Raw genomic sequence first — 72089 nt, forward strand, 5'->3', positions numbered from 1 at the left:
ATTAATAGCGTATCTATATTGTGGAACATATAGAGCGTTCTATGTAACTGAGAGTGCAATTCCAAATTAATAACTTAGTGAATTTACTTGGTAAATTCTATGGTCCCCATACTAGTTGAGACAAATTGCTTGTAAGACTAAGTTAATTGATTTTAATTAATCAATTACAATTCTAAAATTAGACAATGTCTAGTTTATGAATTTTTCACTATGTTATGGCTTGATTGTGAAGAAATAGTGTTTTAGGGTTTATTTGTTAATTAAAAGACTTTATGGAGTCTAATTAATAAATATTATAAATGACAATTTTATTTCATAGTTATTTTAATTATTAAATAAATAATTTTGGCATTTATAAGGTTAAAGTTGCAAAAAGTGGTATTTGTGAAAATAGATAAAATAGTTGAGAAAAATGACAAAGCCCAAACCAATGTGGGGCCCATTAAGTGGCTGGCCATTTTGTGCTTATTTTACTCTATTTTTATCAATTTTTTTTCCTAATAATTCAACCCTAACCCTATTGAAGAATAGTATAAAAGGAAGGCTATGGTCTCTTCATCGAAACTAATGCCTCCAAAGCTAATAACCTAGCTTTTCATGAGACCTCTTATTCTTTCTTTTTCAATTCGAAACCCTTAGTGTAACACTCTGGAATTTAGAAATGGATTAGACAAACCATAATTAAATAATTATGAATAATAGAGGAATTATATTATTATATAGTTCAATATATGTGAATTAATATGAATTTTAATATGTTAAGACCCGTTGGTGAGCCAGGGACATTTTAGTAATTATGACCTGAGAAGGGTAAATGGATGAAATTAATTTAATTACGTGCTTAATAGAACTATATTATTATATTGTATACCTGTGTTGTCTTTTCAGGTGTATTCTGACAGGTGGGCGCGGTATAGTCATAACCGGGAATTTCGGCCCGAACCGGGTTCGGGCCCGAAATACAAATTGGATTGATTTAATTGGCATTTTATTTGATGAGTGATAATCTGAAATTAATTGTGAGTTATTTATGCATGAAATGACAAAATTACCCTTGTATGGGTGAATATGTGTGTTGTAGGCCCTAAGGGCATTTTGGTCTTTTGACCTTTAATTTCTAAGTTTAGTGAAATGGATTTTTGAGAAATAGAATGTGTTTTCAGCCTTTATTTTCTTTCCCCTCTCAATCGACCCTCTCTCCCTCTCTTACCCTCTTGATTTATTTTCAACTTGATTTGTGAGAATTTGGCTTGAATTGGAGCTTGTGTTGGAAAAAGGGTGTTGGGAGCTTGAGGTTTGATTGTGCAAGAGATTGAGGTAGTTTGATAGTTTTTAATTTGTGATTTCTTTGCTGAAATATTATGATTGAAAAGCATGAACTTGGTAATGATGATGTTGGGTTACATGTTAAGTGGATTGGTGTTAATTTTGTTGAATTTGAGTTTGTATTGCAGTATGCTTAATTGTTGAGTTTGGGCAGAGATTTTATGATATTTCTAGATTGGAATTTCATGTTTAAAGTGGTGTTATGCTGCTGGATTTTAATAGGTTTGTGTTGGGTTTGAGTTTATGTTCTTGAACTTGAAATCTTGATAAGTTTAAGCATGATTTTGTTATGTTTTCTCAATCTTAATTCTTAGAGTTATTTTGGGATTTTGATGAATGAAGTATGTTAGTTGAGCAACTATTGTGTGCTAGTAATCCTAATTGTTAATTTGAATGTTTGGTTTAGAATTTGGGGTGATTAGATTGAAGTTCTTACTGAAAATACGTGGAGAACTTGTTGGTTTCTGGGTTCTGCACCCAGATGTCGCAGCATGCCACGGCCCGCCCCCTTTGGGGGAACCTATGTTTTGTCCCAGGTGCCGCGGCATGGCTTGGGCATGCCGCGACCCGCCCTCGTAATTTTTGGGCAGTTTGTGTCGAATTTTGAAAAATGCATAGCTTTTGATTCCGAACTCCGATTTGGCAGTTCTTCATTTCGTTGGAAAGCTCGTTCCGAGCTCTGTATGATTATCTGAATTTTAAATGCCACGATTAAATTTTATGAGTTGAAAATCAAGAGTTAATGCTAGGTATGAAAAATCCCAAATTTGTGTGACTAGGATTACCGGCACCTGATCAAGAGCACCCGGGGATTCAGAATCTCTTTCCATTGTTGGACAACAGGTAAGACAGTGATTAGCACGTAGAGTATGTGCAATGGCGCTTATATTGAGAATGATATGCTTGAATGTTTAGTAACCGGGATTAGGGTTATTACCCTAATAGGAACGGTTCAATAGCCTAGGGTTATTACCCTAGCGATATATGTGTATAAATTCCATGCCATGTTAATTGAAATGAGATTTAGGGATTATGCGCTCAAGGTATAATCAAGTTGGACTCGGTAACCATAACCGAGATGAACCAATTCTAAGGCCTTAATGTATTTAGACGTGTGAGAGCAACATGTGGGTCTACGCCATGTAGATTTAAATAGATGTGTGAGCGCAACACATAGGTCTACGCCACGTAGACATAAATGGGCATGTTAGTGTGATGTGCAGGTCTGTGTCATACAGACTTATGTGAATGGCATATTTGTTTAAATAGTATGATGAGCATATTACCTTTGTTATGATTTATACTGTCTTGGTGGGCTTGGGTCACGGGTGCTCTACTGTGCAGAAAAGGGTAAGGCATTAGCTGATCAGCCATGAGTCTCAGGAGCAGGGCGAAGAATGTACATGTTCAAGCCACATCAGACCAACCGGGTTAAGGGTCTATCAGAGTTGAACTTTTGAATTCTGTTTTGCAGCTTAGGTCGGCTTGAAAGAAAAATGACTTGTAATAAAGTTTATAAATAATTTTGGGATCCCAACTATTTAAAAGTTTGAATGTATTACAAGTTTTATTTTCAGTCTGTTTTATATAAGAGTTTAAATTCTGTCCTATTTTGATTAGTCATCCCGATTAGGGGATTAGGGTTTCATTAGCCTTTTGGGTAGCATGCCTAACTGTTTAGGGTGTTACTATTTGGTATCAGAGCGTCGAGGTTTTTAAACTTCCTGTAGACCAGCCGAACATGTACATTCGTTGTCAGAGATAAGCTCGACTCATGGTGCAGTAAGTATTGAGAGTAAATACTTTACTGTTTGTGTGATCATCTGTTTACCGCTTTCTATTTTAGGCAGTATGCAAGCATCTAGAGTATGTATGTGTTATGTGATGCCATGCTTTAAATGTTATTTGTTTATGTGAATATTTATGAGGTAAATAGATGAGTTAGGGTTTAAGGCAATAAGTGTGTAAGTGTGGTATTGGTGCTTAACTTGATTGGGTTGTTGATTACAGGGGTACTAGTAATGGACCCTCCGCAATCATCTAGACCACAGGGCGAGCAAGTAGAGCCCAAGGCTACCCGAACCGATCCACCGGCACCGCCTCCAACTCCGCAGAATCCGGGGAATAATGCAGGGGCTGATAATGCTAATCCTCCTGCTGACTGGCAGCAGATGTTTCATGAAATGCGAAGTGTCATACTTCCTCAAGAGGAAGAGTTGCAACGTTTAAGGCAACAGGCTGCCCTAGTTAATCAAGGGTTACCACCAGCTCCTGTGCCAGTGGTGGGTAACCAAAGGTATATTATGCCGCACCGGGACTCTGTGCTTGAGCGGTTTGAAGCTGCAACCACTGAATTTTCTGGGAGGTATTGATATTATTAAGGTCGATCAGTGGATGAGCACTGTTACATGTATCCTCGATAATATGGGGGTGACAGGAACTGAGAGGGTGAATTGTGCGGCCTTCATGTTTCAAGACCATGCCCGCGTCTGGTGGGATATAGTGAGTCAGATCCAAGATGTCAGTGTTATGACGTGGGAAGAATTTAAGAAACTTTTTGAGGAAAAGTTTTATAATGTTGCTGTGAGGACTTCACATCAAGAAGATTTTATGAAGTTGACTCAGGGAAAAATGTCTGTGGCCGAGTATACTCTGGAGTTTGATCGGTTGTCAAAATTCGCTGCTGATCTAGTGCCTACAGATTTCACCAAAAAATAGAAGTATGTTCGAGGACTGATGCTACAATCAGTCAGGACTTGAAGATTACCACATCACATGACACTCTATATAAGAGAGTTGTAGACTTGGCCCTAATAGATGAGGAGGTGGAGCAGCAAGTAATGAAAGAGCAGGCTGCAAAGGATGCCGTCATGGCATCAAACCCTCCTACTAGTGGTATATCAGTAAGGGGACCGACAGTAGCAACCCTGAGCACAAGCGGAAGGCTGAGGCTTCCGGAGCATCAGAGAGAAATAGAAAGTTTCAGGGAAATAGAAGTGGCCGTCAGGGTCGCGGGTCCTCATTTCGGTGATATCCCGAGTGTCCTAAATGTAAGAAGCATCACCGTGGTGAGTGTCGAGCCAAGGCATGTTTCCAGTGTGGCATGGTGGGCCACTTTATTAGAGATTGTCCCCAAGCCAAGAAAGAAGAACCTAAGAAGAATACTGCTCAGAACCAGGGGCGACTTTTCACTATAACTCAGGCTGACACTGATGCTAGTCCGTCAGTTGTGACAGGTCAGTTTTCTATTAATGGTTGTTCATATACTGTGTTATTTGATTCGGGAGCTACTCATTCATATGTATCGAGTAGGGTGATAGAAAGTTTACATAAGCCAAGTGATATTTATGCTTCGGGGTTTGGTACCCTGTTACCCTCGGGAGACCTGATAGTGTCCACAAGGTGGATTCGGTCCTTGTCTTTTTGGATTAACGGTTGTTAGTTGACTGCCAATCTAATTGAGTTACAATTATCTGACTTTGACATAATTCTGGGAATGGATTTTTTATCTAAGTATGGAGCGATGATTGACTGTGAACGGAAGATGGTAGTGTTTGAGCCAGATAGTGTTAACCCAGCGGTGTTCGTGGGTAAGGTTCAGGGGGGCACACATTACCGAGAATATTACTGTTGAAAGCTAAGGACCTGATGGGTAGAGGTTGTTTGGGGTTCATAGTCACTGTAGTGGATACCAGCCAACCTGTGACATTAGGCCCTGAAAATACGAGATTGGTATGCGAGTTCCTTGATGTCTTTCTAGAAGACTTGCCGGGATTGCCACTCACTTGGGAAATTGAATTTGTTATTGCATTGCTTCCGGGAGTGGATCCAGTATCTAAGGCACTGTACTGAATGGCTTTAGCTGAGTTGAAGGAATTGAAGTTACAATTGCAAGAATTACTGAATCTACGATTTATTAGACTGAGCTACTCACCTCTAGGTGCTCCGGTTTTATTTGTGTAGAAGAAAGTGTTGGAAATAATTTTACCAGGATCTTAGATCTAATCACAAGTATGTTGATTAACACCCTAAATATAACTTCTAAAACGATTATAAAATAAACACATATAAAGTATGAGAAACCTTACATGGGGTGTAGCGGAACAAAATGTCTCCTTCCGTTCAGATCTCTTACCCTTGTATCCTTTCTGTCGCAGAGTATTATCAAGATCTGAACCTGGATCTCTTTCTCTCCTTTCTTTAGTGCTGAAACTCCTTCTTGTTGAATATCTTTCTTCACGATCTTCCTCACTATGATTCAGGTATTACTTGCTGTGTGTGGGCACTACTCTAACACTAAGAGGTTCGAAATTATTCAAGGAAGAAGAAGAGTATGAAGGTGGCGGCTAGGGTTTAGAAAGAGAAGGCTCAGGTTTTTCTCTGAAGGAAACGAGAAGTGAAAGTTTAAATTTCCTGAAGCCTTCACTATCTATTAATAGCATTCCACATAGGGTTAGGTTTGAATTAGTTGGCATTAAAATAATGAAAATATCAGATGATAAAGCCTATAAAAGTGGCCAGCCATAGATATATTGATTTGGGCCTCACTTTTTGTAATTTTATAGTTTTATCATTTCTGCATCTCATTTTCTCAAAAACGCCAATTTTCAGATTCAACCATTTAAATGCCAATTCTAACTATTTAATAACTATAAATAATTATTAAATAATATTTCCATTTATCATATTTATTAATTGAACCATACAAAGTATCATAATTAACAAATATGCCCTAAAAACTCTTTCTTTACAATTTCACCCTTACTTAGTGAAAAATTCACAAATAGACATTGTCTAATTGGAGAATTATAATTGATTAATCAAAACCAATTAAATGAGTCTTACAAGTAATATTATCTCAACTAGTGGGGGGACCATGGGTCTATATAACCGAGCTTCCAATAAGCAGATCAAGAATTTATAACCTAAATTCACTGACTTATTAATTCTTCGTTGAATCCACGCATAGAACTTAGAATTGCACTCTGAGTATATAGAACGATCTATATATTCCACCCTATAGACACATCATTAGTTATCCATTGTTATAATCCTAATTTGATTAATGATCCTCTATATGAATGATCTACACTGTAAAGGGAATAGATTACCGTGACACCCTACAATGTATTTTATCCTTAAAACACTTAACCCCGTATAAATGATATTTCAGCTATGTGAAATGAGTACTCCACCATTTATTTTCGTTTGGTCAAGCTCGAAGGAGATCATCCTTTACTTTCTATTCGCCAGATAGAAGCTATAGATTCCATATTTATGTTAGCGCTCCCACTCAATTGCACTACCGTGTTCCCAAAATGTACGTATCACCCTGACCACAAAGTAGGCTCAACTAACAAATCAAAGAACACGAATAACACTATTGAGATTGAGCCTGATCATATCAGGATTTAGATCATTTGATCTAGGATCAACTAGGCGATATTGACTTGAATAGATATTACAGTAAGTTTGATAAATCTATGTCAAAGTTCAATATCGGTCCCTTGCGATGCATACTCCATGCACCCAACCTGAGCTTTACTTTTAACAATTGCTCTGGAAAGAACATAGCATTTCTCCAAATGCAAGTAAACTCTGTTGTAGATTATGATATCAGTAAAACCCTGTGTCTGATAAATCTAGAAATCTTTATTCACATAGTCATGTTTACTTTCCAATGTGTTGACAACACAATAAACAGGATCAAGTATATGAAAAGGGTTTCAGATGAATTTATAAATCAAATAAACAAGCAATTGATAAGATGAACCAAAACATACACAAATGAATGAAAAATACTTATGTTTCTTTATTGATGTTGAATAAAATGGATTACATTGAAATGGAGTTTTATTTAGGGCATAAAACCCAACTATCTCCCACTTGCACTAATATCAAACTAATCAGTACATATCAATTAATCCTAAATTCTGACGGTGCTTTTCAAATGCAGTTACGGCCAACACTTTGGTGAATGGATCAGCTAAGTTGTCTTCTGTGACAACTTTCTCAACCAGTACATCCCCTCTAGCCACATATTCTCTGATGATGTGATACTTTCTTTCTATGTGTTTGCATCTCTTATGACTTCGAGGTTCCTTACTATTGGCTATTGCTCCATTATTACAACAAAGTAGGACCAGAGGCTTTTCCATTCCAGGCACGACACCGATACTGGTGAAGAACTTTCTTAGCCAGACAAGCTCTTTAGCAACTTCTGCTGCAGCTATGTATTCTGCTTCCATCGTAGAGTCTGATATCGCGGTTTGTTTAGCACTTCTCCAAACCACTGCTCCACCCGAAGAGTAAACACCATCCCAGATGTAGGTTTCCTGTCTTGAAGACATGCCTGGAAATCTGAATCAGTATAGCCTATGGGATTTAAAGCACCACCCTTGTAGACCAATACTAGATTTCTTGTACTCTTTAAGTATTTCAGAATATACTTAACTGCATTCCAATGTTCCTGTCTTGGATTTGACTAATACCTGCTCACGATTACAACTGCATAGCAGATGTCAGGTCTAGTGCATAACATTGCATACATTAGACTTCCAACTGCAGAAGTATAAGGAATTTTCGCCATGTCCTCTATCTCTTGAGGATCAGTAGGAGACTGTTCCTTAGATAGACGGATACCATATCTAGAAGGCATGTTCGCCCCATTGGTGTTGTTCATGGAGAATCTCTCTAAAACTTTGTCAATATATGTAAAGACCGCTTAGTTTAATTTGGAAATTAGTAGTTAATTATGTGTGATTATGAAAATTATTTATAGATATTTAAATAATTATTCATGTTGTTATTATTGAATCCTGAAATGCATTTTATGTCATATAGTGATTTTCATAATTTTGCATTTCCGGTGCCCGGTAACATGGAACTCGGTGTTTGGCTCAGTAAAATCACAACTTAGTATGTTAGTATTAGGGGACGGTTATTTAGACATTGGGAATGTCGGGAGTGGTCTGGAATTTATAATTTCCTAGAATACCCCTTTAGTCCCCTTTATGTTATTTTAGCATGGAGGGGCAAATTGGTCATTTTGCCCCATTGTTATTTGTCCTTTAGTGGACTTAGTAATTGTAAAATATGTGATTTATATGAGTTATGTTGGCTGAAATAAGGTTTATTATTGGCTTTTTTTTCTCTGATTTTATTAAAAGTAAAAAGTTAGAAAATTTAGAAAAAGAAAAGCTCTCTCTCTTCCTCTCTATTTGGCCCTCCTTGAGCAGCAAGGAAGGGGGATTTTTCTTGGTGATTCAAGCTCATTTTAGCAAGTTTTTGTGATCTTTAATTGTTGGTAAGGTTTCTTCATCTTGCTCTTTGAGTTTCTTGAGATTTTTGAAGAAAGTGGATAGGTTGCATGCTAGTTTTTGATGTTCTTGCTGCTGTAAGTTGCTGTTAATTTCTGTACTTAAATCATGATTTAAAATGTTGATTCAAGCATGATAGGGTTGGTGATTAGTTGGTTTTATCAAGAGATGAAATTTTGGCTCAAAACTATGGTTTTCAAAGAGAAATTGTTGAAATTTGTTGCTGTTGTTTTGTTGATGCTTGCTGTAGTTTTCAGAGGTTATACTATGCATGTTTAAGTAGGTTTGATCTGATTTGAATGCATGATAGTGTTGTTTAATCAAGTTTGAGTTTGGAACTCAAAGCTTGATGCTTTAATGGTGATTTTGGATTGTTTGCATGAAGCTCGGTTTTGATGCTTTAGAAATGTTCCTTAGGGTCTAAATAGCAGGTCTGGAAGGTTTTGTTTGAATTGGATTTATTTTGAGCAAGTTATGAATTTTTGGTTGAATTCTGCGAGGAACCGGAATTTCGGTTGTGCATCCGGAATTCCGGATGGGGTTCTGAAATTGCCTGAACCGGAATTCCGGTTGTGCAACCGGTCTGCCGGTTGGGAGATTTTCAGGAACCCTAGATTTTCTCATTTTTATGTTATTTGGGGTATTGCCATGCATTTTATCGATAGGGAAACTTTTAGTTTCTAGTTTAAGTCCCCGGCAAGTGATTTAGCGTATCACTTAATAGTGTTGTGATTGTTATGGTTTAGGAGCCTGTAAACCGCCGTGCAGTTCGTTCCAGTCAAGTTGACTGGCACACCTGAATTCGGAATTCAGGTAAGATTAGTATAACTGTATGCATATGTATTACATGTTTAGCGTGCATGTTAGGAAGGCTGTTAGATTACATTAGATATGTATGTTGGCTTCGTACTGTAAAGCCCGCTTAGTTAATTTGGAAATTAGCAGTTATTTATGTTAATCAGGAAATTATTTATAGCTATTTAAATAATTTATCATTGTTATTTATGGAATTCAGATATGCATAATTATGTCTTCAGCAGATTTTATATTTCGCATTTCCGGTGTCCGGTATTTTGGAACGCGGCGTTTGGCTCAGTAGAAATCACAACTTAGTATGTTAGTATTTTGGGGACGGGTTTTAGACATTGGGAATGTCGGGAATGGCCGGGAATTTAGAATGTCCCAAAAATACCCCCTTTAGTATGATTTTAGTGATTTTATGGTGGAGGGGCAAAATGGTCTTTTTGCCCCATTAGTGTTTTGGCTTTTAGTGGCTTTTAATTGGAATTAAATGTTTATTTTGTTTAATTGTTTTTGGCTGAAAAAGGATTTAATAAATGAGTAATGTGTTGTATGTTATTCCTTTTTTTTCAAAAAAATCATTAAGTGTCAAAAGTAAGAAATTTTTCATGCAAACTCTCTCTTTTTCTCTCCCTTATTTCGGCTGAGCTTTGGGGTGCAAAGGCTGGATTCTTTTGGTGATTCAAGCTCTAAAATTTCATCTCTTGTGATCTCTTGTTGTGGTAGGTGCTTCCTTGTCCCCTTCCCTTGATTTTCTTGGAAAAATATGTTGAAAAAGTTGTGTAAATGCATGTGATTGTGAAGTGTTCTTGCTGCTGTAATTTTGTTGTTAGTTTATGGATTCAAGCATGATTTTTGATGATAAATGAGTTATTTGAAGCATGAGTAGCTAGGTTGTTCAAGCTTTTAATTTATATGTGAAAATTGATGATTTTTGTGAGAAAATGCCATGTTTTGTTCCTGTATATTTGCTGGATGTTATTGTTAGTTTGCAGAGGTGTTTTAATGCTTGGTTAAGTAGAATTAACTAGGCTAGGGTGCATGCTAGTGGGTTTAACCAAGTTTGAGTTCTTGAACTCAAAGCTTGGTCTTCAATGGTGAAATTTGCTTGTGAGGTTTCTGGGTAGGTTTGAGGCCTTGGAATGGTCATTTGGGACCTATGTAGGAGGTCTGGAGAGTTTGGGATCAATTGGGTTCGAATTGGTCAAGATATGTGAATTTTTGGTTGCTGCCTGCGAGGAACCGGAATTCCGGTTGAGCATCCGGAATTCCGGATGGGGTCCTGAATTTTCCCAGAACCGGAATTCCGGTTGGGCAACCGGTCTGCCGGTTGGGGATTTTTCAGAACCCTAGTTTTCCTCGTTTTTGGGTTTTTAGGGGTATTGCCATGCTTTTTATCGATAGGGAAACTTTTAGTTTCAAGTTTTAGTCCCCGGGAAGTGATTTAGCGTGTCACTTATAGCGTTGTGATTTTTATGGTTTAGGAGCCAGTAATCCGCCGTTCAGCTTCAGTTCCAGTCAGGTTGACCGGCACACCTGAAATCGAATCCGGTGTAAGATTAGTATAACAAGATGCATACGTAGATTACATGTTTAGCGAGCATGTAGGAAGCCTATTAGATTACATTAGTTGTATGTTGGCTTCGAACTATCCAACCCCGTCACGTCGGTACAGCCGGAGTATGACCAATGGCCGGAGTATGACCGGCTTGACCGATCAAAGTTGACAATGGGTTGGTGGTCCCGTGCTATTGACGTATCCCGTCGGTACAGTCTGGAGTATGACCAAATGAGTATGACCGGCTCGACCGATCAGAGGATACGGTAACACGTCGGTACAGCCGGAGTATGACCAGCGGCGGAGTATGACCGGCTCGACCGATCAGGTTGTTACGTGTCAATAGTACCGTCCCTATGAACGTTCGTAACTCGGCACCATGTTGGACATGGCAGTAGTGGCTCAGTAACATGTTGGACATGTCAGTAGCGGGACTCAGTACCATGTTGGACATGGCAAGAAGTGGCTCGCACCATGTTGGACATGGCAGTAGCGGGACTCAGTACCATGTTGGACATGGCAGTAGTGGCTCAGTACCATGTTGGACATGGCAGTAGCGGGACTCGGTATCGTGTTGGACACGGCAGTTAGTATATTGTATGAGTATTATTATGCTTTTCTTACTGAGTCTGTCGACTCACAGTTTACGTTCATGTGTAGGTAAAGGCAAGGCAGTTGCTGATGGACCGTGAGCGAGCTTATGAGATTGTACATGTCGGGGCGGTTAGGCCTGGAGCGTACGATCCTCGGGACAGCACGGCTGAGATTTTGTAATTGTCGTTAGACGACTTTATTTTGATGTAAAAGTTGAACAGTGAAAACGTTTGTAAATATTTTTATAAATCGGGATCCCGAGACTTTTTGCAAAATGGTTTATAAGTTTAATGAAAAAGCAAAATTTTAATTAATCACGTTTTTCCATAAACCTCGTTGATTAGCAACGAGCTGCACAGTACGTTTAAAAATCACGTAATACGCCTAAGATAGTTAGGGTGTTACAATTTGGTATCAGAGCCGCCAGGTTGTCTTCCGAAGATCGTCACGACATGTACAATCATCATCAGCAGTTAGCTCGGTTCACGGTTCAGTAAGCCTTTAATGCTTTGGTAGTTTATTTTGTTCAGTTATGAAAAAGAAAAGCCTGTTAGGAAGCATGTTAGTAGCCTGATAGTATAATAGGCGCATGTTTCATTTCTAATTTCCAAATTAAGCGGCATTAGTAAAGCTCTCGATGATCGTGACCTGAAATGCCAACTCGGAATTTCGAGGCAGTTCAGACTAGATGGACGCCAGGCGAATATTAGGAGTCAGGGCATCTCAGTCGGGTCAGATCAAGGTCGAGGAGCTCAGTTTCCCCCCAAGTGTTTTGGGCCGAGGTAGAGGTCCCAGGGGCAGGGTTCGCGATTGGAGTGATGTTAACTCACCGCAGGCTGCCCAAGTGAAACAGGAAGCCCGGAATTGGGAAGTTACAGTTTGCGGAAATGCAAACCCGGATAGAAGAGCAAGATCTCGAGATTCAGAGGTTGAGACAGCAGGGTGCTCTTGCAGTTCCAGTGCCCGTAGTTCCAGTGGCACCTGCCCCTGCTGCCCAGGCCGAGATAGTGGTAGCGGCCATTAGATTGGAACCTTAGTATGAGCGGTTCCGGAAGCAGGCACCTCCGGTTTTCCTGGGAGGTCCGGACGTGTTGAAAGCCGAGTAGTGGCTGACGGTGGTCACCAAGATTCAAAACTTTATGGGTGTCACCGGGAACGACAGAGTGGTGAGTGCCACTTTTCAGTTTAAAGAAGACGCTCTGGTCTGGTGGGACATGGTGTCTCAGATCCATGACGTCATCTCTATGACCTGGGAAAGGTTTTAGGAACTCTTCAGCGTTAAATGTTATAACGAGGCGGTCAGAAGCGCCAAGAGGAAAGAGTTCGCCCACCTGACCCAGCGAGAGAATATGAGCATGACGGAATATATTGCTCAGTTTAGCCGGTTGGCGAGGATAGCCTCGGGATTTGCGCCAACCGATTTCAGTAAGAAAGAAAATTTCTCGATGGACTTAATGTGAAGATCAAGTATGACCTTATGATCACTACCGACGATAAGGCCATCTAGGTTGAGGTGGCGAAGAAAGCATGGTGAGCTGAGGGCGCAGCTAGATGTATGTGGAATCAGTTAGAACTCCGGGATGTGGCGGGGCTCCTACCCTTCTGCGTCAGGTTTCAGCAGGGGAGGTAGCGGTTCGGCCATGGACTGGAGGAGGAATCACCCACTGCATCTGGTGGCTCGAGGCAGAACAAGAGGTTCCGAGGGAACCAGAATCAAGACGATCGTCAGGGTAGTGTTAAGACCCGTTATTCCTACTGGAGTGTCTTATTAGTAAGAGGCATTCTCCGGGTGAGTGCTTGGGTCGGGGTTGTTTTGTGTGGCTGCTAGAATCTCTAGTAATTTGGGTAGACCATATGATAGATATGAATCAGGGTTTGGAACCCTGTTACCTGGCGGAGAATTGGTTATCTCCAATAGGTGGATTAGGTCTATGCCGATCAGGATAGATGGTAGAGAGTTAAGTGCTAATCGGATAGAGATGAGCTTCGTCGAATTTGATATTATTTTAGGAATGGATTTCCTATCTAAGTATTCGGCGAGCATTGACTGTAAGAGGAAGATGGTGGTCTTCCAACCGGAAAGTGAAGAACCGTTCGTATTTGTGGGTTCGGTTCAGGGATCTCGGATCCCGGTGATCTCGGCTATGTCAGCGAGAGAATTATTGCACGGTGGGTGCTTAGGGTTTCTGGCCGTGGTGGTGGACACCACTCGGCCAGACACCATTCGGCCAGAGGACATCAATGTGGTTCGGGAATTTTTGGACGTTTTTCCCGAAGAACTTCCAGGGTTACCACCTCAGCGGGAGATTGACTTCGTGATTGACTTGGCACCAGGGGAGGATCCGGTTTCTAAAGCCCCGTATAGGATGGATCTATGAGGATGTGCATCGACTACAGAGAGTTGAACAAGCTGACGGTGAAGAATAAATATCCATTACCTAGGATCGATAACTTGTTCGATCAGCTTCAGGGGAAGACGGTCTTTTCTAAGATTGATCTCCGTTCGGGTTATCATCAGTTGAGGATCCGAGAGGAGGACATTCCAAAGACGGCTTTCCGCACTAGGTATGGACACTACGAGTTTCTGGTTATGTCATTCGGACTAACCAATGCTCCTGCAGCATTCATGGACCTGATGAACAGAGTATTCAAGGATTTCCTCGATATCTGTGTGATTGTGTTTATCGACGACATCCTCGTGTACTCTCAGTCAGAAGAGGAGCATGAGTTACATCTTCAAATGGTACTGCAACGACTTCGAGAACATAGACTCTACGCCAAGTTCAAGAAATGTGGGTTCTGGTTGTCTCAGGTGTCCTTCCTGGGGCACATTGTGAGCAAGGATGGGATCAAGGTGGATCCCGGGAAGATCGAATTCGTCAGGGATTGGCCGAGACCGAAGACAGTGACAGAGATCAGAAGCTTCTTGGGATTAGCTGGATACTACCGTAGGTTCGTGGAGGGGTTCTCCAAAATTTCAATGCCCCTAACCGAGCTTACAAAGAAGAATCAGCGATTTATCTGGTCAGATAAATGCGAAGCTAGTTTTCAAGAGCTGAAACGGAGGTTGATTACTGCTCCGGTACTAGCTTTGCCTTCGGACAAGGAGAAGTTCGTGGTCTATTGTGACGCATCCAAACAGGGTTTGGGGTGCGTTTTGATGCAAGCCGATCGGGTTATCGCTTATGCCTCCCGTCAGTTAAAGGATTATGAGCAGCGATACCCGACTCATGATTTAGAATTGGCCGCAGTGGCTTTTGCACTGAAGATTTGGCGGAATTACTTGTATGGTGAGAAGTGCGAGATCTATACCGACCATAAGAGTCTCAAGTATTTCTTTACTCAGGAAGATTTGAACATAAGACAAAGGCGTTGGTTGGAATTAGTGAAGGACTATGATTGTGAGATCCTTTACCATCCCGGGAAAGCCAATATTGTGGCCGATGCCCTGAGCAGAAAGGGTCCCGGGCAAGTGGCTAGCATGGTTCAGATCTCACCTCAGCTAGCAGAGGATATGGTTAGATCCAGCATTGAGTTTGTGGTAGGTCAGCTTCACAACTTAACGCTGCAATCTGATCTGTTAGAAAGAATAAAAGTTGCTCAGACGATAGATCCGGAGTTAGTGAAGATCCGAGATGAGGTATTGGCTGGTCAGGCCAAAGACTTTTCAGTGTCAGATAGTGGGATGCTTTTGTATAAAGCCAGGGTTTGTGTCCCGAACAGTGTGGACTTGAGGAACGAGATCTTTGAGGAGGCTCATTCTACTCCATATTCTCTGCATCCCGGCACCACCAAGATGTACCAAGACTTGAAACCGTACTTCTGGTGGAACGGTATGAAGAAGAATTTGGTAGAATTCGTTTCGAGATGCCTCACGTGTCAGCAGATCAAGGCTGAACATCAGAGACCAGCAGGGTTGTTGCAGCCTCTAACCCTACCAGAATGGAAATGGGAGGATATTACTATGGATTTTGTGGTCGGGTTACCTAGGACCACGGGTATGTATGACTCCATCTGGGTAGTGGTGGATCGATTTACGAAATCTGCTCATTTTCTGCCGGTTAGAACAACGTTTACAGTGGATCAGTTGGCAGAGTTATATGTCAGGGAGATAGTGAGACTTCACGGGGTACCGAAGTCTATAGTTTCGGACAGGGATCCGAAATTCACCTCCAAATTTTGGCAAAGTTTGCAACGGGCAATGGGTACGAAGCTAAAATTCAGTACAGCATTCCATCCTCAGACAGATGGTCAGTCCGAAAGGACAATTCAGATATTGGAGGATATGCTGAGAGCCTGTGTTATGGACTTTGAGGGTTCATGGAATAAATACCTACCGTTAATAGAGTTCTCGTATAACAACAGTTACCAGAGTACGATAGGGATGGCACCCTACGAACTGTTGTACGGTAGGAAGTGTAGATCCCCTATCCACTGGGATGAGACAGGGGAGAGGAAATACTTAGGTCCAGAATCAGTTCAGCGGACCAATGAGGCAATAGAAAAGATTAAAGCTAGAATGCTTGCCTCCCAGAGCAGACAGAAGAGTTACGCAGATCCGAAACGTAGAGATGTTGAGTTCCGAGTAGGGGACCATGTGTTTTTGCGAGTATCTCCGATGAAGGGGATTAAACGTTTCGGGAAAAGAGGCAAGTTATGCCCTAGGTTTACAGGACCTTTCGAGATTCTCGAGAAGATAGGTCAAGTGGCATACCGGTTAGCATTGCCTCCAGCTTTATCAGCAGTGCACAACGTATTTCATGTCTCAATGTTGAGAAAATACGTTTCAGACCCCTCTCATATACTCAGTTATGAGAGCCTTCAGCTTCAGTCAGATATGTCTTATGAGGAACAGCCAGTGCAGATCCTGGATAGAAAGGATAAAGTCCTTCGGAATAAGACCATAGCATTGGTCAAGGTTCTCTGGAGAAACAGTAAGGTGGAAGAAGCCACCTGGGAGCTAGAATCAGATATGCGAGCTCAATATCCAGAGTTATTCAGGTTAGATTTCGGGGACGAAATCCTTTTAAGGGGGGGATAGTTGTAAAGCCCGCTTAGTTAATTTGGAAATTAGCAGTTATTTATGTTAATCAGGAAATTATTTATAGCTATTTAAATAATTTATCATTGTTATTTATGGAATTCAGATATGCATAATTATGTCTTCAGCAGATTTTATATTTCGCATTTCCGGTGTCCGGTATTTTGGAACGCGGCGTTTGGCTCAGTAGAAATCACAACTTAGTATGTTAGTATTTTGGGGACGGGTTTTAGACATTGGGAATGTCGGGAATGGCCGGGAATTTAGAATGTCCCAAAAATACCCCCTTTAGTATGATTTTAGTGATTTTATGGTGGAGGGGCAAAATGGTCTTTTTGCCCCATTAGTGTTTTGGCTTTTAGTGGCTTTTAATTGGAATTAAATGTTTATTTTGTTTAATTGTTTTTGGCTGAAAAAGGATTTAATAAATGAGTAATGTGTTGTATGTTATTCCTTTTTTTTCAAAAAAATCATTAAGTGTCAAAAGTAAGAAATTTTTCATGCAAACTCTCTCTTTTTCTCTCCCTTATTTCGGCTGAGCTTTGGGGTGCAAAGGCTGGATTCTTTTGGTGATTCAAGCTCTAAAATTTCATCTCTTGTGATCTCTTGTTGTGGTAGGTGCTTCCTTGTCCCCTTCCCTTGATTTTCTTGGAAAAATATGTTGAAAAAGTTGTGTAAATGCATGTGATTGTGAAGTGTTCTTGCTGCTGTAATTTTGTTGTTAGTTTATGGATTCAAGCAAGATTTTTGATGATAAATGAGTTATTTGAAGCATGAGTAGCTAGGTTGTTCAAGCTTTTAATTTATATGTGAAAATTGATGATTTTTGTGAGAAAATGCCATGTTTTGTTCCTGTATATTTGCTGGATGTTATTGTTAGTTTGCAGAGGTGTTTTAATGCTTGGTTAAGTAGAATTAACTAGGCTAGGGTGCATGCTAGTGGGTTTAACCAAGTTTGAGTTCTTGAACTCAAAGCTTGGTCTTCAATGGTGAAATTTGCTTGTGAGGTTTCTGGGTAGGTTTGAGGCCTTGGAATGGTCATTTGGGACCTATGTAGGAGGTCTGGAAAGTTTGGGATCAATTGGGTTCGAATTGGTCAAGATATGTGAATTTTTGGTTGCTGCCTGCGAGGAACCGGAATTCCGGTTGAGCATCCGGAATTCCGGATGGGGTCCTGAATTTTCCCAGAACCGGAATTCCGGTTGGGCAACCGGTCTGCCGGTTGGAGATTTTTCAGAACCCTAGTTTTCCTCGTTTTTGGGTTTTTAGGGGTATTGCCATGCTTTTTATCGATAGGGAAACTTTTAGTTTCAAGTTTTAGTCCCCGGGAAGTGATTTAGCGTGTCACTTATAGCGTTGTGATTTTTATGGTTTAGGAGCCAGTAATCCGCCGTTCAGCTTCAGTTCCAGTCAGGTTGACCGGCACACCTGAAATCGGAATCCAGGTAAGATTAGTATAACAGTATGCATACGTAGATTACATGTTTAGCGAGCATGTAGGAAGCCTATTAGATTACATTAGTTGTATGTTGGCTTCGAACTATCCAACCCTGTCACGTCGGTACAGGCTGGAGTATGACCAGCAGCCGGAGTATGACCGGTTTGACCGATCAGGTTGACAATGGGTTGGTGGTCCCGTGCTATTGACGTATCCCGTCGGTACAGGCTGGAGTATGACCAGCAGCCGGAGTATGACCGGTTCGACCGATCAGGAGGATACAGTAACACGTCGGTACAGGCTGGAGTATGACCAGCAGCCGGAGTATGACCGGTTCGACCGATCAGGTTGTTACGTGTCAATAGTACCGTCCCTATGAACGTTCAGAACTCAGTACCATGTTGGACATGGCAGTAGTGGCTCAGTACCATGTTGGACATGGCAGTAGCGGGACTCAGTACCATGTTGGACATGGCAGTAGTGGCTCAGTACCATGTTGGACATGGCAGTAGCGGGACTCAGTACCATGTTGGACATGGCAGTAGTGGCTCAGTACCATGTTGGACATGGCAGTAGCGGGACTCGGTATCGTGTTGGACACGGCAGTTAGTATATTGTATGAGTATTATTATGCTTTTCTTACTGAGTCTGTCGACTCACAGTTTACGTTCATGTGTAGGTAAAGGCAAGGCAGTTGCTGATGGACCGTGAGCGAGCTTATGAGATTGTACATGTCGGGGCGGTTAGGCCTGGAGCGTACGATCCTCGGGACAGCACGGCTGAGATTTTGTAATTGTCGTTAGACGACTTTATTTTGATGTAAAAGTTGAACAGTGAAAACGTTTGTAAATATTTTTATAAATCGGGATCCCGAGACTTTTTGCAAAATGGTTTATAAGTTTAATGAAAAAGCAAAATTTTAATTAATCACGTTTTTCCATAAACCTCGTTGATTAGCAACGAGCTGCACAGTACGTTTAAAAATCACGTAATACGCCTAAGATAGTTAGGGTGTTACACGTACCATCCGACCATATCACATCAGTTAGGCTAGAGTATGACTAGCAACTGGAGTATGACCAGTATATTGAGTATAGGCTGATACTAGGGTTGGTGGTACAGTGCTATATGACCGTATCACATCGGTTAGGCTAGAGTATGACTAGCAGCTGGAGTATGACCAGTGAACCGAGTATAGGCTGATACTGTAACACATCGGTTAGGCTAGAGTATGACTAGCAGCTGGAGTATAACCAGTGAACCGAGTATAGGCTGTTACTTGTCAATAGTACCGTCTTATGAACGTTCGGGACTCAGTATCGTGTGGGACACGACAGTTAGGGTTATGGTCAGGGGTATGCGCGTCTGATCATAACCCGGGATTTATGTATGATTATGGTTTATGCTTTTCTTACTGAGTCTGTCGACTCACAGTGCTATGTTTATGTGTAGGTACGGGCAAGGCATAGCCTGAGGAACCGTGAGAGCGAGCCGGTGAAGATTGTACATGTCGGGGTGGTTAGGCCTGGAGCGTACGATCCTCGGGACAGCAGTGCTTTTTGTGATTAGTCGCTAGGCGACAAGTATTTTGTTTAGTTATAAAACTTTTGTAAAGTATTTTGTAATCGGGATCCCGAGTGTTTTTGTATAAATATTTTATAAGTTTAATTAAAAAGCAAAAATTTTAATTAATCACGATTTCCACAAACCTCGTTGATTAGCAACGAGCTGCACAGTACGTTTAAAAATCACGTAATACGCCCATGCTAGTTAGGGTGTTACAATATAGGTTGTTTGAGAGAGAGCAAGAGATCTGTTCTTCCGGTTTCTGATAATCTGAATACCACAAACATAGGCTGCTTCACCCAAATCTTTCATATCGAATTGACTGTTAAGCCATTCCTTGATGTTAGTCATTTTCTTGATATTGTTTCCAATAATCAAAATGTCGTCAACATAAAGGACCAGGAATACTACTACTTGGTCTTCCTTGAGTTGGTAAACACAAGGTTCATCTTCATTCTGAAGAAAGCCGTCGGTCTTGATGATTTCATCAAACCTTTTATTCCATGAGCGAGAAGCTTGCTTAAGTCCATAGATAGACTTATTTAATTTGCAAACTTTCTTTTCCTGCCCTGGAAGAACATAACCTTCTGGTTGCTCCATATAGATGGTTTCTTCAAGTACCCCATTAAGGAAGGCAGTCTTGACATCCATTTGCCAGATTTCATAATCGAAAGCAGCAGCTATGGAGAGAAGAATTCAGATGGATTTGAGCATGGGAACAAGACTAAAAGTTTCCTCATAGTCCACACCTTCTCTTTGGGTATAACACTTGTCTTCAAGTCTAGCTTTAAAAGTTTCGACTTCGCCTCCAGCACCTCTTTTCTTCTTGTAAGCCCACTTACATCCGATTGGATGATAGTCATCAGGTGCGTCTACATATTCCCAGACTTTGTTCTTTTTCATGGAATCCATTTCTGAATCCATGCTGGCTGATCATCGGTTCCGTTGCGGACTAGCCATTTCCTGTTTATAGGTTAATGGGTCGTCATCAATACCGTCACCAACGACCATATTGATTTCACCATCCAAGCCATAATGAGTTTGTTTTGTTGAAACCCTCCCACTACGACGAGGAGCGGTGATCTTCTGAACAGGAACTTTAGCAGTAGTTTTCTCAGTTGGTTCGATTGAGGGAGTGGGATTGTCCTCTTTTTGAGTGGAAGAGGACGGAACATTGGAAGGACTTATATCTGAAAGCATTTCCTCCAACACTACTTTACTTTGTGGTTTGAAATTCTTAATATAGTCATCTTCAAGGAAAGTGGCGTTTGTGGAAACAAACACTTTATCATCCTTGCGACTATAAAATAGTCCACCCCTAGTCTCTTTAGAATTTTCGACAAACATGCAAACTTCAGTTCGTGATTCAAGTTTGCCTTCTTTCTTTCTTAAGACATGAGCAGGGCACCCCCCAAATTCTGTAATGGCGTAAGCTAGGTGTATGACCATTCCATAGTTCTAAAGGTGTCTTAAGGATTGATTTAGATGGAACAACATTTAAAATGTCGAGTGCCATCTGAATTGCATATCCCCAGAAGGACGTAGGTAGAGTTGAATAACTAAGCATGGACCTAACCATTTCCAAAACCGTGCGATTTCGTCTTTCTGCGACTCCATTTTGTTGTGAAGTGCTAGGGGCGGTTAATTGGGATTCAATTCCAAGTTCAATTAAATGATCTTTGAACTGCATATCCATATATTCTCCACCCCTATCAGTTCGCAAGATCTTTAATGTTTTACCTAATTGGTTTTGAGGCAATGCGTGAAATTCTTGAAACTTTTCAAATGTTTCAGATTTCTTATGCATAAGGTAAATATGTCCATATCTAGAGTAATCGTCAATGAAAGTGACAAAGTACTCATAACCACCTCGGGCTTTTACATTCAAAGGTCTGCAAACATCTGAATGCACTAACCCTAGGGGTTGTTTGGCACGCTCTCCCTTTGTAGAGAAAGAACGTTTGGTCATCTTTCCTACTAGGCAAGACTCGCAAACAGGTAATTCACCTAAGATGACATTTTTCAATGGACCGTCTTTGGTTAGCCTATTTAGTCTGTTATAGCCTATGTGACCCAAACGTAAATGCCATAGATATGTTTCATTATCATCATCGATCTTTTGCTTTTTGTGGTTTCTAGGTTTAGCTACTTTAAAAAGTTCGTTATGTAGGGCAAATGGTGTTTCTGGTCTAAGAATATAAAGCCCCTGTTCCATGGATGCAACACAAATATGAATGTCATTTCGAGAAATGGTAGAACCAAAACTCAAAAAATCTAATTTGTATTGTTGCAATTGTAAGCATGAAACAGAAACCAAGTTTCTACTGGAATTTGGAATGTATAAGACATTGTCTAATTCCAAAATTCTATTTTGAAACTTGAGTTTGACTTGTCCTCTAGCTCTAACCGAAACCATTTCGCCATTACCAACCTTAAGTTTCAACTCTCCGGATTTCAAATAATTCCATTTCTCAAGCAATTGCAATGAACAACTTACATGGTTTGTAGACCCAGAATCAAGAATCCAGATGGATTTATCATTCTCTAAAATACATGATTCGAAGACTAAAGCATCACTGCTTATTCGTTTGTGAATTGTTGTTCTTGCTGGTACAATTTGTTGTGAAGTATAACTTGAGGAAGTGGAATCACTTTCTCTTATCTTCTCAACTAAGCTTGAAATAGTAGGATTTATGGAGTTATGAACTATTTGCTCTTCAGAGTGAACAATTCCCAGCTTAATTGCTTTCTGGAATTTCATGTTCATCGTGAGCATATGTGAAGTATTACTCTGACAAGGAGTTTATAACTTCAAGTTCATTTGCTAAGATATTAACTAGGAGTGGAATGGGATGAGGGTTATTGGCACTACAATACATCAATAAAATAGAAGTAAGGTTTTGGTTCGAATTCATACACAAGTTCAGAAACTAACGAATAATCACATATGTTATAAAAATACTAAATCTAACATAGTTTATTTTCCAAGGTTTCCAACATAATGAAATACAGTGTCCCGGTAGGCGAGAGTCAAAGATAACATTATTTGAATAGAGTAGTCAGCTCATCTAAAATAAAACCATTTTAGCAACCTTTTATTTGATCAAAATGAGAATCCAACGTTGTCCCGGTAGGCGAGAGTCAAGGTTATTCTCATTTTATGAGCTTCCACCATTGTTTCATGTTTTATGAGTTTATCTCTAAGTAGTCACCGTAGGGGAGAGTCTAATAGAGACGAAAACTCACAAAACACTTATCAAATGAAATCTTACGGTGTTAAAAGTTTTCAACGAATAACCATCCATAAGGAGGACGAAGTCTGGCGTCTCGAGGTTATATTGAAAAATTTTAACTATTGTAAGACCAACAATGGAGATCGAATATCTTTTGATTAAAGCTCATTATTTAAAAAAATATGTATTTTATTTAATCATCTGTTCCATATTTTAATAATGAAAAATTACAAATTAAATTTGGTTTAAATAAAAAAAACAACTTTAATTAAATTTCAATTATTATTTAAATTCGAAAAATAAATTCGAAATTAATGGAACAAATTTGAAAATATATTGTTTAAGTTGTTTAGAAGAATCTAAAAAATCAACTTAAATATCTTTCAAATTAGATTTAATTAAATATAAAATTAAGTTGTAACCACTTAATTTGAAAATATTTCATTTTAAGTTAATATTTGAAAAAATATCAACTTAAAAAATATCTAAAGAATCTTAATAACCAATTCCTAAAATTCCTCAACTTAATTTTGAAATTTGAAATTTAAAAGATATTCAGATTTAAGTTGATTAGTTAGAGATAACAAATTTTCAACTTAAATAGGAATATTTAATGAATAATTTAAATTAAGCTTCAGATAGAATCTAGTTGGTTATAATTCTATATTTAATTAAATACAAGAAAATACATATAGTTTAGCTTAGAATATAATTCTTTAAACTATGGTTTTCTTAAATTAATTTCAAAATAAATTTAATTAATTATGTTGCTAATCAATTTTATTAGGTTAAACTAATTTAATTAACCTAGTACAGTTATCCAGATCAAGCAAATGGGCCTTCACAATTGGGGTAGTTCATGTGAGGGGGAGCTGGGTTCAGTATGTCGTACCCACTTCTATTGGCCCCCAACTCTCACACAAGGCCCAAAAGAGAGGAATTTAACCTTAAAATGAACAACTGTTATTAATTGAATAGGCCCAAAAACTAAATGGGCCTAAATAAAATCTATCAAAAACTATGATATTTTATTTAGCAACAACTTATATGCATCTATAACAAAATTAAACATATAGGCTCACACAGGCACACATTTGGATGGATCCCATCATGTTGCTAGGTCATACACAGATGAAAGAAGATTGTAAAATTTACCTGTTACAAATTATTTACTTGACTAATTGAACCATGGGTTAAAATCAGATCATTGGATCTGTCAACAAGTTAACCATGGCAATTTAGATCAAGCAATAATAGGTTTCATAAAACTTACAAATAAGCTAAAACACATACTCCTGCAACAAGATGAAATGGATCGTTGGATGTAGGATTTATTTAATTTTAAATAATTATTTTCGAAAATATTTAAATAATAAAAAAAATATTTCGGTTTTTAAGAATAAAATAATTATAAAAAAAAATTAAAATTAAACCTACAATTTTTGAAAAATTAGGTTTCAACTAACCTAAATTTCATTTCAAAAATAATTGTTAACTACCTTTTAAATTTTTAAAGTTATTTTATAAATTAAATATAAAATAAAAAAAATAAATATTTTTCAGATTTTAAAATTTAATTTAAATAAAATAACAAAATTTAAAAGTTAGCAAAATATCTTACTTCTATTTAAAATTACATGATTATAGTAATCTTTAAAATTTAAGGTCAAATAATTTTAAAAATTTAATTTAAAAAATATTTAATATCTGACCTTTAAATTTAAAAATAAGATAAATAATCAAATTTAAAAATAAGATATAAAATGAAGCAAAAAGATAGATTTTTACTTGTTTTCAAATTCAAATTACACTAATATCTAAAATTAAATTTAAAAAATTCAAATTAATTTATTTCTGATATTAGATTTGAAAATTGAAAAGTAAAAATCAAAATACAAAACTACACAAAAAATCAGAAGTTAATTCCATGAAATAGCATGAAAAATCGAAGAAAAATGAAAAAATTGCGAGCTGTACAGACAGTATGCTGTGCATACTGCCCGTGCGCGCATGGGAAGGTGTTTGACCCAGAAACCTCGGTGCAGGAGGCTGCATGCAGCCTCTCCGCGCGCGCAAGGCTCGGTTTTAGAAAAAAATTTGTCTGTGCACGTGCTGTCCGAGGGATGCCCCTCATCCGCGCGCGTGGGTAGTTGCACTACCCCTGATATTTTTCGAAACTTCAAAAAATCATAACTTATTCAAATTAAATCAAAATTGAAATCTGTAAAAAAGTAAATAGCTTAATTTTTTCCATACTATCCAATAAAAAAAATTCCAGAAATAGATATTCAATTATTTTTCACAAAAATTCACAAACATCAATCAATCATCATACAACACACAAAACAACATGATACCATCCAAAACACAAACAAATCGTTTTAAGTCCAAATTTCTTGCAAGAAAATCAATTACCAAGGCTCTGAGGCCAGTTGCTGGAAATTATTTTACCAGGATCTTAGATCTACTCACAAGTATGTTGATTAACACCCTAAATATGAACTTCTAAAACGATTATAAAATAAACACATATAAAGTATGAGAAACCTTACATTGGGTGCAGCGGAATAAAATGTCTCCTTCCGTTCACATCTCTAACCCTTGTATCGTTTCTGTCACAGAGTATTATGAAGATCTGAACCTGGATCTCTTTCTCTCCTTTCTTTAGTGCTGAAACTCCTTCTTGTTGAATATCTTTCTTCACGATCTTCCTCGCTATGATTGAGGTATTACTTGCTCTGTGTGGGCACTACTCTAACACTAAGAGGTTCGAAATTATTCAAGGTAGAAGAAGAGTATGAAGGTGGCGGCTAGGGTTTAGAAAGAGAAGGCTCAGGTTTTTCTTTGAAGGAAACCAGAAGTCAAAGTGTAAATTTCCTGAAGCCTTCACTATCTATTTATATCATTCCACATAGGGTTAGGTTTGAATTATTTGGGATTAAAAAAATGAAAATATCAGATGATAAAGCCTATAAAAGTGGCCAGCCATGGCTATATGGATTTGGGCCTCACTTTTTACAATTTTGCAATTTTATCATTTCAGCATCTCATTTTCTCAAAAACGCCAATTTTCAAATTCAACCATTTAAATGACAATTCTAACTATTTAATAACTATAAATAATTATTAAACAATATTGTCATTTATCATATTTATTAATTGAACAATACAAAGTATCATAATTAACAAATATGCCCTAAAAACTCTTTCTTTACAATTTCGCCCTTACTTAGTGAAAAATTCACAAATAGACATAGTCTAATTTGAGAATTATAATTGATTAATCAAAACCAATTAAATTAGTCTTACAAGTAATATTATCTCAACTAGTGGGGGGGACCATGGGTCTATATAACCGAGCTTCCAACAATCAGATCAAGAATTTATAACCTAAATTCACTGACTTATTAATTCATCGTTGAATCCACGCATAGAACTTAGAATTGCACTCTCAGTATATAGAACGCTCTATATGTTCCACCATAAAGACACGTCATTAGTTATCCATTGTTATAATCCTAATTTGATCAATGATCCTCTATATGAATGATCTTGACTGTAAAGGGATTAGATTACCGTGACACCCTACAATGTATTTTATCCTGAAAACACTTAACCCCATATAAATGATATTTCAGCTATGTGAAATGAGTACTCCACCATTTATTTTTGTTTGGTCAAGCTCGAAGGAGATCATCCTTTACTTTCTATTCGCCAGATAGAAGCTATAGATTCCATATTTATGTTAGCGCTCCCACTAAATTGCACTACCGTGTTCCCAAAATGTACGTATTACCCTCACCCAAAAGTAGCCTTAACTAACAAATCAAAGAACACGAATAACACTCTTGAGATTGAGCCTAATCATATCAGGATTTAGATCATTTGATCTAGGATCAACTAGGCGATATTGACTTGAATAGATATTGCGGTAAGTTTGATAAATCTATGTGAAAGTTCGATATCGGTCCCTTCCGATGCATACTCCATGCACCCAACCTGAGCTTTACTTTTAACAAATGCTCTGGAAAGAACATAGCATTTCTCCAAATGCAAGTAAACTCTGTTGTAGATTATCATATCAGTAGAACCCTGTGTCTGATAAATCTAGGAATCTTTATTCACATAGTCATGTTTACTTTCCCATGTGTTGACAACACAATAAACAGGATCAAGTATGTGAAAAGGGTTTCAGATGAATTTATAAATCAAATAAACAACCAATTGATAAGATGAACCAAAACATGCACAAATGAATGAAAAACACTTATGTTTCTTTATTGATGTTGAATAAAATGGATTACATTGAAATGGAGTTTTATTTAGGGCATAAAACCCAATAGAAAGATGGAACCCTACGAATGTGTATTGATTACCGGGAGTTGAACAAGCTTACCATTAAGAACAAGTATCCTTTACCTCGAATTGATGATCTGTTTGATCAACTGAAGGGGAAGACGGTCTTTTCCAAGATCAATCTTCGCTCAGGCGATCATCAGCTGAGAATTCGAGGGGAAGATATCCCGAAAACTGTGTTCCGTACTCAGTATGGACACTATGAATATCTTTTGATGCCTTTTGGACTCACTAATGCCCCGACGACATTCATGGATTTGATGAATCGGGTGTTTAAAGACTACCTGGATAGGTGTGTGATTGTATTTATTGACGGCATTTTGGTGTACTCTTGAGTCAGAAGAAGAGCATGAGTTGCATCTCAGAGCGGTTTTGCAAAGATTACGGGATCACAAGCTCTATGTTAAATTCAAAAAGTGTGAATTTTGGTTATGTCGTGTCTCATTTTTGGGGCACATAGTGGATAAAGATGGGATCATGGTGGATTAGGCCAAAATTGAAGTTGTTCGGGATTTGCCAGCACCGAAAATAGCTACTGATGTAAGAAGTTTTCTGGGTTTAGCTAGTTATTATCGTCGGTTCGTTGAGGGTTTTTCAAAGATTGTTGTACCCTTAACGGAGTTGACTCGAAAGAACCAAAAGTTTGTTTGGACTGATCGGTGTGAGAAAAGTTTCCTGGAGTTAAAGCAACGCTTGATTACCGCTCCTGTACTAACTCTTCCTTGAGATAAGGAAAAGTTTGTGGTTTATTGTGATGCCTCGAGACAGGGTCTCGACTGTGTGCTTATGCAGGCTTGAAAGGTAATAGCTTATGCTTCTCGACAGTTAAAAGAGTACGAGCAGAGGTACCCTACTCACGATTTAGAACTCGCAGCTGTGGTATTTGCGCTAAAGATTTGCCGGCATTACCTTTACAACGAGAAATGTGAGATATACACTCATCACAAGAGTCTGAAATACTTCTTTACCCAGAAGGACTTGAATATGAGACAAAGACACTGGCTAGAGTTGGTGAAGGATTATGATTGTGAGATGCTTTATCATCCTGGTAAGGCCAATGTGGTTGCTGACACTTTGAGTAGAAAATGTCAGAGTCAGTTGAATACTATGAAGCAAATCTCCCAACAGCTAGCAAATGAAATGACTCGAGCTAAGATTGAGTTGGTTGTGGGGCAATTGGCTAATATTACTCTGCAATCCACTCTTCTAGAGAGAATTAAAGAAGCACAAAAGCGAGATTGTTTTGGTAGTCTGAGTTTGTTTCGTCTTTGTTTGCGTTCAACTGTATTATTGGCTACTGTTTCATTGGGGTGGCTTTTTCTGGTGTGTTTTTTTCTTGTGTTTTTTCGATGGCAGCGGGAGGTTCTTTATATATGGAGATGGTGGATAGATATGTGAATGATAGGGGCGATAATGATGATGAAGACATGCTTCTGCTTGATGATGATGAAGGGGATTTATCGGGAATAGACGATCGGTGGTGTCTAGTAGGGCGTTTTCTTACGAAACAGAATGTCGATTTTCAGGCAATGCAACATAAAATCGCATCTCTATGGCAACCGGGGAGAGGCATGTATGTGAAGGAGTTGAATCCTAACCATTTCCTATTTAAATTTTACCATGAGATTGACATAAAAAGGTTATCGATGGCAGCCCGTGGACATTTGATCGTGCTCCTCTAATCTTCGAAAGGCTGAAACAGGGAGAGAACCCAAGGATGGTGCCGCTGAATAGACTCGACTTCTGGGTTCAGCTACATAACCTGGAGTCGGGATTCATGACTGAGTCTACAGTGAGAAATGTGGTGAATCATGTAGGTACGTTCCTTAAATCCGATCCTAATTATTTTGTTGGTGTTTGGAGGGATTTTTTGCGGGTTCGGGTGAAGTTGAATATTGATAAACCTCTGAAAAAGAAAATGAAACTTGAGAAGAAGAGTGGTAAATCTTCTTCCCTGATCTTTAAATATGAGGACCTCCCAACATTTTGCTTCATTTGTGGTGTTCTTGGCCACTCCGAACGTTTCTGCGAGAAGCTTTTTGATACGCCTCCGGAATTGATCGTCAAGGAATACGATTTGTCATTGAAGGCAGCCCCACGACGTCGACAACACACCAAGGGTTCACAATGGCTATGATCAGGAACGGCTATGAAACAATCGTGTCTTGGAACTCCGGCCAGCTTTCAGGCGACTTCGAATGGTGCAATTAATGGCGTTAATGTGTAGATGAATCAAATCTCCACTGATTTAGGGAGACAGGTATCGACCCAGTGTAATGAGCCGAGAATGGAGAGAGAGACTATGGTATCGGCTGAGATTGGGGATAAGTCTAATGGAAAGTCAAAGGCTTACGTGGATGAGGATTTGATTGGAGAAAATAGTGGGATTGATTCCTTGCTGGTTTTGGATTCTAAAAGGAGAAGGACTTTTGATGGGCTGGGTAATTATGTTGATAGTGGGTTGGACCTTAATAAATTGGATGAACCTTGTTTAGACAATTTACAAAAACAACATAATGGTACTAATCAAAAGATTGATGGTGATGTGGCTATGGACGGTCAAGGGGAGGATAGCTCAAAAAACTTGTTTGGGGCGGGTTCTGGTTTCCAGACCCACCAAGCATTATGAATGTCTTGAGCTGGAATTGTCGGGGGCTTGGGAACCAACGGACTTTTCAATTCCTTAAGGAGCTTGTTACTCAAAAGAAACCTAATTTTATTTTTTTATGTGAAACCAAGTGTAATAAGAAAAGAACTGAATGGGTGGGTCAACAATTGGGCTTTGAAGGCTCTTTTTGCGTTGAGGCCCAAGGTGGGAGGAGGCTTAGTGTTGTATTGGAAAGAAAAAGAAGAAGGTGCCTTATTGGGCTTTTCTAATAATCACATTTATATTAGGATTGACAAAGTGGGCTACCCAAGCTGGAGACTCACTAGTTTATGGTGAGCCAAATAGAAATCGTAGAGAAAGGACCTGGAATCTTCTTCGCACCTTAGCCGGTTCTTCATCTCTTCCATGGTGTGTGATTGGGGATGTCAACAATATTCTTAGTCAAGAGGACAAGAAAGGTGGACAACCTTACCCTGGATGGCTTCTAGAAGGTTTTCAAAAAGCTCTCACCGATTGTCATTTGTTCGATTTAGATCTCACGGGGTACCCTTTCACCTGGGAAAAGAGCAGAGGCACAACCCTTTGGGTTGAAATTCGTCTGGACAGAGCAATGTTCACCGAAGCAGGGACTCTCCTATTTCAAGGTGCTAAACTTTTTAACCTTGAAACCTCTACTTCTGATCACTCTCCTTTATTTCTTGAGCCTATTTTTGTTGAGCAAACTTCCACGAACTACCGCTTTCGTTTTGAAAATGCTTGGTTGAAAGAACCCATGTGTTTTCAAATTGTGGAGGATTCTTGGCAACGGGTTGGTGTGGGGAGAATTTTGAATAAGTTGAATGTGTGTGCTGATGCGTTATCTCAATGGGGTAAAGAGATAACAGGGAATTTCAAACGAAGAATAAGAGAGTGTAATCCCGAAATGAAGCTCTTGAAGAAGAAAAGAGATGACATCTCTGTGGCTCGATATAGTGAGGCTCGAAAGCAGCTATTTGCTATAATCGATCAACGGGAAATTTTTTGGAAGCAACGAGCTAAACAATTCTGGTTAAAGGAGGGTGACCAAAATAGCAAATATTTCTACAAGGCTGCAAGTAATAGGCGACGGAGTAATCTTATTTCGAAGCTTAAAAATGACCAGGGGTGTTTGTGGACTGGGAGAATGGGTTATCTGATGTTGTGGTACAGTATTTTATGTCCTTATTCTCAACTTCTAATACTGATTATAGGGAAGTAATAGACTGTATTAATCATGTTGTTCCTGAGATGGCCAATCTAGAGTTTACAAGACCTGTCTTGGAGGAAGAAGTGAAGACGGCGGTGTTTCAAATGCATCCTGACAAGAGTCCAGGACCAGATGGTATGACCTCGACTTTCTATCAACGATGTTGGCATATCGTGAAAATAGATGTTGTGGGAGTTGTTCAGAGATTCTTTGCTACGGGGGCCTTTGATGAAGCTTGTAGTGACGCAAATGTAGTTCTAATTGTTGGGTTTTATGCCCTAAATAAAACTCTTTACAATCTGATTAGTTATCAATATAAGAAATTTGAAGTGATTGATGTTTGCATGAATTTTACATGCTAATGGTTTAATATGTTTAATATGTTTATTACATTCATACACACAAAATCAGTTAAATCCAGATCATATGTTTATTCACAATTACAGTATCGTCAACACAGTGGAATGTGATTGTGATCATATGTATCAAAAGTTTTGGTCCCTGTTTCATCAGTGTTATTGGATTTACACTAATGTGATAATCAGCGATGATGTATACTTACACTTGGAGTAAGTGTTATGTTCTTTCCAGGACATTAGTAAAGTATACTAGTTTCGAATGTATGGAGTATACATTGGACTGGAGCGATATTGCAACTAAGTTAAGATATTACAAACTTACCGTTATACATATCTTTCCAAGTCAATATCAGTAGTTGATCTTAAGATTAAAAGAATCTAAATCATGATATGCTTAGGCTCAACTCAGAAGTGCTATTCATGTTCTTTGATTTATTACTTAAGCATACTTTTGGGTCAGGGTGATACGTATATTTTGGGAACATGATAGTATGATTGAGTGGGAGTGCTGAACATAAATATGGAATCTATAGCTTCTACTGGTGTATAGAAGTCAAGTGATGATTCCCTTCGAGCTTAGCAAATAGAAGTAAATGGATGAGCTCTTGTTTAACTGACTAATTATTAGATCACTAAACACCATTTACAGGTAGCTAAGTGTTTTAAGGGGCAAAATACATTGAGGGGTGAGAACGGTAAAGAAATCTCATCTCGATGTAGATCATCTATATAGAGGATCTTTAAATCACAATAAGATTATAACAATGGTTAAATGAGATAGTATATTGATATCGTGGAACATACAATATGCTCTATATAAGTCTGAGAGTGCAATTCTAAGTTCTAAGAGTGGATTCAACGAAGAATTAATAAGTAGGAATTTACTTGGTAAATTTGGTTCACTTAATGGAAGCTCAGCATATAGATCCATGGTCCCCATTATAGTTGAGAACATTCTGCTTGTAAGACTCATTAATTGATTCGTGATTGGTCAATTATAATTCTAAAGTTAGACTATGTCTAATTTTATGAATTTTCACTAAGCAGGGGTGAAATTGTAAAGAAAAGAGTTTCTAGGTTTATTTATTTATTAATGGACTTTATATGTCTAATTAATAATTAAATTAAATGACAATATTATTTAATAATCTATTTTAGTTATTAAATAATTAGTTTTGGCATTTAAAAGGTTAGAATTGGAAAATTGGCGTTTTTGAGAAAATAGAGATAAAATTTGATAAAACTGCAAAATCAAGTGAGGCCGACTAACACACCATGGCCGGCCACTTAAATAGGTTTTTCAAATTAATATTTTCATTATTGTAATGCCAAATAATTCCTAACCTAAACCTAGTAGTTGCCTATAAATAGAAAGTGATGGCTGAGTCACATAACATGCTTTCATTAGCCTTTCTGACAGAAATTTCACTCTTCAGAAAAACTGAGCCTTCCCCACTTTCTATACCTGGCCGAAATCATCCCTCTCTTTTCCCTTCATCAATTTCGTGACCCTAGGGAAAGAGTAAGTGCCCACACACAGCAAGCAGTAACTCAATCATAGATTGCAAGACTGTGAAGGATCAAACTTGAAGAAGAAGGACATTCGGGCTCAGATCTTGATTATACTATGCTACAGAAAGGATTCAAGGGTTAGAGATCTGAGTGGAAGGAGACATTAATTCCGCTGCATCAATGAAAGGTTTTCTTAACTTTATATGTGTTTAATTTATCGTTTTAGAAAGTTCATATTTAGGGTGTTTAAACAACATACTTGTGAGTAGATCTAAGATCCTGGTAAAAAATATTCCAAGAACTGGCCTCAGAGCAATGGTAATTGATTTACTTACATGAAATTCGGACTTTAAAACGATTGTTTGTTTGTTTTTGGATGGTATCATGTTGTATTGAGTGTTATTTGATGATTGATTGATGTTTGTAAATTTTCGTGAAAAATAATTGCGATTCTGTTTTTGGAATTATTTTTATTGGATAGTATGGATAAAATTAAGCAAGTTAGCCTTTTAGAGAACTCAATTTCGATTTTATTTGAATTAGTTATGATTTTTTGAAGATTCGAAAAAATCGGAGCTGTGCTGAAATTTTTCCTCGATCGCGAAAACTGTCCGTACAACTCACAATTTTTTCGTTTTTCTTCTATTTTTCATGCTTTTTCATGGAATTAACTTCCGATTTTTTGTATAGTTTTGTATATATACTATTACTATTCCTAATTCAATTCTAATTATCATTTTGAATTAATTTAATATTTTTTAAATTTAATTCAAGATATTAGTGTAATTTGAATTTGAATAGAATTAGTATCTATCTTCTTGCTTAAAAATCTATCTTATTTTTAACTTTGATTATATCTTATCTTATTTTTAAATTTAAGGTCAGATTTTATATATATATTTTTTTTTAAAATTAAATCTTTTTGAGATATTTTGACCTTATTTAAATTTAAAATAAGATAATTATAATCATGTAATTTTAAATAGATGTAAGATATTTTGCTAACTTTTAAATTTTGTTATTTTATTTATTTAAATTAAATTTAAAATCTGAAAAGATATTTCATTTATCTTTTCTAATTTTTATTTATAAAATAACATTTAAATTTTAAAAGTAGTTAGCAAATTTTGAAATGATATTTAGGTTGGTTGAAACCTAATTTTTCAAAATTGTAGGTTTAATTTTCAATATCTTTTTTAAAATAATTTCGAAATTTAAATTAATAATTTTTTAAAAAAAAAAATCGAAAATAAATATTATTTTATTTTATATTTATTTTTCGAAAATTAAATTATTTTTTAATTAATTATTAATTTCGAAATTTATTTATTTAAAATTAAATAAATCCTACTTCCAACTATCCAGCTAACCTTGTTGCAGGAGTATGTGGTTTTAGCTTGTATGTAAGTTTTCAAAACCTATTATTACTTGATTGCAAATAGCCATGGTTACCTTTTTGCCAGATCTAATGATCTGATGGCTCCCTTGGTCAAGTTAATAATTTGTACCAGGTAAATTTTACAATCTTCTTTCATCTGTGTATGACCTAGCAACATGATAGGATCCATCCAAAGTGTGCCTGTGTGAGCCTATATGTTTATTTTGTTTTAATATAGATACATATAGGTTGTTGCTAAATAAAATGTCACACCATGATAGATTTTATTTAGGTCCATTTAGTTATTGGACCTATTCAATTAATAACAGTTATTTATTTTAAGGTTAAATTCCTCTCTTTTGGGCCTTGTGTGAGAGTTGAGAGCCGTAGAAGTGGGTACGACATACTGAACCCAGCACCCCCTCACATGAACTACCCCAATTGTGAAGGCCCATTTGCCTGATTTGAATAACTGTACTAGGTTAATTATATTAGTTTGACCTAATAAAATTGAATTAGCAACATAATTAACTTTTAAAATATATGAAATTTATTTTCATTTTAATATTTTAAAGTTAATTTTAAGAAAAACACTTTTAGTTTAGATATTATTTCTAGACAAACTATTTGTATTTTTCTTGTATTTAATTAAATATAGAATTTTAACTAACTAAGATTCTTTCTGGGGCTTATTTAATTAAATATTCCTATTTAAGTTATAAATTAGTTGTATCAACTGATTTTTCTTATCTAACTTAAATTTGAATATTTGATTTAAATTTTAAATCAAGTTGAGGAATCCTAGGCATTAGTTATTAAAGATTCTTAAGATATTTTTTAAGTTAATATCTTTTCGAATATTAACTTAAAATGGAATATTTTAGATATTTTTTAGGTTAATATCTTTTCGAATATTAACTTAAAAAGATATCTTCAAATTAAGTGGTTACAACTTAATTTTTGATATTTAATTAAATCTAAATTTGAAATTATTTAAGTTCTAGATTTTTTCTATATAACTTAAATGAGATATTTTTCAAATTTTTGAAAAGATACTTAGTCAAATAAGATATTTTCTAGATAGTAATTTCTAGACTACTTATTATTTCTAATATTTAAATAGGAAAATAATATACTTTGTGAAATTAATTATTTAAATAATTAATTTTGGTACAATTTTATTAAGTATATTTTTCCTATTATTAAACTAGAAATAAATAATTAAGCATTCTCTACACTTAATTATTATTTCTTGAATTTAATACATTTAATTAACTTGAAAAATCTAAATATCTAAGTTGATTTTCATCATGATACTTAAATATTTATTGATTTTTCATGACACTTAATTAAATAGAAAATTATTTTTAGGTTGAAATTTAATTTTTCAACTTAAATTTAAATAATTTTCAATATATATATTTTTCTTTATTTTCTTAATCAATTTCGAAAATTGCATTTTATTTATGCTATATTTTCGAATTTTTATCTTGAAAAATAGATTGAGTTGTAAATTAATTATTTATTTTAATTAATTCTTGGACCAACTCAAGTCAATGATTTTTTCATTTAATTGATTAATTTAAAATAAATGAATTTAAAATATATATATATATTTACAAATTGAATTAACTAGTCAAAAGAAAATCTAGATAGGTGATATTTTTGCTTGAAGTATTTCTTTTCTATTTTTATTATTTTCGAAAATTGTATATTTTTTATACTTTAAATTTTCGAACTCAATAAATATATTCTCAAAGGAAATTTTTAACTTGCTAATTAATTTAATTTAATTCAACTTAAATTAATTTCCTTAATATTTATATTTAAGATTATTACTAAGATGGAAATAATTAATTTTATTTCAATCACCATCTAAGTATAATTTTATAAATATTATATTAAATTCTTATTTTTGAATTTCAATTCTTAATTTCGAATTTAATGAGAATTTATTTATTAGAATAATAAAGAAAATACATATTAAAGAATGAGCTTTACTATTATTAAGATATTCGATCTCCATTGTGGGTTTTACACCGCGTTTGTTTTAGTGAGTAATCCTCCCTAATGGAGGAACGTTCATTAGCAATTTCGCACCGTTTAATCTCGCATGATAAGTGGTTTGTAAGTGTTTTATATGGTATAGATCACCCTAATGGTGGGGACCATATTTGACTTGCAAATTGCGAAACAATGGTAGAAGCTCATAAGATAGAATAGCCTTGACTCTCGCCTAAACGGGACAACGCTGGATTCCAATCTTGATCGAATAAAAGGTTGCTAGAATGTTTAACATTTTAGATGAGTTGACAACTCTATTCAATAGATGGTAGCTTTGACTCTCGCCTAAACGGGACACTGATATCAGTTTGTTGAAAAACCTTGGAAATTATGTAGGATTGAATTTTTAAGTATTTTCTCATATCATTCCTACTTGCTATGTGCTTATAATTTCTGAATTGATTTTGTGTTAAACCATTATTTATTTCTATTTGTTGATTTCTATTATTTTGTAGTATCCTGTATTATCAAAATGTATCCCATGTTATCACTGTTGACTGAAAATAAGCTGAATGGATCTAACTTCAATAAATGGAATGAGAACATTAATATTGCTCTCATAGGAGAAAGTGCCTTGTTTGTTTTAATTGAGCCGTCACCTGAAGTGCCAAGGGACAATGCTTCCAAAGCTGTGAAAGAAAAGTATGAGCGTTGGCAGAAAGCAAATGACAAAGCTCTATACTTTATGCTTTCTAGCATGGTTGACACCCTCAAAACTCGGCTTTCTAAAACCGAGAAGGCTGCTGAAGTTATGACGAAGTTAAATGAGCTATTCGGTAAGGCATCACTTCAGTCACGCTTTGACGCGACTAAGAAGTACATTAATGCACGGATGGAACCTCATCAAAACGTGCGTGACCATGTTCTCCTCATGTCAAGTTATTTCCAAGAAGCCTAGGATCATAGTGCTGAAATGGATAGTGCTACTCAAGTTAGTCTTATCTTGAATAGCCTGACTCCAGCATTTCTACCATACACATCAAATTATGTCATGAATAAGAAGGAAATTGACTTTCATGAATTAGTCAATGACCTTCAAACTTATGAAAATTTGATTGGAGGACCCAAGAAGAAAGGGAGTAAACCTCACAATGCTGGGAATGGTAATGGGACGATAAAACTTGAAGCAAATGTTGCCTCTGCTTCAAAGCCCAAATCGAAGAGGAAGTGGAACAACACCAAGAAGCGAACTAAAGCCATGAAGAATAAAAAGGCTGCTCCTTCTGGTGATGCTACACTTAAAGGAAAGTGTTTCTACTGCAATGAGAAAGGTCATTGGAAGCCCCAGTGTCCTAAACTTCTTGCAAAGAAACAAGGTATTTTCATTTATAAACTTTAAGAGTTTTAGTGAATTATTATCCAATTGGATTTATGATTCTGGACTAACTTTGTTTATTTGTTTTCTTCTTCTTATAGGCCAAGCTACTTGAACTCAGATGAGTTGGATCAGCAAGCTGGACCAAGGGTGAAATCGTCCAGATGAGGATGAAGCTCTTCAATTTTTTGAATTAATTGTTTTAGTTTAAAGACAATTTGGATTTCAAATTTTAGTTTGGGATATTTATCCCTGTTTTTCTCATATTGTTGCAATATTTTTTTAATATTAATAAAGTTTTATTTTCGAAATTCACTTTTGCAATTTATGAGATTGAGCTTCATTTAATTTTATCTTCATCAATTATTACCACATTATATTTATATGTTTGTATGTGTAAGTGTTTTTATTATTGATGCAAATTCTATAATATTTACAACTCTTCATAGAGTTATATTAAATAAACACTAGAAATTATTTCTATGTTTATTAATAATTGTTAATTCTCATACAATTATTAAGAATTTGTTTAATAAAAGGATCTTTTGATTTGATAGGGGTGGAGAAAAGTTAAGAAAACTATGCAGTTCAACGATCTTTTATATCTAATGAACTCTGGATAGTATTCAACTCCACATAAACTCTATCACACTAAGAGAATCATGATTTTTACTACCTTTAGGGGTGGATCATAATCTCTATATACTTAGGGGTGGAGGTTATCCATAGTACCCTATATGTATATTCTTAGGGGTGGAGTCCATTCCACAATTCCCTATGAAACACATATCTTATTTAAACATGGAAGTAATTTAATGAGTCAGCTATTATCAATATAAATTCTTGATCTTGATTTTATGTTCCATTTCGTTTTTACTGTTGTAAGTAAAAGTTTGATACCTTTGAAAGTTCTTTGTTAAAGTTTCACACTACCTTAATTGAGTGGGAGAATTTTAAAATTCTATACCCATCTTCATTAGGTTGATAATTGTGATAGGTACTTAAGAACACTACTGAAAAGCAAATCTAACCATTCACATGGATAGGAATAGCTTATCAGAATTATGAGAATAAGATAAAGAACTCTAGTTCAGTCCATTCGAATGACTTGAACCAAGAATTCTTAATCCTCATAAAATTTTATGGTATCTTAATTTTGATTACTTTATCTCTGGCATGTATTTTTCACTTCAAATACTAGTCTGCTATGTTGATGACTTAGTCTTAACTTAAAGTTTTAGACTAATACAAAAGTCATAACTAGGTAACTCTCTAAACAATCAGAGGTTAAAAGTATTATTTAACCAGACATCTGCTATTGAGTGGGAGCTATCTGAGATGTAATCAAATAGGGAACATTAGAAGATATTCAAGAAAGATTTATGAAAGTGATCTATATGTCAGATATTAAGGAACTGTGTATCAGTTATCCTTGTATCTCACCATCTAATTTCGAAATTCTTAAGATGGTGCTTACTTTGGGGGTGGAGGAATTATTGTATAATAATTCAAGCTCTACCAGAGAAGAACTATAACTTGGTCTATTCGAAAATACCAAAAAGTTATATCACTGAAGAAAAGTCTACTATATTATCTCAATTACATATTTTAAAATATGAGAGATATGTCTTCTGTTAATTCAGATGTACTTTTAAAACAGTAAAGATTTCAGTATCCCTTGATAAGTAAAGCATATAGTAAAGGATGTTTCATAAGAGTTTTATGAACTAGTTTCCAGATGTTTGGGTGGATTCAAATATACTACATTTGATCTAAAGATCAAGACATCAGATTGACCTATTTGCACAGTTTGTTTTATATTAGTGCAAGTGGGAGTTTGTTGGGTTTTATGCCCTAAATAAAACTCTTTACAATCTGATTAGTTATCAATATAAGAAATTTGAAGTGATTGATGTTTGCATGAATTTTACATGCTAATGGTTTAATATGTTTAATATGTTTATTACATTCATACACACAAAATCAGTTAAATCTAGATCATATGCTTATTCACAATTACAGTATCGTCAACACAGTGGAATGTGATTGTGATCATATGTATCAAAAGTTTTAGTCCCTGTTTCATCAGTGTTATTGGATTTACACTAATGTGATAATCAGCGATGATGTATACTTACACTTGGAGTAAGTGTTATGTTCTTTCCAGGACATTAGTAAAGTATACTAGTTTCGAATGTATGGAGTATACATTGGACTGGACTGATATTGCAACTAAGTTAAGATATTACAAACTTACCGTTATACATATCTTTCCAAGTCAATATCAGTAGTTGATCTTAAGATTAAAAGAATCTAAATCCCGATATGCTTAGGCTCAACTCAGGAGTGCTATTCATGTTCTTTGATTTATTAGTTAAGCCTACTTTTGGGTCAGGGTGATATATATATTTTGGGAACATGATAGTATGATTGAGTGGGAGTGCTGAACATAAATATGGAATCTATAGCTTCTACTGGTGTATAGAAGTCAAGTGATGATTCCCTTCGATCTTAGCAAATAGAAGTAAATGGATGAGCTCTTGTTTAACTGACTAATTATTAGATCACTAAACACCATATACAGGTAGCTAAGTGTTTTAAGGGGCAAAATACATTGAGGGGTGAGAACGGTAAAGAAATCCCATCTCGATTGTTGGAATTATTTTACCAGGATCTTAGATCTACTCACAAGTATGTTTATTAACATCCTAAATAAGAACTTTCTAAAACGATAAATTAAACACATATAAAGTTTAAGAAACCTTACATTGGGTGCAGCGGAATTAAATGACTCCTTCCGTTCAAATCTCTAACCCTTGTATCCTTTCTGTAGCAGAGTATTATGAAGATCTGAACCTGGATCTCTTTCTCTAAATCCTTGATGCTGAATCTCCTTTGCTGATGATCTTTCTTCACGATCTTCCTCACTATGATTGAGGTATTGCTTGATGTGTGTGGGCACTACTCTAATCACTAAGGTAGGTTCGAAATATGAAGGAAGAATAGAGAGAGAGAGTGGCGGCTAGAGAAGAGAGAGGAGGCTTAGGTTTTTCTGATGTGAAGTGTAATTTTCCGGAAGCCTTCACTATCTATTTCTAGCATTCCACTAGGGTTAGGTTTGAATTATTTAGCATTAAAATAATGAAAATATCAACTTAAAAAGCCTACAAAGGTGGCCGGCCATGGCTTAGTGGATTGGGCCTTGCTTTTTGCAATTTTGCAATTTTAACACCTTTTGTATCTGATTTTCTCAAAAATGCCAATTTCCTAATTCAACCATTTAAATGTCAATTCTAACTATTTAATAACTATAAATAATTATTAAATAATATTGTCATTTATCATATTTATTAATTGAACCATATAAAGTATCATAATTAATAAATATGCCCCTATTAACTCTTTCTTTACAATTTTGCCCTTACTTAGTGAAAATTTCACAAATAGACATAGTCTAATTTGTGACTTATAATTGATTAATCAAAACCAATTACATGAGTCTTACAAACAATATTATCTCAACTAGTGGGGGGACCATGGGTCTATATAACCGAGCTTCCAATAAGTAGATCAAGAATTTAGCACTAAAATTCACTAACTTAATAATTCTTCGTTGAATCTACGCATAGAACTTAGAATTGCACTCTCAGTATATAGAATGCTCTACATGTTCCACCATATAGACACATCATTAGTTATCCATTGTTATAATCCTAATTTGATCAATGATCCTCTATATGAATGATCTACATAGTAAAGGGATTAGATTACCGTAACACCCTACTATGTATTTTATCCTTAAAACACTTGACCCCGTATAAATGATATTTCAGCTTATGTGAAATGAGATCTCCACCATTTATTTTCGTTTGGTCAAGCTCGAAGGAGATCATCCTTTGCTTACTATTCGCCAGATAGAAGCTATAGATTCCATGTTTATGCTAGCGCTCCCACTCAATTGCACTACCGTGTTCCCAAAATGTACGTATCACCCTGACCTAAAAGTAGGCTTAACTAACAAATCAAAGAACACGAATAGCCTTTCAAGATTGAGCCTAATCATAACAGGATTAAGATCATTTGATCTAGGATCAACTTGGCGATATTGACTTGAATAGATTTTACGGTAAGTTTAATTAAATCTAAGTCAAAGTTCAATATCGGTCCCTTCCGATGCATACTCCATGCATCCAACCTGAGCTTTACTTTAACCAATGTTTTGGAAAGAACATAGTATTTCTCCAAATACAAGTAAACTCTTGTTGTAGATTATCATATCAGTAAAACCCTGTGTCTGATAAATCTAGGAAACTTTATTCACATAGTCATGTTTACTTTCCAATGTGATGACAGCACAATAAACATGATCAAGTATGTGAAAAGGGTTTAAGATGAATTTATAAATCAAATAGACAAGCAATTGATAAAGTGAACCAAAACATACACAAATGAATGAAAAATACTTCTGTTTCTTTATTGATGTTGAATAAAATAGATTACATTGAAATAGAGTTTTATTTAGGGTATAAAACCTAACAAAAACTAAGATTTTTGAAATTGAAGAGGGAAGGAGAAAGAGAAGGGTCAACCAAAGATAGGGAGAGAGAAGGCTCAGTTTTTTATGAATCAGAAGTGTCGAAATTTTAGTTTAAATTTCCTGAAGCCTTCACTATCTATTTATAGCATTCCACTAGGGTTAGGTTTGAATTATTTGGCATTAAAATAATGAAAAAATCAGTTTAAATTTCCTACAAAAGTGGTTGGCCCTATACAAGTGGATTTGGGCCATACTTTTTGCAATTTTGCAGTTTTATCTTTTCTGCATCTGATTTTCTCAAAAACGCCAATTTTCTAATCCAACCATTTAAATGCCAATTCTAACTATTTAATAACTATAAATAATTATTAAATAATATTGTCATTTATCATATTTATTAATTGAACCATACAAAGTATCATAATTAACAAATATGCCCCTATAAACTCTTTCTTTACAATTTCGCCCTTACTTAGTGAAAAATTCACAAATAGACATAGTCTAATTTGAGAATTATAATTGATTAATCAAAACCAATTATATGAGTCTTACAAGCAATATTATCTCAACTAGTGCGGGGACCATGGGTCTATATAACCGAGCTTCCAATAAGTAGATCAAGAATTTAGCACTAAAATTCACTAACTTATTAATTCTTCGTTGAATCCACGCATAGAACTTAGAATTGCACTCTCAGTATATAGAATGCTCTATATGTTCCACTATATAGACACATCATTAGTTATCCATTGTTGTAATCCTAATTTGATCACTGATCCTCTATATGAATGACCTACACTGTAAAGGGATTAAATTACCGTAACACCCTACAATGTATTTATTCCTTAAAACACTTGACCCCGTATAAATGATATTTCAGCTTATGTGAAATGAGTACTCCACCATTTATGTTCGTTTGGTCAAGCTCGAAGGAGATCATCCTTTGCTTACTATTCGCCAGATAGAAGCTATAGATTCCATGTTTATGATAGCGCTCCCACTCAATTGCACTACCGTGTTCCCAAAATGTACGTATCACCCTGACCTAAAAGTAGGCTTAACTAACAAATCAAAGAACACGAATAGCCTTTCAAGATTGAGCCTAATCATAACAGGATTAAGAACATTTGATCTAGGATCAACTAGGCGATATTGATTTGAATAGATATTACGGTAAGTTTAATAAATCTAAGTCAAAGTTCAATATCGGTCCCTTCCGATGCATACTCCATGCATCCAACCTGAGCTTTACTTTAACCAATGCTCTGGAAAGAACATAGCATTTCTCCAAATGCAAGTAAACTCTGTTGTAGATTATCATATCAGTAAAACCCTATGTCTGATAAATCTAGGAAACTTTATTCACATAGTCATGTTTACTTTCCAATGTGTTGACGGCACAATAAACAGGATCAAGTATGTGAAAAGGGTTTCAGATGAATTTATACATTATGTACATATAATCATGAAATAAATCATGTGAACCATGCAACATTAAATGTTATTTCTGATCTATATTAATAAGTAAATCTGATTATATTGAAATGAGTTTTATTTAGGGCATAAAACCCAACAAACTCCCACTTGCACTAATATAAAACAAAAAGTGCGTTTCAAATAATCTCAACACCTTGATATACAAATCAAGTGTAGTAGTAGTAAACTCCTCGTAATAGGATCTGAAAGGTTGAATTAACCACAACCTTTTCTCCACCATTACTCTTCCTTAATCACAAAATCATTGATAATGTGAAATTCCTCTCTATATGTCTACTCTCTTGGGATACTGGATTCTATATCTTTGGCAACTACTTTTGGTTAATCAGAAAATTAACACTAGTAGTTTAAGGCAATTGGGAATGATGCCAAAAATGTATAGAACTTTCCTTAGACTGAATAAGTACCTTTCCTGCAACTTTAACATTCAGTCCCTCTCTGGTAGACCTAGAGACTTCAGATAGGTTTTTACACTTCTCTAAAATCACTATTCCACCCCCAGAGTAACCACCATCTTATCAGAAAGATTTACTAGCACAAAGGCAAATTTCAAAATCTGATATGGTCTAGTCTAAGAGTTTTAAACACACCCTTATAGACTAACATATAGTTCCTCTTCTTCATCTTAAGATTTACTTGATTGTCTTCCAATGTTCTTCTCCTGGATTAATCTGATACCTACTCATTACTCCCACTCAACAGCAGGTGTCTGGTCTAAGGCATACAAAAGCATATCTAAGACCTCTCACTGTTGATTTAAGAAATTCTTTCATGGCTTTATCTTTTCTGGAATAGTAAAGACTTTTCCTTAGATAAATAAAATCTATGCCTAAGAAGTTGTGAAGCTTCTATAGATTGCCATTAGAAAGAAAATGATTCAGCATCTTACTAAAGTAAGTTGCTTGCATTAGAGTAAGTAATTACCAAGTATACCATAAGCCATAGGTTTAGATACACTCAAACCTATAATACTAGGAATAGGAAGTTTGTTAAGTCCATTGAATAGACTTATAAACGAAAATTTCCTTTTATGTCCTTGTAATAGAAAACTTTAGGTTACTCCATGTGAATGGATTAAACCATAGTTCTATTGGCTTTCTTCTTAGTTTCTTATCTTGACAATCCATTACTTCTTTAAACTCACAATGGATTTTAATCACTAGTGTCTCCCAAGTCATAAGAAGGTGAGTTCCTAGAAACTCTCCCACTACGACGAGGTACCATGAATTATGTCTAAGAAAACTAAATGGTATTGACCTCTTCGGTTGTGACAAGACAACAGATGCAATGAGATCATCATATGTTATATAAGATGATAGAACACTTTTGGAATCAAGAAAAATATCTCCTTTGTTTACTACTTGTTTTCAGACTTAGTCATTATCTTAGAAAAGTAGTATTTGTTTGAACAAACACTTTCTTATCTATTGACAATGGGATGGTCCACCCCTAATCACTTAGAACAGCTAACAAACCATGGTTAACAGTTCTAGCTTTTCTTAAGATTTTGATTAGGTCATCCATGAATCTTGTAATGATTTACATTAAGTATACAATCATTACATCATTCTGAAATTGTATTACCATCAAAGGAATTAGGCAACGACTAGTAACTAATCATCAACATGCAACTCGAAATTTCTAGGGAGGTAAGTTTGGATATAATTCAAAAATCAATTTAATGATCTTTGAACTGCATATTTACTAACTATTTCTCCACCCCTATCACTTCGCAAGATCTTTAACCACTTACTTTAATGGTTTTAACCATTGCTAGAAATTAATAAAAATTTTCAAACATTTCAAATTTCTTGCTAAAAGGTATAATCTAGAGTTATCGTTTGAAGAATACAACGAAAAACTCATATCCACCCCTGAATGTACATCCATCTGCGAATGAGATGAACTACTTTCTGTGGATATAGGCATATTAACTCTTTGCAAAGATTGATCTTGTCAAATCCACTATGAACAAGAAATAAATGCCATAGATTAAAAAAAATGTGGTAGTGTCTATTGATGACATAGGTTTAGTTGCATCAAAGAGTTCTTAGAATACTGCAAGTGGATCCTGGTCACAGAATACCTAACTCATATTCCATACAGTTTTAATCCATTAACAGAAGATGGATATTAAACACTTGAGAAAGTGTAACTGTATTGTATTCTGGAATTAGAAATATAAGAAAATTTCTATTTGGAATCTAAAATTAAAGTCAAAGACTTAAATTTATACCAAATATAATGAGTAATTCTATCTTGGACCACCACTACTAATACAAACTCTAAGTCAGATTTGCCCATACAAGTAGGAGATTTCTAAGATTGAGGATTTATATCAATATGGAATAGAATTTCGGGATTATAATCATATGCATCATTTAATTTCTTAAGAGAAAATATAATGACATGAAATAATTTATAGACCATTCATCCAATGATATATTATTGAGCTAATTCAAAATGAATAAGCTACGAGGAATTAGGATAATTTCGTTTATAAATAAGAATCCAACGATGCTTCGATTAGCGAAAGACAAAGTAATCTTATTTATGTAATCTTCTTGTTTCATATTGTAAAAATACTAGTCTAAGGTGTCATCAATTGATGAACAGCTAGATGTTGCATATACAATATTTATGTTTCGAGATCTTACACTATTGTGTATGTCTAATGGTGAAAATCCATTAGGGATTTATCTCATTAGAAAAACAAACATGTTAGACCAACAATGAAGATTTGAAATTAAACTACAACTTAATAACAGAAAATAACATGGTTCAATATAAATTCATATACAATTCAGAAATTATAAGCATATAGCAAGTTGGAATGACAAGTGAAAATACTAAAACTTACAATCCTAAATAATTTCCAAGGTTTTTCAACAAACTGATACAGTGTCCCGTTTAGGCGAGAGTCAAAGCATCATCCATTGAATAGAGTTGTCGGCTCATCTAAAATGATAACCATTCTAGCAACCGTTTATTCGATCAAGATTGAAATTCAGCGTTGTCCCGTTTAGGCGAGAGTCAAGGCAATTCTATCTTATGAGCTTCCACCATTGTTTCGTAATATGCAAGTCAAGTATGGTCGCCACCATTAGGGTGATCCATACCATACAAAACACTTACAAACTACTTATCATGCGAGGTTAAACAGTACGAAATTGGTAATGAACGTTCCTCCATTAGGGAGGATTACTCACTAAAACAAACGCGGTGTAAAACCCACAATGGAGATCGAATGTCTTTTGATTAAAAGCTCGTTATTTAAAAAAAGAGTTGTATTTTCTTTGATTCTCTTTATTTATTCTATTTATTTTAAATATATATTTATTTAATTAAAATTTCCAATTTAGAATGAAAAATTCTAAACATAAATTTTAATTTAATATTTATAAATTTTACTTAGATGGATATGAAAATAACATGAATTATTTCAATCTTAGTAATAATTTCCAATAAATATTTAGAAAAATATTCAATTTAAGTTGTTACAAAATTAATTTACAACTCAAATTTTATTTTCTATAAACATATATTGCATTTCGAAAAATTAAAGTATTTAAGAATACAATTTTCGAAAAATGCATGTTAAAATAAAAAATAAATCCTGGAAAAATTATTCTAATTTAATGTTGGCCCAAAATTAATTAATAAAATTAATTTACAACAAGAAATATAATTTTCCTATTTAATTAAATATATATAAGAAAAATTTCAAATATTTAAGTATGAACTTAAATATTAATTTTCTATTTAATTAAATACACTAGAAAAATACTTAAAGCAAAAATATCATCTATCTAGATTTTCCTTTGGCTAATTAATTCAATTTCTAATAATATACTTTAATTCAATTTATTTTAAATTAATCAATAAATGAAAAAATCATTGATTTAAGGTGATCCAAGAATTAATTAAAATAAATAATTAATTTACAACTTTAATATATTTTTCAAATAAAATTCGAAATTCCAGCATTTAAGAAATGCAATTTTGAAATTTGATTAACAAAATAAAAAAAAATATATTTTGAAAATTATTTAAATTTAGTTGAAAAAATTAAATTTCAACTAAAAATAATTTTCTATTTAATTAAGTGTCATGAAAAAGAAATATTTAAGTATCACGATGAAAATCAACTTAGATATTTAATTTTCAAATTAATTAAATGTATTAAATTCAAGAAATAAATAATTAAGTGTAGAGAAGGCTTAATTATTAATCTCTAGTTTAATACTAGGAAAAATATACTTAAAATAAATTGTACCAAAATTAATTATATAATTAATTTCACAATGTATAATATTTTCCTATTTAATATTAGAAATAATAAGTAGTCTAGAAATAACTATCTAGAAAATATCTTATTTGACTAAGTATCTTTTCCACAAAATTTGAAAAAATATCTAATTTAAGTTGTATTAGAAAAAATCTAGAACTTAAATATTTTAAATTTTAAATTTAATTAAATATCAAAAATTAAGTTGTAACCACTTAATTTAAAAATATTCCATTTTAAGTTAATATTCGAAAAGATATTAATTTAAAAAATATCTAAAGAATCTTAATAACCAATACCTAAAATTCCTCAACTTAATTTTGAAATTTTAAATCCAAAAGATATTCAGATTTAAGTTGGTTAGTTGTAAATAACTAAATATCAACTTAAATAGGAATATTTAATGAAAAATTAAAATTAAGCTCGAGAAAGAATATAGATGGTTATAATTCTATATTTAATTAAATACAAGAAAATACATATAGTTTAGCTTAGAATAAAAATTCTTTAAACTATATTTTTCTTAAATTAATTTCAAAATAAATGAAATTAATTATGTTGCTAATCAATTTTATTAGGTTAAACTAGTTTAATTAACCTAGTACAGTTATTCAAATCAGGCAAATGGGCCTTCACAATTGGGGTAGTTCATGTGAGGGGGTGCTGGGTTCAGTATGTCGTACCCACTACTATGGCTCCCAACTCTCACACAAGGCCCAAAAGAGAGGAATTTAACCTTAATAAGAACAACTGTTATTAATTGAATAGGCCCAAAAACTAAATGGGCCTAAATAAATTCTATCAAGAACTATGATAATTTATTTTCGCAACAACAACCTATATGCATCTATAATAAAATTAAACACATAGGCTCACACAGGCACACTTTGGATGGGTCCTATCATGTTGCTAGGTCATACACAGATGAAAGAAGATTGTAAATATACCTGTTACAAATTATTAACTTGACCAAGGGAGCCATCAGATCATTAGATCTGGCAAAAAGTAACCATGGCTATTTGCAATCAAGTAATAATAGGTTTTGAAAACGTACACACAAGCTAAAACACATACTCCTGCAACAAGGTTAGCTAGATAGTTGGATGTAGGATTTATTTAATTTTAAATTAAATAATTAATTTCAAAATTAAATAATTAATTTTTAAAAAAAAATCGAAATTTTTTTAAAAAAAAAAATTGAAGTAAAAAAAAATCAAAATTAAATTAAAATTTAAATTTAAAATTAAACCTACAATTTTGAAAAATTAGGTTTCAACCAACCTAAATATCACTTCAAAATTTGCTAACTACTTTTAAAATTTAAATGTTATTTTATAAATAAAAATTAAATAAAAAATTAAAAAAGATAAATGAATATCTTTTTCAGATTTTAAATGTAATTTAAATAAATAAAATATAAAAATTTAAAAGTTAGCAAAATATCTTACATCTATTTAAAATTACATGATTATAGTTATCTTATTTTAAATTTAAATAAGGTCAAATTATTTAAAAAAAAAGATTTAATTTAAAAATTTAAAATCTCACCTTAAATTTAAAAATAAGATAAGATATAATAAAATTTAAAAAATAAGATAGATAATTAAGCAAAAAAGATAGATACAAACTATTTTAAATTCAAATTACACTAATATCTTGAATTAAATTTAAAAAATATTAAATGAATTCATAATAATAATTAGAATTGAATTAGGAATAGTAATAGTATAAATATAGAACTACACAAAAAATCGGAAGTTAATTCCATGAAAAAGCATGAAAAAATGAAGAAAAACGAAAAAATTGTGAGCTGTACGGACAGTTTTCGCGATCGCAGGAAAATTTCAGCATACCTCCGATTTTTTCGAATCTTCAAAAAATCATAACTAATTCAAATTAAATCGAAATTGAGTTCTGTAAAAAGGTAACTTGCTTAATTTTTTCCATACTATTTCAATAAAGATAATTTCAGAAACAGAATCACATTTATTTTTCGCGAAAAGTTACAAACATCACTCAATCATCAAATAACACTCAATACAACATGATACCATCCAAAAACAAACAAACAATCGTTTTAAAGTCCAAATTTCTTGAAAGTAAATCAATTACCATGGCTCGATACCATTTGTTGGAAATTCTTTTACCAGGATCTTAGATCTACTCACAAGTATGTTTATTGACATCCTAAATATGAACTTTCTAAAACGATGAAATAAACACATATAAAGTTTAAGAAACCTTACATTGGGTGCAGCGGAAGATAATTACTCCTTCCGTTCAGATATCTAGCCCTTGATTCCTTTCTGTAGCAGAGCATTATCAATATCTGAACCTGGATCTCTTTCTCTGAATCTTTGATGCTGAAACTCCTTCTTGCTGAAAGTCTTTCTTCACGATCTTCCTCACTATGATTGAGGTATCACTTGCTGTGTGTGGGCACTACTCTCACACTAAGATTTTCGAAATTGAAGAGGGAAGGAGAAAGAGAAGGGTCAACCAAAGATAGGGAGAGAGAAGGCTCAGTTTTTTCTGAATCAGAAGTGTAGAAATTTAAGTGTAATTTTCCTGAAGCCTTCACTATCTATTTATAGCATTCCACTAGGGTTAGGTTTGAATTATTTGGCATTAAAATAATGAAAAAATCAGTTTAAATTTTCTGCAAAAGTGGCTGGCCCTATACAAGTGGATTTGGGCCTCACTTTTTGCAATTTTGCAGTTTTATCTTTTCTGCATCTGATTTTCTCAAAAACGCCAATTTTCTAATCCAACCATTTAAATGCCAATTCTAACTATTTAATAACTATAAATAATTATTAAATAATATTGTCATTTATCATATTTATTAATTGAACCATACAAAGTATCATAATTAACAAATATGCCCCTATAAACTCTTTCTTTACAATTTCGCCCTTACTTAGTGAAAAATTCACAAATAGACATAGTCTAATTTGAGAATTATAATTGATTAATCAAAACCAATTATATGAGTCTTACAAGCAATATTATCTCAACTAGTGCGGGGACCATGGGTCTATATAACCGAGCTTCCAATAAGTAGATCAAGAATTTAGCACTAAAATTCACTAACTTATTAATTCTTCGTTGAATCCACGCATAGAACTTAGAATTGCACTCTCAGTATATAGAATGCTCTATATGTTCCACCATATAGACACATCATTAGTTATCCATTGTTATAATCCTAATTTGATCATTGATCCTCTATATGAATGATCTACACTGTAAACGGATTAAATTACCGGAACACCCTACAATGTATTTATTCCTTAAAGCACTTGACCCTGTATAAATGATATTTCAGCTTATGTGAAATGAGTACGATGTAGATCATCAATATAGAGGATCTTCAAATAACAATAAGATTATAACAATGGTTAAATGAGATAGTATATTGATATCGTGGAACATACAATATGCTCTATATAAGTCTGAGAGTGCAATTCTAAGTTCTAAGAGTGGATTCAACGAAGAATTAATAAGTAGGAATTTACTTGGTAAATTTGGTTCACTTATTGGAAGCTCAGCATATAGATCCATGGTCCCCATTCTAGTTGAGAACATTCTGCTTGTAAGACTCATTAATTGATTCGTGATTGGTCAATTATAATTCTAAAGTTAGACTATGTCTAATTTTATGAATTTTCACTAAGCAGGGGTGAAATTGTAAAGAAAAGAGTTTCTAGGTTTATTTATTTATTAATGGACTTTATATGTCTAATTAATAATTAAATTAAATGACAATATTATTTAATAATCTATTTTAGTTATTAAATAATTAGTTTTGGCATTTAAAAGGTTAGAATTGGAAAATTGGCGTTTTTGAGAAAATAGAGATAAAATTTGATAAAACTGGAAAATCAAGTGAGGCCCACTAACACACCATGGCCGACCACTTAAATAGGTTTTTCAAATTAATATTTTCATTATTTTAATGCCAAACCTAACCTAAACCTAGTAGTTGCCTATAAATAGAAAGTGATGGCTCAGTCACATAACATGCTTTCATTAGCCTTTCTGACAGAAATTTCTCTCTTCAGAAAAACTGAGCCTTCCCCACTTTCTATACCTGGCCGAAATCATCCCTCTCTTTTCCCTTCATCAATTTCGTGAACCTAGTGAAAGAGTAAGTGCCCACAAACAGCAAGCAGTAACTCAATCATAGATTGGAAGACTGTGAAGGATCAAACTTGAAGAAGAAGGACATTCGGGCTCAGATCTTGATTATACTCTGCTACAGAAAGGATTCAAGGGTTAGAGATCTGAGTGGAAGGAGACATTAATTCCGCTGCATCAATGTAAGGTTTTCTTAACTTTATATGTGTTTAATTTATCGTTTTAGAAAGTTCATATTTAGGGTGTTTAAACAACATACTTGTGAGTAGATCTAAGATCCTGGTAAAAAATATTCCAACACTAATCCCCAAGAAGAAGGGCGCGGAGACAATGAAAGATTTGAGACCTATAGCTCTTTGTAATGTTCTTTACAAGATTGTGATGAAGGTAATGACCAACCGTATGAAACCTTTCATGGACTCTATAGTCGCAGATTCTCAGAGTGCCTTTATTCCAGGACGACTCATTTCTGATAACATTATGGTTTCTTTTGAAGTTCTCCACTATCTTAAACGAAAGCGCCAAGGGAAGACTTGGTGTATAGCTTTGAAACTGGATATGAGCAAGGCGTATGACTGCATTGAGTGGAATTTCTTAGAAGTGGTTCTTACGAAGTTGGGTTTTGTGGACACTTGGGTACATCTTATCATGCAATGTGTGTCATCGGCCAACTACAATGTTATCCATGGGTTCCAAGAGATGGGTTCATTGCTCCAACTAGGGGCCTCAGACGAGGGGATCCTTTGTCTCCTTATTTGTTCATTCTCTGTGCAGAAGGTCTCTCTGCTTTATTGAGAAAGTATGAAAGACAAGGTTGGATCCATGGGTGCAAGGTGGCTAATGGGGCGCCTCGAGTTTCTCACATGCTTTTCGTGGATGATAGCTACCTGTATTGTCAAGCATCAAAAGTTGAAGCTCATCGGGTTCGAGAACTGCTGACCAAATTTGAAAGGGCTTCAGGTCAAGAGGTGAATTTATCAAAGTCATCCATTTTCTTCAGCACTAATACTACTACCACGGTCAGAAATGTTATTAGCTAGAGACTACAAATGAGTATTGCAGTTGAGGATAGTTTCTATCTGGGGCTCCCAAGCACCATGTCCTGCAAAAAAACCGTTGTTCTTGGCTACCTCAAAGATAAAGTCAGGAAAAGGCTGCAACAATGGGAAGGCAAGTTCCTCTCAAGGGCTGGGAAGGAAGTTTTGGTTAAAACTGTGGTCCAAGCACTTCCGAGTTATGCAATGAGTGTTTTTCTCCTTCCAAGAGAAATTAGTCGGAGTATTGAAAGTATGATGGCGAGTTATTGGTGGCAGACTAACAAGGATAGTGGAAAGGGGATTCATTGGCTGTCATGGGATAAACTTTGCAAGCATAAGAAAGGGGGAGGAATGGGATTTCAAAATCTATGGGACTTTAATTTGGCTATGTTGGGAAAACAAGGGTGGAGGCTTCTTACAAGACCAAATTCTTTGGTAACCCGAGTTTTTAAAGCCAGATATTTTCCCTAGGGGGACTCTCTATCAGCCTCGATAGGCTTAAACCCGAGTTTTGTTTGGAGGAGTATATGCAAATCCCAAGATTTAGTAAGAAAAGGAGTTCGTTGGTGTATTGGATCAGGTAATAATATTCCAATACTCCAATCTCCTTGGTCGCCAGATGAAGTCAATCCCTTTGTCATTTCGGATCATCCTGCTCTTTCAGCTGCTACGGTAAGCAACATCCTAACCCCGGATGGCTCCAGGTGGGATGTGGAGATTCTTGATGATCTCTTTAATGATAGGGATAAACATTTGATCATGTCCATTCCTTTGAGTGACAACAACTTGGAAGATCATTTTGTTTGGTGTAAAGAGACCTCAGGCTTTTATACGGTTAAAAGTGCTTATAATTTACTCCAAAAGCTTAAAGGTGGATGGTACGAGTCTAATGATAACAACTTTTGGAGTAAACTTTGGAGCTTAAAGCTACCACCCAAGATCAAAAACCTGATGTGGCGTGCGGCGGTGGGCTGCCTTTCGACAATGATACAACTTCGAACTAAACATGTGGAGGTAAGCTCTCTCTGTCCTCTTTGCCGGGTGGAAACTGAAACCATTACTCATTGTTTGGTCACTTGCAATGTGATCAAAACATGCTGGAATAGGGTGGGCATCGGCACTACTAGTGACACAAGTATTTCTTTTCTTGACTGGTGCACCTTGGTTTTCAGCAAGCTGAATGCTCAAAAAAAGGCTTTCGTGGCTGCTGTGTGTTGGGCCATTTGGAATGCGCGCAATGAGATGGTTTGGAAGGGAAAGACGACTCGTGTTGATGATATAGTTGGGTTTGCCAAACACTACCTTAATCAATGGAATAATGCTCAAAACTTTGTCCTTGGCACATCATACTCTGATGATCAGATTCATGATGGTGCAGAGCATTGGTCCCCTCCTCTTGCTAATAGCATTAAGGTTAATGTAGACGCAGCTTTATTTGATGACCGGCGGTCTTTTGGGTCGGGTATGGCAGCGCGTGATGATCGAGGTTGGTTAATTGAGGGTCGAACCATCTTGGCACTGAACACGGTGGAGCCTATCCTTACCGAGGCTATCTCTGTGAAGGAAGCTCTCACTTGGATCAAATCGAAGCAGTGGCATCATGTGACTGTGGAGAGTGATTGTCTTGGGGTTGTGCAAGCATTACGTAGTTCCATTTGTATGATTTTTTTGTTTGGTCAAGTCATTCAAAGTTGTAAAAATTTGCTTGCGGACTTGAGTACCATTGAGGTTATTTTTGTTAAACGATCTGCTAATTCAGTGGCTCATAGCTTTGCTAGAGCCTCTAAGTTGTATCGTGATCGTACCTTCTGTATGGAGTCTATTCCTACTTATTTGTTACCTTGTTTGGTGACGGAGTTTGTTGGTTAATGAAGTTTTACATTTTCCATTCAAAAAAAAAAAGAAGCACAAAAGAAAGATTTGGAATTGATAAAAACCCGAGCTAGGGTTTCGGCTGGGAAGGCTAGTGATTTCTCAGTGGATGAAACGAGAATGTTGAGATTTGGGAATCGAATTTGTGTGCCCATGGATGAGAACATCAAGAAAGAGATCATGGATGAGTCTCACACGACTCCTTATTCAGTTCATCCAGGGTCAACAAAGATGTATCAAGACCTGAAAGCCATGTTTTGGTGGCCAGGCATGAAGAATGATATTGTTGAATATGTTGCAAAGTGCCTTACATGTCAGCAAGTGAAGGCTGAACATCAACGACCTGCAGATTTACTACAACCACTGAATATACTAGAGTGGAAATGGGAGCACATTGCTATGGACTTCGTGGTAGGTATGCCTAGAACCATGGGACAATATGACTCTGTGTGGGTCATAGTGGACAGGTTTACAAAGTCGGCTCACTTTTTACCTGTTCGGACGGATTTCTCCATTGACCAGTATGCTGAGTTATATGTCAGAGAAATTGTTCGTCTTCATAGTGTCCCAAAGTCCATTGTGTCGAACAGAGATCCGAAGTTTACATCAAGATTTTGGGAGAGTTTGCATCAAGCTATGGGTACTCAGTTAAAGTTCAGCACAGCTTTTCATCCTCAGATGCATGGACAATCCGAGAGGACCATTTAGATTTTAAAAGACATGCTTCGGGCATGTGTGCTAGACTTTGAGGAATCATGGGTAAAGTACCTTCCCCTGATCGAGTTCTCTTATAATAACAGCTATCAGGCAACAATCGGGATGGCTCCTTATGAACTTTTATATGGAAGAAATTGTAGATTGCCCATTCACTGGGATGAAGTTGGTGAAAGAAAGTTCTTAGGTCCCAAAGCTGTTCAGAAAACAAGTGAGGCAGTTGACAAGATTAGAGCGCGAATGCTCGCGGCTCAAAGTAGGCAGAAGAGTTATGCTGATCCAAAGTACTGTGGAAGAACAGTAAAGTAGAAGAGGAAACCTGGGAACTCGAGATGGATATGCAGCAGAAATATCCGGAGTTGTTCAGGTAAATTTCGGGACAAAATTTCTATAAGGAGGGGGTAATGGTAACACCATGGAATTTAGAAATGGATTAGCAAAACCGTAATTAAATAATTATGAATAATAGAAGAATTATATTATTATATAGTTCAATATATGTGAATTAATATGAATTTTAATATGTTAAGACTCCGATGGTGAGCTAGGGGCATTTTGGTAATTATGACCCAAGAAGGGTAAATGGATGAAATTAATTTAATTACGTGCTTAATAGAACTATATTATTATATAGTGTACATGTGTTGTCTTTTCAGGTGTGTTCTGACAGGTGGGCGCGGTATACTCACAACCTGGAATTTTGGGCCGAACCGGGTTCAGGCCCGAAATCCAAATTGCATTGATTTAATTGGCATTTTATTTGATGAGTGATAATCTGAAATTAATTGTGAGTTATATATGCATGAAATGACAAAATTACCCTTGTATGGGTGAATATGTGTGTTGTAGGCCCTAAGGGCATTTTGGTCTTTTGAGCTTTAATTTCTAAGTTTAGTGAAATTGATTTTTGAGAAATAGAATGTGTTTTCAGCCTTTATTTTCTTTCCCCTCTCAACCGACCCTCTCTCCCTCTCTTACCCTCTTGATTGATTTTCAACTTGATTTGTGAGAATTCGGCTTGAATTGGACCTTGTTGTTGGAAAAAGGGTGTTGGGAGCTTGAGGTTTGATTGTTCAAGAGATTGAGGTAGTTTTATAGTTTTTAATTTGTGACTTCCTTGCTGAAATATTATGATTGAAAAGCATGAACTTAGTAATGATGATGATGGGTTGCATGTTAAGTGGATTGGTGTTAATTTTGTTGAATTTGAGTTTGTATTGTTGTATGCTTTATTGTTGAGTTTGGGCAGAGATTTTATGATATTTCTAGGTTGGCATTTCATGTTTAAAGTGGTGTTATGCTGCTGGATTTTAATAAGTTTGTGTTGGGTTTGAGTTCATGTTCTTGAACTTGAAATCTTGATAAGTTTAAGCATGATTTTGTTATGTTTTCTCAATCTGAATTCTTGGAGTTATTTTGGGATTTCGATGCATGAAGTATGTTAGTTGAGCAACTTTTATGTGCTAGTAATCCTAATTGTTTATTTGAAAGTTTGGTTGAGAATTTGGGGTGATTATATTGAAGTTCTTGCTGAAAATTCGTGGAGAACTTGCTGGTTTCTGGGTTCTGCACCCAGATGCGAGCATGCTGAGGCCCGCCCCTTTTGGTGGAACCTGGGTTTTGTCCCAGGTGCCGCGGCATGGCTTGGGCATGCTGCGGCCCGCCCTCGTGATTTTTGGGCAGTTTGTTTCGAATTTTGAAAAATGCATAACTTTTGATTCCGAACTCCGATTTGGGAGTTCTTTATATCATTGGAAAGCTCGTTCCGAGCTCTGTATCATTATTTGAATTTGAAATTCCCTAATTAAATTTTATGAGTTGAAAATCAGGGGTTAACCCTAGGTATGAAAAATCCCAGATTTGTGTGACTATGATTACCGGCACCTGATCAGGATCACCTTAGGATTCGGAATCTCTTTCTATTGCTGGACAACAGGTAAGACAGTCATTAGCACGTAGAGTATGCACAGTGGCGCTTATATTGAGAATGATATGCATGAATGTTTAGTAACCGGGATTAGGGTTATTACCCTAATAGGAACAGTCTAATAGCCTAGGGTTATTACCCTAGCGATATATGTGTATAAATGCCATACCATGTTAATTGAAATGAGATTTAGGGATTATGCGCTTAAGCCATAATCAAGTTGGACTCGGTAACCATAATCGAGATGAACCAATTCTAAGGCCTTAATGTATTTAGACGTGTGAGAGCAACCCGTGGGTCTACGCCATGTAGATTTAAATAGATGTGTGAGCGCAACACATTGGTGTACGCCACGTAGACATCAATGGGCATGTCAGTGTGATGTGCAGGTCTATGTCATACAGACTTATGTGAATGGCATATTTGTTTAAATATTATGATGAGCATATTACCTTTGTTATGATTTATACTGTCTTGTTGGGCTTGGCTCACGGGTGCTCTACTGTGCAGGAAAGGGTAAGGCATTAGCTGATCAGCCATGAGTTTCAGGAGCAAGGCAAAGAATGTACATGTTCAAGCCATATCAGACCAAGCGGGTGAAGGGTCTATCAGAGTTGAACTTTTGAATTCTATTTTGTCGCTTAGGTTGGCTAGAAAGAAAAATGACTTGTAATAATGTTTATAAATAATTTTGGGATCCCAACTATTTAAAAGTTTGAATGTATTACAAGTTTTATTTTCAGTCTATTTAATATAAAAGTTTAAATTCTGCGCTATTTTGATTAGTAATCTCGATTAGGGGATTAGGGTTTCATAAGCATTTTGGGTAGCGTGCCTAACTGTTTAGGGCTTTACACTTACAGCATTTAAGGACTCCTGCACGACATTACATGAAATGAGGTTTTTTTTAATTTAGTGTGTAATTTTTAATAAAAGAAAAATAAATATTTTTTACATGAATCAAACGTAATATTAAATAAGTGAGACCCATAATAAAAATTAATTTCAATCTTTTACAATACACCACATTTTAGTGGCCATAAATCTCCTTTTATATCCATAAAATGTAATGAGATTCATTTTATTTTTTTGAGATGAAATATCAACTTCATTGAATTATTTAGCTTTCTGAATACAAAATATGTAAGAGTTCACCAGAAATAAAAATATCAGAAATGCTACGATCAGATTGATACCAAGAATGTCTAGCAACATAATGTGCTACTCGGTTTGCTGATCGTCTAATGAAAAATAAATTAACATTTGGGAGGGTAGATAACAAAAGGTGGCAGTCTTTGATTAAAAGGCCGAAAGTTGACCTCATTGCTTGGTTGCTTCGAATAGCTTGTACTGAAACAAGATTGTCCGTCTCAATTTGAACATGTTGCCAATTATTGGTCTTTACCCAACTGAGAGCTTCTTTAATCCACATGGCTTCAATGACTTCAGCTGCATATCTTCCGCCATGGCAACCGGCCCGTGCTGCAATAAGGTGACCAAGATGGTTTCGGGAAAAATTCTGAAACCATACTTATTATCGCTATCAAAGAGTGCTGCATCTACATTAATCTTGATTATGTTTTCTGCGGGTCTAGTCCATGACTCAGTGCCATCACCGATGCTTTGCAGACAAATTGATGATAACGAAATTTTATCCTGATCTTTATTTCAGTGATCAAGAGCTACTTGTGCAGAAGTAAGCACGTCATTAACATAGGAGTGTTTCTTTTTCCAAACAACCTTGTTCCTAGCCTTGCAGATTGCCCAGCTATACATGGCAATAAGACAAATCATATTAGCTTCAGCTTGCTTAAAGATGGTCTCCAACCAATTGTCGAAAGAACCGCTAGGATCAAAAACTACTGGAGTTGCACATTGGCTCCAGCAATCAAATGCAAACGGGCAAGTGATGAGGGCATGGCTGATGGTTTCAGGTTGTAGATGACAAACAGGGCAAGTGACTGAAATATCGACATGCTTGATCACTAGTTGGACACAAGTTGGTAATGTACCTGTAACGGCTCTCCACAAAAAGTATTTGACTTTTGGGGGAACCTTCAATTGCCATAGTTGCTGTCAGAAGTCTGAGTTTCCAACCATCTCTTCGGTGCGCTTTTGTTGTTGGAGCATGTTATAAGCACTTTTGACCGAGAACTCGCCCGTTCTTTCCCCCACCTAAGACCACGTATCAATGAAGACATTTGAGCTTATTGGGATGCCCAAAATAATATCAGCATCTTGATTATTGAACATATCTCATACAAGGTCATAGTCCCAAGAGAGACTATGCACATGAAAAAGGGAGCTAACATGTTTGTTCATTAAACCAGGGTGTATTGTTGAAATATATGGGTTATCCTGTATAGGTTACCACGGGTGGTTTTGTATGCTTATGTTGGAATATATTTTACCAGGATCTTAGATCTACTCACAAGTATGTTGTTTAAACACCCTAAATATGAACTTTCTAAAACGATAAATTAAACACATATAAAGTTAAGAAAACCTTACATTGATGCAGCGGAATTAATGTCTCCTTCCACTCAGATCTCTAACCCTTGAATCCTTTCTGTAGCAGAGTATAATCAAGATCTGAGCCCGAATGTCCTTCTTCTTCAAGTTTGATCCTTCACAGTCTTCCAATCTATGATTGAGTTACTATTTGCTGTGTGTGGGCATTTACTCTTTCACTAGGGTCACGAAATTGATGAAGGGAAAATAGAGGGATGATTTCGGCCAGGTATAGAAAGTGGGGAAGGCTCAGTTTTTCTGAAGAGAGAAATTTCTGTCAGAAAGGCTTATTGAAAACTTGTGAAAAGCATCTTTTGTGACTGAGCCATCACTTTCTATTTATAGGCAACTACTAGGTTTAGGTTAGGAATTATTTGGCATTAAAATAATGAAAATATTAATTTGAAAAACCTATTTAAGTGGCCGGCCATGGTGTGTTAGTGGGCCTCACTTGATTTTGCAGTTTTATCAAATTTTATCTCTATTTTCTCAAAAACGCCAATTTTCCAATTCTAACCTTTTAAATGCCAAAAATAATTATTTAATAACTAAAATAGATTATTAAATAATATTGTCATTTAATTGAATTATTAATTAGACATATAAAGTCCATTAATAAATAAATAAACCTAGAAACTCTTTTCTTTACAATTTCACCCCTGCTTAGTGAAAATTCATAAAATTAGACATAGTCTAACTTTAGAATTATAATTGATCAATCACAAATCAATTAATGAGTCTTACAAGCAGAATGTTCTCAACTAGAATGGGGACCATGGATCTATATGCTGAGCTTCCAATAAGTGAACCAAATTTACCAAGTAAATTCCTACTTATTAATTCTTCGTGGAATCCACTCTTAGAACTTAGAATTGCACTCTCAGACTTATATAGAGCATATTGTATGTTTCACGATATCAATATACTATCTCATTTAACCATTGTTATAATCTTATTGTGATTTAAAGATCCTCTATATAGATGATCTACATCGAGATGGGATTTCTTTACCGTTCTCACCCCTCAATGTATTTTGCCCCTTAAAACACTTAGCTACCTGTAAATGGTGTTTAGTGATCTAATAATTAGTCAGTTAAACAAGAGCTCATCCATTTACTTCTATTTGCTAAGCTCGAAGGGAATCATCACTTGACTTCTATACACCAGTAGAAGCTATAGATTCCATATTTATGTTCAGCACTCCCACTCAATCATACTATCATGTTCCCAAAATATACGTATCACCCTGACCCAAAAGTAGGCTTAACTAATAAATCAAAGAACATGAATAGCACTCCTGAGTTGAGCCCAAGCATATCAGGATTTAGATTCTTTTAATCTTAAGATCAACTACTGATATTGACTTGGAAAGATATGTATAACGGTAAGTTTGTAATATCTTAACTTAGTTGCAATATCGGTCCAGTCCAATGTATACTCCATACATTCAAAACTAGTATACTTTACTAATGTCCTGGAAAGAACATAACACTTACTCCAAGTGTAAGTACACATCATCGCTGATTATCACATTAGTGTAAATCTAATAACACTGATGAAACAGGGACCAAAACTTTTGATTCATATGATCACAATCACATTCCACTGTGTTGACGATACTGTAATTGTGAATAAACATATGATCTGGATTTAACTGATTTTGTGTGTAAGAATGTAATAAACATATTAAACATATTAAACCATTAGCATGTAAAATTCATGCAAACATCAATCACTTCAAATTTCTTATATTGATAACTAATCAGATTGCAAAGAGTTTTATTTAGGGCATAAAACCCAACAAACTCCCACTTGCACTAATATAAAACAAAATGTGCAAATAGGTCAATCTGATGTCTTGATCTTTAGATCAAGTGTAGTATATTTGAATCCACCCAAACATCTGGAAACTAGTTCATAAAACTCTTATGAAACATCCTTTACTATATGCTTTACTTATCAAGGGATACTGAAATCTTTACTGTTTTAAAAGTACATCTGAATTAACAGAAGACATATCTGTCATATTTTAAAATATGTAATTGAGATAATACAGTGTAGACTTTTCTTCAGTGATATAACTTTCTGGTATTTTCGAATAGACCAAGTTATAGTTCTTCTCTGGTAGAGCTTGAATTATTATACAATAATTCCTCCACCCCCAAAGTAAGCACCATCTTAAGAATTTCGAAATTAGATGGTGAGATACAAGGATAACTGATACACAGTTCCTTAATATCTGACATATAGATCACTTTCATAAATCTTTCTTGAATATCTTCTAATGTTCCCTATTTGATTACATCTCAGATAGCTCCCACTCAATAGCAGATGTCTGGTTAAATAATACTTTTAACCTCTGATTGTTTAGAGAGTTACCTAGTTGTGACTTTTGTATTAGTCTAAAACTTTAAGTTAAGACTAAGTCATCAACATAGCAGACTAGTATTTGAAGTGAAAAATACATGCCAGAGATAAAGTAATCAAAATTAAGATACCATAAAATGAGGATTAAGAATTCTAGGTTCAAGTCATTCGAATGGACTGGACTAGAGTTCTTTATCTTATTCTCATAATTCTGATAAGCTATTCCTATCCATGTGAATTGTTAGATTTGCTTTTCAGTAGTGTTCTTAAGTATCTATCACAAGTATCAACCTAATGAAGATGGGTATAGAACTTTAAAATTCTCCCACTCAATTAAGGTAGTGTGAAACTTTAACAAAGAACTTTCAAAGGTATCAAACTTTTACTTATAACAGTAAAAACGAAATGGAACATACAATCAAGATCAAGAATTTATATTGACAATAGCTGACTCATTATATTACTTCCATGTTTAAAGAAGATATGTGTTACATAGGGAATTGTAGAATAAACTCCATCCCTAAGAATATACATATAGGGTACTTGTGGATAACCTCCACCCCTAAGTATATAGAGATTATAATCCACCCCTAAAGGTAGTAAAAATCATGATTCTCTTAGTGTGATAGAGTTTATGTGGTGTTAAATACTATCCAGAGTTCATTAGATATAAAAGATCGTTGAACTGCACAGTTTTCTTAACTTTTTTCCACCTATATCAGATCAAAAGATCTTTTTATTAAACAAATTCTTAATAATTGTATGAGAATTAACAATTATTGATAAACATAGAAATAATTTCTAGTGTTTATATAACATAACTCTATGAAGAGTTGTAAATATTATAGAATTTGCATCAATAATAAAAACACTTACACATACAAACATACAAATATAATGTGGTAATAATTGATGAAGATAAATTAAATGAAGCTCATTCTCATAAATTGCAATATTGATTTCGAAAATAAAAGAAACTTTATTAATAATAAAAAAATCTATTGCAACAATATGAGAGAAACAGGGATAAATATCCCTAACTAAAATTTGAAATCCAAATTGTCTTTAAACTAAAACAATTAATTCAAAAATAAATTGAAGAGCTTCATCTTCATCTGGACGATTTTCACCCTTTGGTCCAGCTTTCTGATCCAACTCAATTGAGTTCAAGTAGCTTGGCCTATAAGAAGAAGAAAACAAATAAACAAAGTTAGTCCAGAATCATAAATCCAATTGGATAATAATTCACTAAAACTCTTAAAGTTTATGAATGGAAATACCTTGTTTCTTTGCAAGAAGTTTAGGACACTGGGGTTTCCAATGACCTTTCTCATTACAGTAGAAACAATTTCCTTTAAGTGTAGCATCACCAGAAGGAGCAGCCTTTTTATTCTTCATGGCGTTAGTTCGCTTCTTGGTGTTGTTCCACTTCCTCTTCGATTTGGGCTTTGAAGCAGAGGCAACATTTGCTTCAGGTTTTATCGTCCCATTACCATTCCCAGGATTGTGAGGTTTACTCCCTTTCTTCTTGGGTCCTCCAATCAAATTTTCATAAGTTTGAAGGTCATTGACTAATTCATGAAAGTCAATTTCCTTCTTATTCATGACATAATTTGAAGTGTATGGTAGAAATGCTGGAGTTAGGCTATCCAAGATAAGACTTACTTGAGTAGCACTATCCATTTCAGCACCATGATCCTGGGCTTCTTGGAAATAACTTGACATGAGGAGAACATGGTCACGCACGTTTTGATGAGGTTCCATCCGTGCATTAATGTACTTCTTAGTCGCGTCAAAGCGTGACTGAAGTAATGCCTTACCGAATAGCTCATTTAACTTTGTCATAACTTCAGCAGCCTTTCGGTTTTAGAAAACTGAGTTTTGAGGATGTCAACCATGCTAGAAAGCATAAAGTATAGAGCTTTGTCATTTGCTTTATGCCAACGCTCATACTTTTCTTTCACAGCTTTGGAAGCATTGTCCCCAGGCACTTCAGGTGACGGCTCAGTTAAAACAAACAAGGCACTTTCTCCTATGAGAGCAATATTAATGTTCTCATTCCATTTATTGAAGTTAGATCCATTCAGCTTATTTTCAGTCAACAGTGATAACATGGGATTCATTTTGATAATACAGGATACTACAAAATAATAGAAATCAACAAATAGAAATAAATAATGGTTTAACACAAAATCAATTCAGAAATTATATGCACATAGCAAGTAGGAATGATATGAGAAAATACTTAAAAATTTAATCCTAAATAATTTCCAAGGTTTTTCAACAAACTGATATCAGCGTCCCGTTTAGGCGAGAGTCAAAGCTACCATCTACTGAATAGAGTTGTCAGCTCATCTAAAATGTTAAACATCTAGCAACCTTTTATTCGATCAAGATTGGAATCCAGCGTTGTCCTATTTAGGCGAGAGTCAAGGCTATTCTATCTTATGAGCTTCTACCATTGTTTCGCAATTTGCAAGTCAAATATGGTCGCCACCATTAGGGTGATCTATACCATATAAAACACTTACAAACCACTTATCATGCGAGATTAAACGGTGCGAAATTGCTAATGAACGTTCCTCCATTAGGGAGGATTACTCACTAAAACAAACGCGGTGTAAAACCCACAATGGAGATCGAATTGTTGGAAATTATTTTACCAGGATCTTAGATCTACTCACAAGTATGTTTATTAACATCCTAAATAAGAACTTTCTAAAACGATAAATTAAACACATATAAAGTTTAAGAAACCTTACATTGGGTGCAGCGGAATATAATGACTCCTTCCGTTCAGATATCTAGCCCTTGATTCCTTTCTGTAGTAGAACATTATCAATATCTGAACCTGGATCTCTTTCTCTGAAACTTTGATGTTGAATCTCCTTTGCTGATGATCTTTCTTCACGATCTTCCTCACTATGATTGAGGTATCACTTGATGTGTGTGGGCACTACTCTAATCACTAAGGATTTCGAAATTCAAAGGAAGAAGAAGAGAGAGAGTGGTCAGCTAAAGATAGGGAGAGAGAAGGCTCAGTTTTTCTGATTCAGAAGAAGTCAGAAGAAAAGTCTTATTTTTCTGAAGCCTTCACTATCTATTTATAGCATTCCACTAGGGTTAGGTTTGAATTATTTGGCATTAAAATAATGAAAATATCAGATTAAATTGCCTACAAAAGTGGCTGGGCCATGCTTAGTGGATTTGGGCCTCACTTTTTGCAATTTTGCAGTTTTATCTTTTCTGCATCTGATTTTCTCAAAAACGCCAATTTTCTAATTCAACCATTTAAATGCCAATCCTAACTATTTAATAACTATAAATAATTATTAAATAATATTGTCATTTATCATATTTATTAATTGAACCATACAAAGTATCATAATTAACAAATATGCCCCTATAAACTCTTTCTTTACAATTTCGCCCGTACTTAGTGAAAAATTCACAAATAGACATAGTCTAATTTGAGAATTATAATTGATTAATCAAAACCAATTACATGAGTCTTACAAGCAATATTATCTCAACTAGTGGGGGGACCATGGGTCTATATAACCGAGCTTCCAATAAGTAGATCAAGAATTTAGCACTAAAATTCACTAACTTATTAATTCTTCGTTGAATCCACGCATAGAACTTAGAATTGCACTCTCAGTATATAGAATGCTCTATATGTTCCACCATATAGACACATCATTAGTTATCCATTGTTATAATCCTAATGTGATCAACGATCCTCTATATGAATGATCTACACTGTAAAGGGATTAAATTACCGTTACACCCTACAATGTATTTATTCCTTAAAACACTTGACCCCGTATAAATGATATTTCGGCTTATGTGAAATGAGTACTCCACCATTTATGTTCGTTTGGTCAAGCTCGAAGGAGATCATCCTTTGCTTACTATTCGCCAGATAGAAGCTATAGATTCCATGTTTATGATAGCGCTCCCACTCAATTGCACTACCGTGTTCCCAAAAAGTACGTATCACCCTGACCAAAAGGTAGGCTTAACTAACAATTCAAGGAACACGAATAGCCTTTCAAGATTGAGCCTAATCATAACAGGATTAAGCTCATTTGATCTAGGATCAACTAGGCGATATTGACTTGAATAGATTTTACGGTAAGTTTAATTAAATCTAAGACAAAGTTCAATATCGGTCCCTTCCGATGCATACTCCATGCATCCAACTTTGAGCTTTACTTTAACCAATGTTACGGGAAAGAACATAGTATTTCTCCAAATACAAGTAAACTCTTGTTGTAGATTATCATATCGGTAAAACCACCGTGTCCGATAAATCTAGGAAACTTTATTCACATAGTCATGTTTACTTTCCAATGTGTTGACGGCACAATAAACGGGATCGAAGTATGTGAAAAGGGTTTCGAGATGAATTTATACATTATGTACATATAATCATGAAATAAATCATGTGAACCATGCAACATTAAATGTTATTTCGATCTATATTAATAAGTAAATCGATTATATTGAAATGAGTTTTATTTAGGGCATAAAACCCAACAAACTCCCACTTGCACTAATATAAAACAAAAAGTGCGTTTCAAATAATCTCAACACCTTGATATACAAATCAAGTGTAGTAGTAGTAAACTCCTCGTAATAGGATCTGAAAGGTTGAATTAAACACAACCTTTTCTCCACCATTACTCTTCCTTTAATCACAAAATCATTGATAATGTGAAATTCCTCTCTATATGTCTACTCTCTTATTCTATACCTTTGGCAACTACTTTTGGTTAATCAGGAAATTAACACTAGTAGTTTAAGGCAATTTGGAATGGTGCCAAAGATGTATAGAACTTTCCTTAGACTGAATAAGTACCTTTCCTGCAGCTTTAACATTCAGTCTCGCTCTGGTAGACCTAGAGACTTCAGATAGGTTTTTACACTTCTCCAAAATCACTATTCCACCCCCAGAGTAACCACCATCTTATCAGAAATATTTACTAGCACATAGGCAAATTTCGAAAATCTGATATGGTGTAGTCTAAGAGTTTTAAACACACCCTTATAGACTAACATATAGTTCCTCTTCTTAATCTTAAGATTTACTTGATTGTCTTCCAATGTTCTTCTCCTGGATTAATCTGATACCTACTCATTACTCCCACTCAACAGCAGGTGTCTGGTCTAAGGCATACAAAAGCATATCTAAGACCTCTCACTGTTGATATAAGAAATTCTTTCATGGCTTTATCTTCTGGAAAAGTAAAGACTTTTCCTTAGATAAATAAAATCTATGCCTAAGAAGTTGTGAAGCTTCTATAGATTGCCATTAGAAAGAAAATGCTTCAGCATCTTACTAAAGTAAGTTGCTTGCATTAGAGTAAGTAATTACCAGGTATACCACAAGCCATAGGTTTAGATAAACTCAAACCTATAATACTAGGAACAGGAAGTTTGTTAAGTCCATAGAATAGACTTATTAACTAAAATTTCCTTTTATGTCCTTGTAATAGAAAACTTTAGGTTATTCCATGTGAATGGATTAAACCATAGTTCTATTGGCTTTCTTCTTAGTTTCTTATCTTGACAATCCATTACTTGTTTAAACTCACAATGGATTTTAATCACTAGTGTCTCCCAAGTCATAAGAAGGTGAGTTCCTAGAAACTCTCCCACTACGACAAGGTACCGTGAATTATGTCGAAGAAAACTAAATGGTATTAACCTCTTTGGTTGTGACAAGACAACAGAGGCAGTGGGATCATCATATGTAAGATGATAGAACACTTTTGGAATCAAGAAAAAAAATATCTCCTTTATTTGCTACTTGTTTTCAGACTTAGTCATTATCTTAGAAAAGTAGTATTTGTTTGAACAAACACTTTCTTATCTATTGACATTGGGATGGTCCACCCCTAATCACTTAGAATAGCTAACAAACCATGGTTAATGGTTCTAGCTTTTCTTAAGATTTTGATTAGGTCATCCATGAATCTAGTAATGATTTACTTTAAGTATACAACCATTGCATCATACTGAAATTGTATTACCATAGAAGGATTTAGGCAACGACTAGTAACTAATCATCAATATGCAAATCGAAATTTCTGGGGAGGTAAGTTTGGATATAATTCAAAAATCAATTTAATGATCTTTGAACTGCATATCTACTAACTATTTCTCCACCCCTATCAGTTCGCAAGATGTTTAACCACTTACCTTAATGGTTTTAACCATTGCTAGAAATTAATGAAATTTTTCAAACATTTCAAATTTCTTTGCTAAAAGGTATAATCTAGAGTTATCGTTTTAAGAATACAACGAAAAACTCATATCCACCCCTGAATGTACATCCATCTGCGAATGAGATGAACTACTTTCAGTGGATATAGGCATATTAACTCTTTGCAGAGATTGATCATGTCAAATTCACTATGAACAAGATACAAATGCCATAGATTAAAAAAAAACATGTGGTAGTGTCTTTTGATGACTTAGGTTTAGTTACATCAAAGAATTCTTAGAATAGTGCAAGTGGATCCTGGTCACAGAATACCTAACTCATATTCCATACAGTTTTAATCCATTAATAGAAGATGGATATTAAACACTTGAGAAAGTGTAACTGTATTGTATTCTGGAATTAGAAATATAAGAAAATTTCTGTTTGGATTCTAAAATTAAAGTCAAAGACTTAAATTCAACCAAATATAATGAGTAATTCTTTCTTGGACCACCACTACTAATACAAACTCTAAGTCAGATTTGCCCATACAAGTAGGAGATTTCTAAGATTGAGGATTTATATCAATTGGGAATAGAATTTCGGGATTATAATCATATGTGTCATTTAATTTCTTAAGAGAAAATATAATGACATGAAATGATTTATAGACCATTCATCCAATGATATATTATGGAGCTAATTCGAAATGAATAAGCTAAGAGGAATTAGGATAATTTCGTTTATAAATAAGAATCCAACGATGCTTCGATTAGCGAAAGACAAAGTAATCTTATTTATGTAATCTTTTTGTTTCATATCGTAAAAATACTAGTCTTAGGTGTCATCAATTGATGAACAGCTAGATGTCGCATATACAATATTTATCTTTCGAGATCTTACACTATTATGTATGTCTAATGGTGAAAATCCACTAGGGATTTATCTCATTAGATAAACAAACATGTTAGACCAACAATGAAGATTCGAAATTAAACTACAACTTAATAACAGAAAATAACATGGTTCAATATAAATTCATACACAATTCAGAAATTATAAACATATAGCAAGTAGGAATGACTAGTGAAAATACTAAAACATACAATCCTAAATAATTTCCAAGGTTTTCAACAAACTGATACAGTGTCTCGGTAGGCGAGAGTCAAAGCATCATTTATTGAATAGAGTTGTCAGCTCATCTAAAATAGAAACCATTCTAGCAACCTTTTATTCGATCAAAATAAGAATCCAACGTTGTCCCGGTAGGCGAGAGTCAAGGTTATTCTCATTCTATGAGCTTCCACCATTGTTTCATGTTTCATAAGTTTATCTCTAAGTAGTCACCGTAGGGGAGAGTCTAATAGAGACGAAAACTTACAAAACACTTATCAAATGAAATCTTACGGTGTTAAATGCGTTCAACGAATAACCATCCATAGGGGGACGAAGTCTAGCGTCTCGAGGTTATATTGAAAACATTTAACTTTTGTAAGACCAACAATGGAGATCGAATATCTTAATAATAATCAAGCTCATTATTTAAAGTGAGTTGTATTTTCTTTGATTCTCTTTATTTAATTTATTTATTTTAAATATATATTTATTTAAAATTTCCAATTTAGAATGAAAAATTCTAAATATAAATTTTAATTTAATATTTATAAATTTTACTTAGATGAATTATTTCCATCTTAGTAATAATTTCCAATAAATATTTAGAAAAATATTCAATTTAAGTTGTTACAAAATTAATATAAATTAATTTACAACTCAAATTTAATTTTCTATAAATATATATTGCATTTCGAAAAATTAAAGTATTTAAGAATACAATTTTCGAAAATGCATGTTAAAATAAAAAATTAATCCTGGAAAAATTATTCTAATTTAATGTTGGCCCAAAATTAATTAATAGAATTAATTTACAACAAAAAATATAATTTTCCTATTTAATTAAATATATAAGAAAAATTTCAAATATTTAAGTATGATGATGAAAATCAACTTAAATATTAATTTTCTATTTAATTAAATACACTAGAAAAAATACTTCAAGCAAAAATATCACCTATCTAGATTTTCCTTTGACTAATTAATTTAATTTCTAATAATATACTTTAATTCAATTTATTTTAAATTAATCAATAAATGAAAAAATCATTGATTTAAGTTGATCCAAGAATTAATTAAATAAATAATTAATTTACAACTTAATCTATTTTTCAAGATAAAATTCGAAATTCTAGCATTTAAGAAATGCAATTTCGAAAATTGATTAATAAAATAAAAAAAATATATTTTGAAAATTATTTAAATTTAGTTGAAAAATTAAATTTCAACTAAAAATAATTTTCTATTTAATTAAATGTCATGAAAAAGAAATATTTAAGTATGATGATAAAAATCAACTTAGATATTTAATTTTCAAATTAATTAAATGTATTAAATTCAAGAAATAAATAATTAAGTGTAGAGAAGGCTTAATTATTAATTTCTAGTTTAATACTAGGAAAAATATACTTAAAATAAATTGTACCAAAATTAATTAAATAATTAATTTCACAATTTATAATATTTTCCTATTTAATATTAGAAATAATAAGTAGTCTAGAAATAACTATCTAGAAAATATCTTATTTGACTAAGTATCTTTCCACAAAATTTGAAAAAATATCTAATTTAAGTTGTATTAGAAAAAATCTAGAACTTAAATATTTTTCAAATTTAAATTTAATTAAATATCAAAAATTAAGTTGTAACCACTTAATTTGAAAATATTCCATTTTAAGTTAATATTCGAAAAGATATTAACTTAAAAAATATCTAAAGAATCTTAATAACCAATGCCTAAAATTCCTCAACTTAATTTTGAAATTTGAAATTCAAAAGATATTCAGATTTAAGTTGGTTAGTTGTAGATAACTAAATATCAACTTAAATAAGAATATTTAATGAAAAATTTAAATTAAGCTCCAGAAAGAATCTAGATGGTTATAATTCTATATTTAATTAAATACAAGAAAATACATATAGTTTAGCTTAGAATAAAAAATTCTTTAAACTATATTTTTCTTAAATTAATTTCAAAATAAATGAAATTAATTATGTTGCTAATCAATTTTATTAGGTTAAACTAGTGTAATTAACCTAGTACAGTCATTCAAATCAGGCAAATGGGCCTTCACAATTGGGGTGGTTTGTGTGAGGGGGTGCTGGGTTCAGTATGTCGTACCCACTTCTATGGCTCCCAACTCTCACACAAGGCCCAAAAGAGAGGAATTTAACCTTAATA

At 34.7% G+C, this 72089-nt stretch overlaps 2 protein-coding genes across 2 annotated transcripts; both read left to right on the top strand.

Moving 5' to 3' along the window:
- Positions 1-28264: 28264 nt before the first annotated feature.
- Positions 28265-29369, top strand: LOC115720192 (uncharacterized). Its single transcript, XM_030649349.1, has 3 exons — positions 28265-28325; positions 28589-28758; positions 28872-29369. Exons 1-3 carry the CDS (start codon positions 28265-28267, stop codon positions 29367-29369), a joined length of 729 nt encoding a protein of 242 aa, XP_030505209.1.
- A 150-nt stretch (positions 29370-29519) lies between these two features.
- On the top strand, positions 29520-53195 carry LOC115720191 (uncharacterized). Its single transcript, XM_030649347.2, has 5 exons — positions 29520-29835; positions 30128-31022; positions 31070-31316; positions 52543-52858; positions 52930-53195. The coding sequence occupies exons 1-5, from the start codon at positions 29520-29522 to the stop codon at positions 53193-53195; spliced, it is 2040 nt and encodes a 679-aa protein (XP_030505207.2).
- The last annotated feature ends 18894 nt before the right edge of the window (positions 53196-72089 follow it).

The sequence above is a fragment of the Cannabis sativa genome, chromosome 2 (genome assembly GCF_029168945.1).
Source record: "Cannabis sativa cultivar Pink pepper isolate KNU-18-1 chromosome 2, ASM2916894v1, whole genome shotgun sequence".
Taxonomy (NCBI): Eukaryota; Viridiplantae; Streptophyta; class Magnoliopsida; order Rosales; family Cannabaceae; genus Cannabis; species Cannabis sativa.

Excerpts from the sequence above, each read along its gene's own strand:
- LOC115720192 (XM_030649349.1), top strand. The coding sequence starts at position 28,265 with ATGCTTTATCATCCTGGTAAGGCCAATGTGGTTGCTGACACTTTGAGT. Across the intron at positions 28,326-28,588 it reads TTTGAGTAGAAAATGTCAGA|CGGGAGGTTCTTTATATATG; the intron begins GTCAGTTGAATA and ends TTTCGATGGCAG. Across the intron at positions 28,759-28,871 it reads AACAGAATGTCGATTTTCAG|GTTATCGATGGCAGCCCGTG; the intron begins GCAATGCAACAT and ends TGACATAAAAAG.
- LOC115720191 (XM_030649347.2), top strand. The coding sequence starts at position 29,520 with ATGGAGAGAGAGACTATGGTATCGGCTGAGATTGGGGATAAGTCTAAT. Across the intron at positions 29,836-30,127 it reads CTTGTTTGGGGCGGGTTCTG|GATTGACAAAGTGGGCTACC; the intron begins GTTTCCAGACCC and ends CATTTATATTAG. Across the intron at positions 52,859-52,929 it reads CCATGGGTTCCAAGAGATGG|AAGGTCTCTCTGCTTTATTG; the intron begins GTTCATTGCTCC and ends TTCTCTGTGCAG.